Source organism: Seriola dumerili, unplaced genomic scaffold (genome assembly GCF_002260705.1).
Source record: "Seriola dumerili isolate Sdu_G_001 unplaced genomic scaffold, Sdu_1.0 BDQW01000017.1, whole genome shotgun sequence".
NCBI classification, from domain to species: domain Eukaryota; kingdom Metazoa; phylum Chordata; class Actinopteri; order Carangiformes; family Carangidae; genus Seriola; species Seriola dumerili.
Genome location: NW_019174272.1, coordinates 2,601,402 through 2,662,349, shown reverse-complemented (window position 1 = coordinate 2,662,349; position 60,948 = coordinate 2,601,402). Strand labels below are relative to the sequence as shown.

The following is a 60,948-nucleotide window of genomic DNA, read 5'->3' as shown; positions in this document are numbered from 1 at the left end:
ATATGGAACACATACATTTATTGGACTGATCCAGGTTGTTCACCCTAAGCCATCATTCATTTGTGAGCAGTATTGTGTAAATAACGGTGAAATAACTCCAGTGCTCTTCAACAAGTGTTGATCAAAGTGCAAGGCAATGTTGTCTCATAGAAGACGAGGTTTACGAAGTGAGTAACAGGATAACGAGGATGCATGAGACCTATACGTGCAGCTCACTGGTTGCATTGCACTTTTCTTCCAAGTGACCCAGCTAGTGAAGTCATTATGCTTTCCACTCTCTCAACAGGAGGTGGGGCTTTTTAGTGAAAACTTATTCTACCCCGCTGCACAAAGACCAGTGTGCAGTCGCAGTCTCCTCCACGCTGTGAGTACGCAGCGCCTGCACAGATCGCTCCGATTTGGAACTAAAGACCACATTGCATGAACCCCTGCATACCTTTACTGCAGTTTTCTCGGCCGTGAAAGACCCTCACTTTTCCGCTGTGGCTGTTTTCCAGCAGATACCCAGATCCCGAAAACTGGAAGCCCCGAAAGCTGGACCTGTGTAGAGAGAAGCTGCGGGAGTGGTCTGGAAACTTTTTGCCATCATGAGCACGCGAACGGTCAACCTTGATACCTACAGCCTGTCGCTGCTCACGGCCAAAGAAGACATCCTCAACCCCCGCTCCTCCACCAACTGGTAACGCATAGTGCTCTTGAAGAAAAATTGCATCTGCCTGCCATAGCACAACCTGATTTGTCTGAACATTAACATGAACGTTTAATTGTCAACTTTATAATAATTCTACATCATTATAATGAGGAAATTACGAAGTTGAATCAGTAACTTTAACGTTCATATTCTCCATCTTGTTTTTTTTCTGAATGAGCCTTGGCCGCGTTTACGCACAACCAAAGTGGCTGTTGCGTAAACAGAGGCTTGATTTTAGTTAATCCAATAAGAGATACAGAGATGACCAGCAAAGGGATAGCACGCAACCTGGATTATGTTTACATGTCCAGCAATGACAAATGCATGCAGACTGGTTTAGTTGCACAGGGATGTATTGAGTCTACCCTCCTCCGGGAGAGCTGATGTTAGGTGTGGATTGCCGTCCATTACACACGCTAGGCGGCTGGTGTGGCTCAGAGCGCAGCACCTGGCCGGCGGCCCGCTTTCCTCACCCAGGCCTTACGCTCCATGACTTTGCTATTCTTCCCTATGAGCTGCGAGGCTTCATTCTTTGTGCTGAGGATCATGTTTCTGCTCGTGCTGATCTCTGACAGGGGTTGTCTTTCATGGAGAGGAGCTTTAATTTGACAGACAGCATAATATGCATGCAGGAGTACAATCCAGTAACCAATAATGACCAGTATTACCAGTAGTAACCAATAAACTACTGTTGAGCAATGAATGTCTCCAATGAATAAATGTATTTTAATTTAGGAACAAGATATTAAAAACCAACTGTGCAGAGTGGAGCTGAAACATGAATCCAGAACCAGACAATCAAGTGTTTTACGGCAGAACTTGCTCAATGTTTTGAATTTCCGACTTAGATTTCAACTCTAGATGATTCTTTAACTCATGGAAAGTTGGACTGATTTACTCCATTTATTCCTGAGCACCTGACACTTGTCTCATTCTGTCCTTTTGTCACAGGGTTTGGCTGGTCTGTCACTATGGTGCCCAATCCTTCTTTTCCAAACAGTACCACTTGCCAACTCTGTCTGCCTGTCTCATCCTCTTTCTCCTTCTCTTATACTGTGTGTGTGTGTGGTATTGTCATCTTAAGCTACAGACGTGTTCTCACTGGGAGAATTAGACATACTATGACCCCTCTCTTTCCACGTATCCACTCACAAGTTATAGTTTTGGGGAAGTAGGCCAAGGCTCAAGCCCACATGTGTGGTCATGTGGAAGTGAAGGACTGATTCTGTCTGTCTCTGTTTCATCTTCCTCTGCCCCACATCTCTCTCTACCACATGGTTTCCCTGCCCACTTTCTTCCCACTTTCTTCCTGGCTTTTCATGACGCCATGCAGACTTGAGGAAATGAGTTTTAGGAACACTATGTGTTAACTTTGACAAGCTGAAATCTGACATCTTCATGAATGGGGTGGGAAAGAAGTTTCCCCATTCCAGGCAGAACATGCTCAGTTTCCATTCTTTCTTGCATTTGGAAAAATATCTAAAAGTTTCCATGTTCAGTATCATTGAGGAGGTTTTGTCTCATGGCAACACCTCCATATTGACACTTCACTGATCCAGCAGTTCCTCATTCGAGAGCATTTCCCTACGTTTCAGTGAACAATTGACCTGGATTGTGTCTCTGTCAACCCACTGCCTGTCAGGCAATCACAGAAACTCTCTCTCACACACATACACACGTACAGATGCATCTATCCATGCACATGTTAAGTTGTGTGAACAAGAGAATAAAAAGAGAAAAAGAAAGGAGAGAGAGAGAGAGAGAAAGAGAGAGAGAAATCCCCCAGCATTCATTGAGCCCACTTTTGAAGGCTAAATAACTCTGCAGGAACTGAATAGAGAGGTGGGAGGGGGACACGATGATGTCATGATTCCCAATGTCAAACCAGTGAGAAAGACACCCATCGTGTGTGTGTTCGTGTGTGTCTGGTTGTGGGTTGAAGGGATTTTATATGCGAGTTTGCATGTGAATATATTTGTTTCTGGACGTGAATATGCGGAGACTATTAAAGTGAGTCGAGGGCGTTGAGAAGTTTGCGTGGAGAGGGGTAGGAAGCTTGTTTTGTTGAACGATCCCGCCCCCACTGTGTGGCCTTGAGGTCCCTGTGTGTATTATCTAATGACCTTGTGTCCTGAATGGGAAACAGACCCTTTGTGGGTGAGACTCTGAAGAAAAGAGGAGCAATTTCAATGCATCCCTCATTCAGACCTCTCTGCTCAACATACAGCCTTGGAGGTCTCTCCTCAGTCTCCCAGACCACTGAGGACTACAAAGTGTCTCGCTCGTAGGCTGGAAACCTGCTCTGTCTGCATGTGTTTTCTGTTTGTGTGTGCTTTGAGAGACAGAAAGAAAGAGAAACAGTGAAAAAGCATGTTCCCAAGGACACTGTCCAATCCTCAGAGCAGGAAATACTTCTAATTCCTAGCAGGAGAAATCAAGATTTATGTCCAGTTTACAGCAGAATAAATGAGTCAAATAGGCACTTTAGGTAGGGTCATTGCTGCTAATGGGGCCATGTACAAATGGAAATATTTACAAGCAACTATGCTGAAATCTTTCATATGAGCCTTTGATTTTTATTTTTACAAGCTGAAGTTGTAGCACAAACGTAAAAAAAAACAAAAAAACTTTGTTTTTAACAATTCAATAAACTCCCTCCGTCAATGGTTTGTTCTGCACATTTTACACATTTGCAGCTCAGCCAGCGAGACAGTGTAAATAAGAACAATTTTCCAAACCAGCATGTATTACCAGAGGTATTTTCCTGCCAGATATCAAATAGACTCCAGCACCAGCCTAGCCAAGCATGCAAAAGAGGGGGTAAAAATCAGTTTAGAAAATGTTTACAGCATTGTTTCAGCCTTGCAAAGTATATCAGATGGGAATTCCTACTAAGCTGTGAAGCAGTGTGACCTCTTTTCATCAGAATTGGGTGTGTGCTGTATCCAGACATCTGTGGACCCTGGTGACTCTGAACACACCTTCTTCATAGACATCTTTCTTGAAGTCCACACTTGGATACTGTGTGCTGTGCTTGTGTTAAGTGTTTCACCATGCTCTCTTATTACAGTGAAGCAGTGACGCATTAAGTAAATATCTGATTTCTTTGTAGTAACAGAGTGATTCAGTTTTGATGAAGTACTCAGAGACCAGTCAGTCTTGTCTTCATTCATTCTAGGCTGTACGTGTGAAACATGTACTGTAGCCATATTTCCGTAGATAAAACAAGCTGCTTAGAAAGTGACTTTACAGATTATATTGTGAAGATGGTATGTGCTGTAATATTAGTGATTGCTGACACAGACATACAAAATTCATGAAACCTGTTTGTGTATTTTTTTTAACCAGTCCATATATTACTTTACCAGGTAAAGACTCATTTATTTGAAAGTAAAAGAATTTCCCAAGGAGTGAAGAGGAACTTACTGTTGAAGGATAAGTTAAAGCCTTTACTCGTGACCAGTCTTTTGGCAGAAGTGTAGCTGCAAAGTGATCTGACACCAAATGGTATTGCAGGTCATGGAATTACAAATATTAAGTTTCAGTTTTAGTAGCGTCTTGAAATAGAAACCTTTGAGAACACTTATTTTTTAAGGCCTCCAATTTATTTGAGTAATACGTTTTAAATGGGGCTCAAGATGAAGTTCTTTTTGTTAGAAAATATTCCTCCAGTATTGTAATACAACACATCATTTAACCAACTGTATTCATTTATTATCTGGATATAGATGGCAACAACCAGGGCCGGAGGCATTATGTTTTTGGGTTGTATGTCCATCCACCCGTCAGTACGCATGTACGTGCATTTTTTCATCTTTCCTTTCTCGTAAACATGATATCTGAGTAGAGGGAATTTCATTACATCGGGCACAAACATTCACTTGGACTCAAGGATGAACTGATTAGAGTTTGGTGGTAAAAAGTCGAAGGTCAAGGTCACGTGACTGTCACAAAACATGTTTTCCACAAATGAATACGCTAATTATGACACAAATTAACACAAATGTCTAATTGGATAAAATAATGAAGCTTCAGTGTGACATCATAATGTTCTCAATAACACTCCTGGCCATTATTTAATGCTGTAACTCAAGAAGGGGGGATTGTGACCATATTTCCTGCAACTTGGCTGGTTGGTGGAGACAAACAACTGCAAGACGGTAATTCTAGTATCTTTTTATTTTTACCCTTGTTTGTCTTTTCTTTCATTTTGACAGTCTGTTGAAAACTTAAGTAATCAATCTTACTGATTTTCATTTAAGGAGCAACACACTATCCTCTCTGATCTCTTGTGAAGGGACTCTCCTGCTGATGATAAATGGAAGAGCCTTTACTTCATCATTGGCCCGGGGTGTCTGTGTTGCTGCTACTTGCCAACATTTCCACAGGCTCATGCATGATTAACCAAGGCCTGAAGAGTTCCTGGGTCTAAAGTTACGTGCTAGATGGAATACACCTGTGGGTGTGGGGAGAGGATTGGAGGGAAGAAGGTAAAATGCAGGGCTACCAGTGTGTGTGGATGCACATCCTTGAGTGCTAGTGCTTGTGTATACTGTAGGTGTACAGTATTTGTTTGCTCTCCAAAGGGAGATTATCTGTGCAAATGCAGCAGGTCAGTTATCTTGGTTGTAAAGATAAACAAACATTATCATCACGCTGTTATCAAGAAGTTACCCACTGCCTGAACTTCCTTGCACGGGTTCTGCTTTTTGTTCAGTTCCTTAATTATTCACAAAGACCCACCTGTCAAAAAGAGAAAGATTATTAGAAAATAAATATTAATGCTGGGTGCTGACACACGAGCTGTTCCGTAATCCTCATCTATCTTGGCTATCTATCATAGCTTTCTACGATGAAACAAAACCTACTGATCACCTGACTCTGGAATCCCATAGAAGGAAACAAGCAGTCTGGTTGGTTTCCTCTGGCTGTTCAGGAAAAGGCTTCAAAGGCCACACACAGCGTTGTTGTCAGGCTGAATGATAACAGGACGTTTGATTGATCCTTGATATTAATAGCGGCATACTGGCAGTTACACTGGGTCAATGCCCAGTCCACTCTCTCTCTCTCTCTCCTTCCTGTACAATACTTTACAATAGCTGTCATAGTGTGTGACATAGATGTCCACTGATTTCCAAAGAGGTTTGCATCCGATAGCTTACTGTTGCTGTGAAAACCTTGCAGTGCCAGTTTTGGGGCACTTGAGCACAATCCTGGGCTGACCAGAGGAACGCTTAGGCCATCCAGAGTCTTCTACTGTGACATTAGGGCAAAGATTAAGTATTCAAGATTCTTTAAAAGCTTTTGCACACCTCCAATATGCACCTGACCGCAGCACTGTGTGGGTGTGCCTTCTTCAAAACAGTACCCTCATCTTGCCTAGCTGCTTGTGTGAGCAAGTCTGTGGGTGGCATGTTGGTAGATGATGACTATGAGGGCTATAATGGCTGTTATAAGTATCTCTGTTTAGTGAACTTAGAGAAACGATTCGAGCAGTAATCACTAAACAACTGCTTACTCCTCCCTTAAACATTGTTTAGATTTCATCTGGGGTCTAAGACGAACCTGCAAGGTAATGTTGGGTCTCAGGCATGATGAGAGATGACTGCAGAAGGTTACACTGTATGAGTATATTGTGTGTGTGTGTGTGTGTGTTTGTGTGTGTGTGTCTCTGTATTTGTTAGTTCCTTAGCGTGCAAACGGATGGGTGCAAGACCACAAATTGACGCCGTGTTGAAGTGTGACTTGTAATTGCACCATAGAAGATGCAAAAGGTTAGTAATTAATGTTTCATGAGTTGGTGGCACTGCAGTGCTGTTGTTGCTCCTCGGTGTCAGTTTTCTATTGGAAACAAAATAACTCCAACATTATTAACCATAAAGCGGCATTGTATCCAGAGGGTGTGGCATATCTGTTTTAACTATAGTAAAAGTTTTATATAGAGGTAGTCGTGAACAATAACAAAAACATAACAAGTATTCTGTCAGTTGTCCTTGCACCAGACCTTTCTATCAAATCCTCCTTTTGTTCATTCAACAAAAGAAGTGCCTCAGAGCTGTTGACCTTAATCCAGATGCCCTCTAACGCATTGTTTTCCACTGGAAATCTTTCCTTTTTATGCCTACAGCAGTGGACACAACAAATATGTTACTGTTGCCCTTTGCAGCTCAAGATAAAGCCTGAGAGACTCTGTTGGAAAAGTTTGGCTGTATCTTTATGAAACCAGATGAATCTTTAATGCTATGAAAAATGGAAGCTGGACTGAGGTGAATTGCTTGTTTAATCTAACTAATGGACCTTGAGTGTAGCAGACAGAGTGTTATTTCCAAGGGTGTGTCAGATAGCTGTCTAAACACATCTGTATTATAGTGTTTCTTCAAACATTGGCAAGAGAGCGAATATGGTGCATGATGTGTGTGTCTGTCCAGCTGAGGCACTGTAAAGGGATATCTTGCAGTGTCATAGTCGAGTCACTAAACCTCGAGTCCGAGTTGAGTCTCGAGTCCCCAGTGTTTGAGTCCCCCGCACCTGAGTCCGAGTCTGAGTCCTCAAGCTTGAGTCTGGGTCAAGATCCAACTGCTGGACTTGGTTGGTACAGCACTGGATATCTGAGCAACAATGATATCACACAAATAGATTCTTCTGCTGATGTTTACGTGTGTCTGAGTTGCAGAGTTTTCCAAAGATATAATCTGTGGAACCAAGCCCTTGGCACTCAAGTACGTTAAGACTCTATTCCATTATGAGAGTGGCCTTCCTATCTGAAAACTGCCTTCATGCTCGGATTGCAATATACTGAAGCAGGATATAGTGAGACAGTGATCTGGTCCACCAGCTCCCGAGTATCTCCCGCACAGCTGCCTCATTGCTGAAGAATTAAGTCATATGCAATGATGAATGAGGTCAACGAGGTCAAATTAAATGACTCTTTTAAAGATCGTGAGAGATTGAGAGATAACAGTTGTGTTGCTTTTGCCTGAATTCCAAGAAATAAACCAACCTGCTTCTGAAAAAAGTTAGGATGTGTTTTAAAGTCTCTCCTCTCTTGCATCTTTATTTCAAGGCAGCCGAACATGCCAATAAAGACCCTGAATGAATGTTATGAAAGTAACCAAGCATATGCTGACACGTCTCGTCATGTTCTGTGTGGCTGTGGCTCTCTTATGAGGTGAACGTGCCACGCGCAACACTAGCAGTGTCTGACAGCACACAAATCTTTTGACAGACGATAACATACGTCTTGTTATTTTGCTCTTAATTACACAGTTATGAGATTGTCAGACATATGCACTGACACCCTCATGCATATAAGTGTGCACCGTGACACAATCCTTTCTCATTCCCCATAGCTGCCATGACACTGTGAGGTGTCATCAGCTGTGTTTGCTAAGTTGCTTAAGCAATTGCTCCCAATTCACCATGGCTACAAAGGAGCAACGCAATTATAATTGTGATATTCTGAGGGTTAACTATTACCGTATTGCAGCAAAGTCACACTGGATGCAGGGCCTTCACTGAGACTTCCACTTTCCCTTTTTCCCTGCCTTGTTTGTTCACTCGCAGGTGGTGGGATTGGGTTGTGGGTGTGTGAGGAGAGTCAGAGGGGCTCTGTTGTCCTGACGACCCTGGTGGGAAAGCTACGTTGTTTGTTAAGAGAGACTGAATGGAATGGGGGAGATGAGTGGAGAAGGACTGATGAGGCTGGGAAGGGGTTGCAAATGAATGGGCAAGGACACTTGGTAAGAAATATAGAGGAATAACAAGATGAGAAAGAACAACACGTGAGAGGCAAGAGCAAGCAATGCAGCGAGTGAAGGCAAGTTCAGCAGGGTGGTCTTGGCAAGAGGCTGTTGAAAAGCAGAATCAGCAAATGACTGAAGTTGGGGGAGTGATAGGGTGGAGAAAAGGGAGAGATTGGAGGACAGGTGTAAGGGTGAAGAGGAATGAGAGAAACATCAAAGCAGTAAGAGAGGCTGCTGAGAAGAGGTCTAAGTGAGGTCTAAGTGGAAATGTGATACTTGAGAGAGTTTGCTTTGTTTAACTGAAGGAAATGGTTGAAGATAAGATGCCATCATGTTTTAATGGTCCCATAATAAGGGAGGCTATTCCTGTATGTGTTTGTGTGTGTGTGTGTGTGTGTGTGTGTGTGTGTGTGTGTGTGGAGCAATGTGGGACAGAGCATGAACAGGAAATGCCAGAGCAATCCCGGTGGACAACGATTTTAAGAGGGTTTATCATCATTCATTCCTCTCCTCTCCTTTCCTTTCCTTTCCTCTTCTCACTTTCCCATGTCAGGTGTGGTAAAATAAATTCTGTTCCCATCCACTCCCCTATAGCTCTCTGAACAAACCATATGCCTCCCTGTAAGAGTCATAACAATTTACCCCATAGAGACCCACGACAATCGCCCTGTAATACTTCCATCAAGACACTTGCCCCCAATAACCACATACTCTTCTGCCCCCTTGGAAACCTCTTATACACTCTAGCTGTTTCCCATTGTGTGCCATTGTTAAATGTGCCCCTCTTAGCCTACCCATTTATACCTATCCACAGCCCCTGGTGCTTTTCATCGTTTTGCCCAGTGTGACCCCATCTTTGAGTGGCTTTTCTCCAACCTGAATATATCCCTCCCTCTGGCGCACCCTCTCCATGTGCCCCATCACTGTTTAAGCAAACACTCACACAACACTGAACTTCATGTACCCATCTTCTATTAAACTCTGCTTCTACTCTGTTTTGGCCCCAAGCCTAAAGGGCTTTTCTTTATGAGTATGGGAATTGGACCAGACTGACCAAACCAGGGTTCAGCTTACTTTAGCTGCATACTGTCTCTTTGAATAAATCAAATAAATACATACGATTAAAAAAAAAAATCTGCTTTTATGTTGACAACTATGCACAGTTTCTCCGGTAAATGCATATGGATGTCATTTTAACAGTAAATGAACTATGTGTGATCTCAGAATGAATTGAGTTTTACCTTGAGGTGTAAACATACCTACATCCTCTCTGTAATCAGCTTGTATGTCACACACAACCGAGGGGGTCTAGACCGCTTCCTTCTGCTCAATTCATATGTTAAAAAGCTTGCAAAGGAAGGATACTGTTTCTGTGAATCTCTTTAAAACAAGTAAGACTGAGCTGCTCCAAGTTTCAGACCGTCCACGGTCTTAAAAAATAGTGACGTGTCGTTCGGAAATAAATATTGTTGTCACATTCTGTATTTGACACCAACACGCCTACAATGACACCCACTGGCCTCTCTTGATGGTAAGGATCATATTACACAGACAGAAATGTGGTAGCTAAGTAATTAGTACGTGTGCAGCTCTACTTACACAGTTACAGGCTAATGTTATCTGTGGATTAACTCATAGCTGTAACACGAGACCAACTGCTGTCCACGCACCCCACCACTACTACCACTGCCTCACAGTTCATCACCTGACAACACGGTGCTCGCCACAGTTCAGCTGCCCCTGAGTCAAAGTGTTCACGATGTCTTTTGTCTGTGTTTGTTGTGACTTTGTTTGTTTCAGGACATTTTGAATTGACTTCCACTATACAGCAGCATAGTTTCTGTCTGTCTCTCTCTCTCTCTCTCTCTCTCTCTCTCTCTCTCTCTCTTTGTCCATCCCCCGCTCTTTTCCATCTGCCTCAGCACAGAGAGGGCTGTTTTCTGTCACATAGTCCTTGGCAGTGATTTAATTACTTATTTGTTTAGTTTGTCATATTCTAAACTTCTCTGGCTCCGTGTTTTGCTGAGAAAAGACATTTTCCTCCCTCCCCTCCTCCTTTCAGCATTCCATCCAGTCTCTCCCTCTGCCCCTCACCACCTCACCCCCCACTGACTGATATTGTATGCACTCTGTTGTTTACTTACTTTTTTTTTTTACCCAAGTTTCCCTACATTTCATTTAGCTACACTTTCTGTTCTTTCTTATTATGTTGTTCTCCATCACTTCTCCCACTATTTACCACTCTCTCCAGGCCAAATAGCTTCAGTGGTCTGTAATAGTCTCCAGGGGAGTCTGATGTGTCCTCCACCCAGTCACTTATTACACAGATCAGTCAGTATTACTCAGTCAGGGTGGATCTGGGCAGGTACTCTTATTGGTCAAACAGCCAGCACAATTATATGTCAAACTGACTTGCACAACTGTTGGGGGAGATAACCACAATTTGTATATCAGTATGACTATTATTACATAAAAACAAATAAATATATTTAATGGTGGCAAAGTAGTCCAATTCAATGTATGGATGTAGTAATTCGATGGAAGAAAATAATAAAAAAAAAAAGATTGTGACTTTGCACTAACATGAGATCACGTTCCCAGCCTATGTCTCAACATCCTGTAGTCAGACTGTCAACGTTTTCAAAAGTATTTGAAACATGCAAGGCAAGCAGTGGTTTTAGCATTACTTTGTTTGCAGTGGAGTCACTGGAGCCCTGCAAGTTTACTTGATTTGTAGTCAAGTCAGTTTTTATTTATGTAGCGCCAAATCACAACAGAAGTTATCTGAAGCCACTTTTCAAATAGAGCAGGTCTAGACTCTACTCTTTATAATATTATTTACAGAGACCCAACAGTTCACACCATGAGCAAACACTTGGCAACAGTGGCAAGGAAAATCTTGCAAAAAAGCTTTTAGTTTTTTCTGTTTATATAGTTAGACTTTTATAAAATATTAATCAAATAAATAAAGAGATATATTAAAACATCAGCAGTTCATACCAGTACAGAGTTCAAAAGTGTTACTGTAATATGGATTCATGTCATATCCGACAGCTTTGTGTTGATCTGAACTATCAGAGCAAAAGGTGAAGCTTTTCATCACAGTTTCTGTTAGTTGCAATTATTGTAAGATTACTGGAGATGGTTGGATTACTTTTTGTGTGGTGAAATGTCACTGAAGCAGAAACATGGTTCATTATGTTGTATCATTTACATGATTAAAATGGCGAAAGAGTGTTTATTCTTAGAGTTTAAACCTGACATCTGCCACAATACTGCTATAATTTATGAAACCTAATTTTAAGCTTTACGAAATGTGAAGCATTGACTGAATCAAGCTCTTTGTGCGTGTGTGTGTCTGTGTGTGTCTGTGTGTGTCCAGTAGGATATCCTGACAGTCTGTTTGGCCACTGTAAATGCTGTTGATTGGGACTTGGCATGGCTTGGTTATAGGATCAAGGTTTCTGTGCTAAGCTCTACCATCACATAATAACCCAAATGCAGAGTCTCTGCCAGAGGTTTACATAAGGCCTTTCCCCCGAGCCAGCTTCACTTCTGACACAATAGTACATGTGGAACAGACCAGACACTCTATGGTGGACTGGAGTTTGACTGTATATGTTTTACTGTAAAATAATAATATGCCTCTGATTATTATTCTTGCACAATTTGCAATTTTGTTATGCACCGCCCTTCTCATGGGACATAAGCTGAATCCCATCTCAGCAGGAGAGGGGCATGTGAAGTGTCCTGTCTTCAGTGGGAATGACAGCAGAAGGATATTACATTACACCTTACTTCATAAACCACAGTTCTGCTTGGAGATGTTTGGCTTGTCTATATGCGCCTAAACCCCACATCATTGTGGGGGTCCACAAACATCCTGTTCGCTGTTGTCTTTAGTTTGTGTCTGCTCTTTGCCTTGTGACCTTATCAGCACATCAATGTTGTTTTCCATTGAGCTATACTTCCAACTGTAAATTACATTTCTTCGTTTTCTGTTCAATTAATAACCAATATGTGCCTCGTTTGTGGCAAATAGAAGAATATTACCTCTCCAATGTAATTTTAAGTTGTCCTGCGGGAGTCTTTGGTGCTGTGTTCCAATCCCTTCCTGCTCAGCAGCTCTAACTAAGGGGCCCTGTTTCTTGGTCTGTGGGGATTACAGTGGTTACAGCCCACTCTCTGCAGGGCACCTGACTGAATCCGCTGGATCAAGCCATGAGTATGAGGACCAAGGCTATCCCTCTCTGCCTGCTTTTTCCCTTCTCTGTTTTTTTGTTGCGACTCTCCTCTTTCTTTACCTGCTTTTCAACAGACACTGCCATGTCCTTTATCTCTCTCGCTCTCTTTCTAACTTTGTCTCCGTTGTTCTTTCTGGCACTCTTTCTCCAAGCGGGTCCAGGTCAGCTCTGATGTGGGATATTGATAAACACAGAGAAGTGTTCACAGAAGCACCATCCCTCAGCAGCAGAGTACATTATTTTGACATCTACGTTTCATCACTTAATGAAGAGCCAAAGAGAAAATTACGGGGAATCGTAGATGATACTGGACATTCATGCCTTCACTTTTACAACCAAAATAGTTTTTTTTTTTTTTTTACCAGAACAATATAAAACCTAATAAAACTTTTCTGTATTTAAAGCATGTGTGCTTCCTAGCAGCATTTTTCACCACATCGCAGTTTGAGCATGCCTGTGGTTTACCCTGCCACATTTCTCAGTGGTGATGTTTACATTGATGCATCACCTTAAAGCACCCTGTACCACTCTGTAGGCCTCTGCAAGCCAGACAGCTGTAGTGCCATTCTCTCTTACTCCTATTCTTCTCTTCTTTGGCTTTATCAGTCTCTCATTCCGACACTTCCTCTCTCTTACTCACATTTCTCAAAATCTGCCCATAAACCCTTAATTTCTCCACGTCTCTGCAGCCCAGACGGACGGAGGAATGCGCGTACCACTGGGGTCGCCGCGTGGACACTATATGAGTAACATGCCGGACAGGGGGTAGGGTGGGGGGTGGGGTGGGGGGGGGTATGACTTTTTCAGCAGTTGAGTCTGGCTGAACTTGTTTTGCCCATGTTTGGCAAGAGGAAATGAGTGCTGTGTGCTGTGGGGACGTCTCTGAGCTCCCCACTCCAGCACAGACAGAGAGGTAGACAGGCTAAAAATAGCATTGGGAGCCCAGGTCAGCTTTGAGCCAGGAGTAAGAAGATTGGGGGAGGTGGGCGGATGTGCTTTAAAAAAGCCTTCACTGGTAAAATCACCCGTCTTGACTAATGCCTTACATGAGAGTTGGTGGGACCACTGGGTATGTGTGTGCAGTAAGATGAGCAAGAGAAAAAAGGAGCGAAAGAATGATCTGATGGAGAGTTTAATCTGGGCAGTGAATCCCTGTGAGAGCTCCCAGCCTCTCATCCATTTTCCTCATATCTTTCTCTTCGTGCGCAGTTTATCATATCGCAACAGCGTGCATAACCACAAGTCTCTCATATCTCCCCCGCTGGCAAAGATGGAGTGAATAAATGACCTATGAGACCACAAGATCTTACTGTCAGAGGGAAGCACGGGGTAGGAAGTGTGGAGTCGAGGGAGAAAAGATGAGATGAGATATTGCTTCATGTTTGTGAAAGAAGTATGGTGTGCTACAGGATCTGAAGTAGCAGGGAAAGAAATGTGCTGTTATTGGAGATGGGGGTCAGAATAATGATTTAGAGTAGTAATGATGGTAAGATATCAACAAAATATATGGAGAGACTGGGGATGGTGAAGTGAACAAGGAATATGAGAAATAGCAGCTGGTTCCAAGGCCCAAAATATATTCTCATAGGTTCATTCTGTTCATTTTGTATAACAATACACAAGAACAATGAAACGCATCCCCAGAGAGCATCAAAACAAAAAAAAAAAATGGATGAAAGCACAAGGAAAGAAAAATCTCTCAAAGTCTTCCTAGACATTACAACACAAGGGAAGTGTGTACACTGCGTTCAAGCGCTCCCTGCGTATTACCACACTCAAATGGTTCAGAGTTTAGCCTGGTGTAGTGGAATGCTTGGATAAGTGAAAACAAGGCCTTCTCCAGCACCGCTCACCATCTGCTTCTGTTATGTTCATCTTGAAATGGTAGAGCGTAGCATGTTTGGAGGTATTACAGGGGCTCTGGTAGTCCAAAACAAACCACCCCTATTGTTACTGGCTCAGGCTTACAGTATATTGTGTGTGCATGTGCTTATATGTGTGTGTGTGTGTGTGTGTGTGTGTGTCTGTGTGTGTGTGTGTGTGTGTGTGTGTGTGTATATGTCTGTGTTTATGTAGGTATGCCTTTGTCTTTGTATACTCTGAGATGAATGGCTGTTTATTTGTTTTAAAGCTGCTTTGAGAAGCTGGCTGTGGTTATGATGCGCAGATTTCATTTCTCATTGTTAATTACTTTTTAAAAAGTTGATGTTTCTGATTATGACGTCATTGTTTTTTCTATTCTTTTGCTCCCCTTTTCATACCCCTCACACCCCTCACTGACCGGCCTCTTTCCCTATATTTCACTCTTCTCTTCTCTTCTCTTCTCTTCTCTTCTCTTCTCTTCTCTTCTCTTCTCTTCTCTTCTCCACCCTCTGCCCCTCCCTCTCTCAGAGCTGAGGTCATAGCTGGCTGGCTTCGGAGGTGGGCTGGAGTACAGACATAAGAGAGTCTGTTTTTCTCATTAGTCAGTGGAGCTCTCAAGAAACCTACATGTGTGAAGGGATCGGGGTCTATGTGCTCTGTTTGTTGGGGAAAATGTTACTACCACTGAAACTGCTGATGCTACTACAGCATTACAGTAACAAAACTAATCAAGTGGTGAAGACAAAAAAAAAAAAAAACGAGAGCAAAGGGCATCTCACGGGTTTACTTGGATATGTTGGGCACCATGGGTCAGCTACAGAAGAGACTCATTGTCTTGCTCGAGGACTCTTCAGCAGGATAAACACTTGTGATGTGAACTTGAACCTCCACCTTCTGTTTGGAGAGCTACACTCACTTCGCCACACTGCTGGCATATCCAGAAAATCATTCAGTGGTTTACCACAGGTTTTGACATTATCCTCGGCTACAGTGTAGTATAAGCTCTGCTTCGAAAACATGGAACATGCCGAACAGTGAACATTTGTAAACCGTCTTGTGAAGGATATTCCTTTCATTTCATGTCAGCACCGAGGAAGTTTCACATAGTTTGACGTGTTCACTGAACCAAAGAAATGATAGCACATTTCATTTAAGTTGCAACCATGCAGTTAATCTTTTTGATAAAACTGTTTGAGGCGTGAGCAGTACCACAGAAAAGCAGACGAAGGTTCAAGACGGTAACTTGATCCCCTCAATAAACCTTATTGTGCCAGTGCATTTTAAAGATGCGTGTCCTTCCTCAAGGCAGACTAGAGGAGAGAGAGGGAAATGCTTTAGCACAATAAAGGTTATTAAAGGGATGAGGTCTTCAACCTGTTTATACTTTCCTCGAAACGATTTCTTAGATTCTGACCATTTCATATTTTAGCTGCTTTTGTAATATCATTGCATTTGCAAACTCCTTGGCCTTGTTCGTATCCAAGACAGATTAAGTAAAGTCCTGGAGAGAAATATGTCTGAAAATAGGATCTTTGCAAACTCCATCTTAGTAAAAGCTCTGGCAGAACAAAGAGTCCCCCACAGCACAGTGTATCCTCATGTGCAAGCCTGTTCCCTGTGGGTGGAGAATTTGCACATGTAATTAAGACTCCTTCAGAGGCACTGCGACCTTTGACCTTGACTGCTTGTGAATGGTGACCTTTTGAAATTTCTTGAGGACCAAGGATCAGTAAATGTGGCTTGGTGTCTGAGCTCTGGATGCTGGTAAGACTAATGAGGGAGTGGAGTGTGTTGTTTCTATTGGTATTGCTCCTAGACTAATCCCTGACAAGATCTGTGCGTGATCCGGGTGACACAAAGCTTAATGCTGGAGACCCCTGGATAATGTTTCCACGAGTTGCCTTGTACTGTCTCAAAATGTTATTTAAAAATGCTTGATAACATGATAGATACACTTGTCAGAATTATCAGCACAATTAAAAAAAATGAGAGAGCAGTGTCAGCCTTCGTCCTCACACATGCAGGGCCAGTTTGCAGCTTGCTCAATAGGGCACACAATATGGTTATTGTCTCCTCAGCACACACTCCCTCTCTCTCGCTTTCTCTCTCTCTCACACACACACACACACTGATTGACTTTTGTCACTCTTTGTTCTTTAGACAGACAGAGACTTGTTGTATCAGGAAAAAATAACAGAGTGATTCAGAGATGCTAACTGAGTTAGCTGGCCTGATGTCAGCCTGCACACAGCCGTGCTGTTGTTTTTACAGTACTTTTTGAATAGAAACAAATACAGGTTTTAAACTTTCTCTCTGTCTCTGTGTCTCACTCTCAGTGTCTCTCACACACTCCCTCTTCCCGACACACATCCACAAACACACTCACACACACACACACACACACACACACACACACACACACACACACACACACACACACACACACAGATCATTCACCTTTGGCCCGTTGTAATAGCTGCTCATGGCCTTATGCTCTTGCTACCCAGCTCCAGATGTTCTCGACACACCCCCAGGAGTCCTACAGAGAGAAATTTACACAGACACACAGTCAGACACAGACATGTGCACATACATGTGCACAAACACAGACATACACATACACACACAGTCTTAAAAAGCTTTGACAATTTGTCTCTCTGCAGGCCACCTATTAAAGTCACTTAAACTCACACAAATCTACCCCCAGTTGTGTTTCAAACACACACAAGAAGCTCGTCATGTCAAATAGCATATGGGTATCCCTTTGGATTCTGAACTAGCAGTATAGATAACAGCTGACATATCATAGGAATCATTGCTTTTGATTAGAATCTCTTAAGAAGTCGCACTTTTCTGCAACAAAGCTAACATGTACACTGATATTTATCCATCTAAGAATAATAACTACCATAGTCTGTTCAGCATTGGTCTCATGAAAACACATCATAAGTTGTTGAGTTGCCACAGTGACCTGCAGTTTGACTGACTGAAGGGTGCGGTAGGACAGGTTTTCACCTGCAAAATGTCAAAAACCCTGTAGCTGTGAACAGCAGTGGCTGCATTTATTTCACAAGCCATCAATCTATGAGGTCAACACTTTGAATGAATGTTATTGTGCTACTGAGTGCCTTCCTGTTTTACACATGTACTGTAAAGGCCTCTGTGTAACAAAGGCTGAAAGGGAGATAGAAAGGAAAAAGTGAACAAGTGTATGTGTCACAGATGCAGAATGCACAGAATTCATTTTTATTGGTGCATTGTAAAGATGCTTTGCTTCCTGCAGGGAAGCTTGTTATGATTTAGACAAAGTATGTGCAGAAAACATCTGGCCTTGAATGTGTGCGTGCCTGTGTGTGTGTCCCTTGTGCACAATGATAGACTGAACACATGGTGTACCCAGCTGTCCCACATGTTCATGCTTGGATATGAATGTTTTGGATGTACCTTTGCTCTTGGGCATACAGAAATCAAACAAGTAGTTGTTTAGTCCAGAAAATTCAATCGTGTTTTCTAATAGTCAACATTATAAATGTGTCTCACATGTCTCGGTAGCTGACCCATGTGTGTGTGTGTACACCCACAGGGCATTATTTGCATATGATGGAGTGACCAACAAGCTCAAACTGGCTGACTCAGGAGGTAAGATCGACTGTCATGTGTTCTTCAGAAATGGAAATTTTGAATACCTAAGCGCCACAAAGAATGATGCTTGTCAGCTTCCTCACTTTGGCTTGAAAGGAATTCACATGTCTTCTTGCATTTAGTATCCTGTTTTTCTTTTGTCTTCCCCCAACTGTCCTTTCTAACAGCGGGTGGTGTGGCAGAGCTGGCTGGGAAGTTTCACATATCCAAGCCGCAGTATGGATTGTGCAAAGTGGGAAGTGGGGAGACAGGAGGCCTCCGGATTGCTATGATCAGCTGGGTGAGTGGCAGACAGGCTCCTGGGGCTTAGCTCATGTAAGCTTGAGCCTATCATAACACACATACCAGCACAAATTACAGAAAAGCACATATATATATATATATATGCTTTGCACATACACACGCGGGCGCTCACAGATTCATTTAGTTACAGCAAAAGTCATTTAGCAGCTCCAAGATAATGGGTTTAACATCTTAAGTCACCACATACAGACAAATCTATGCACTTATTAACCTGTAAAATGCCTTGGAGAAAATCCTAAGCTGCTTGGCTTATTCACATTCTATGGTTCTGTTTTGACACAGGCTTACTTGGCATCTGACATGTGGGAAAATTCTGTGAGAATGTGCTATTATGTAATTGTAGTAAAAGACATTTGTCAGACATTTGTGGGACACTTAAATGATTCAGAATGTTATTTTTACATAGAGTTGTAGCACTGTTTTAAGCAGGCAACTTGCCACTGCCTGCGATTGGCTGAAACTGGCGTAAAAATACAGTAAATAAACTCTCATTATCCATTTACATAGTGATTGACATAATATTCGAGCTTTCAGTTTCTTCCAGTTTTATGAAATGGAGATTAGTCTTTATGAAATCATTGCATATCCTATTGTTCTTCAGCCTGTCTTCCTCCTCTTTTTTTAGCCTCTTCAGAGAGAGGTATGAAATGAATGTAAGTGTCTACATCCTGTGTTTGTCCGTAGGTTGGCCCAAATGTGGATGACTACCGCAGGACAGAATGTGCCAGCCACGTTCCAGCCATCAAGAGCTTCTTCAAGGTGCAGTAGATCAAGATGTGCTTCACCACTTATCATTTACCTTTGGATCTGACTCGTACTAATGTTCACTTCATCCACTAGTTTGTTGTGTTTGTTTGTAGAAAAAGTTTGGACTTGTTCTGTTTTCTGTTTTCCCTGGACTCTAGACTTTGTACTTTCAAAATCTATATTTACACACAGTAGTTTACTTTGTATTGTTTTGAGAGTTTCCTGTCCTCAGTCCACTTCCTGTTCTATTGGTGTGTTGGTCCTGCGTATGATTGGTCTATCTGCCATGTCACTACCAAAGGGAGACTGCAAAGTTATGGGTTGAAAGCTCCATTGTTTGTGGTGTAACTTGTGGGCAGATGACAAACTCAAGTGGTGACAGGAGAGACAGGAAGCAGAGAATGTAGAGCTTACACTCAGGTGCATGTGTATGTATAGGAGCAACTCCATCCATCCATGTGTTAGCTGCAAATTCTCCTCTATCACTGTGCCCCTCAAACAGTGTTTATTTAGTGTTTCAATCTAACTAGGAGAAGTTCCGCTGACCTCTAGGTTTACTAGTTTCCAAATAAAGGCATCACCCAGTCAACTGCAGAAGCATCTGGGGAATGTTTGTTGTTTTTTTGTCTCTCTTTTTTAAACAGAAAATTTTGAGTCTGGAATTTTGTGAGCTGCTGTCTTTAAACCCCTAACCCCTGAGTGAGACTGTGTATGTGTGTGTTTGTGTGTGCATGTGTGATCACCCTTGGGCCTCTGTACATTTTCATGCGGGATTTCAAAATTGTACAGAAATGATTTCATGGTCAGTATGGATGGGGGGTGGGGTTGGGGGTGAAGAAAATTGTTTCTCCTTCTGTGAATTGTGGGAGAACAGCGACCTCTAACCTCAGCAAACACACACATGTATACATTAAGGCCTGTGACATGACAATGCAAATAACCCCTCGTCACTGCTGCATCTGCTAACCTGACTCTCTGTGACTATGAGAAAAAAGGGGAACAGGAATAACTGATTTTAAATTAAGATCAAAGTCTTGTTCTGATAGTTGTTATCTGAGCTGAAACTTAAGAACTTGCAAATTTAATTTTACATTACTCAGCAGTGCAAACTAAGATTTATTAGTTGAAGATGACTCAGACTGGAAGAGAACATACTGCATCACCTTAAACCACGGACATTATAGCCAAGCATATGGAATGCATTTGCAGAAATATCCTGACCCAAAGACTGTGGTGATGATACATAACTGTGTTATCTCGTCCTCAACTTTGCCAGCAGACGTGATGTTTTTCACACTCAGTTAAAGCCACGTTACTGCCTTTAATAGCCTTTCCCATCAAGTACATTTTTCTTGAACAAAAAGGCATTTTTTTTTTTTTTACTTGCTTCATATGCTGACAAAGAATAACTAAAATATCAAGGGAAGCTTGTAAAACAGCTCAACTCTCTGCCTCATACCTCTGTCTGGGAAATCATCTGGGGTTGATGTGTGATAAATTCTTGAAAAATGATTACGCACACTGGTTTGTTTTATAGTATATGTCAATGTTTGATTTTTCCAGGAATGTGAAATTTCACAGCCACCCGGTAAAAATGAGTAGTCCCAGAAGTGACACTGTACACAGTTTCATATTATGTGTTTGTGCAGACCTCACAAGTATCTAATTTATCAAGAATTACAAGCATCAAATTGCTTCTATTTCAGACTCCAGATGTCGATTCTGCATCTTATCCATGAAAAATTTGTGGCAACACACGGTTGATCAACCAATAAATAGTCAGTTAATTGATGAGTCTATCCTTTGAAAATGAATCAACAACATATTTTTGGGTTTAGACAGTTGACTGGACAAAACAATTTGTGATGTCCCCTTGTGCTCTAGGAATTTGTCAAAGGCATATTTCACTATTTTCTTAGGTTTATTACATATTACATATTACTTTATGAATTTTTTAGCTGCAGTGGTGCCTAAGAAAGCATCTCTATGAATGAATTTAGTCTCTCAGCACTAGTTGAAGGATATTTTTAGGGTAAAGGAGATTAAAATAGTGGGGTTGTAGATAGTTGCCACTATTATCACTATTGTCCACATTTAGCAGACAACAGATCCGCAGCCTTTAATAAATCTGATCTCTTGAACTCACGATGACGGGGTAACAAAACTACAGAGATAATCTACATACATACATTGACTGATGATGAAGAACTGAGGGCTCAGTTTGTTTGTTGTCTCACAATCTTGGCTTTTGTTGCCTTGGATACAGTTAGTAAAACTTTCCCTTGGCACTTTTTATTTGTTTGCTTTTGTTATTTGTTTCTTTCCTCCCCTCTTTCTTTCCCTCTTTTTTTTTTGTTTGTCTCTCTCTTCTGGCTTGCTATGCTGCATGTCCCAGCTGGAAGTGAGGGGGTTTTGTCAAGGCGAGTCTGCAGCAGCAGATTTGGGTGTGTTACATAGTGCACTCTAGTGTGGCATTAAGTTATGAAAACTAAAATATGAATAGGGTGCAGATGTTTCCATTGTTCTACATCGCCATTGAAATAATAGCACAGTAAAGTAGAGTTAGACCAGCTATGTGTGTGTGTGTGTGTGTGTGTGTGTTTGTGTATGTATGGGCATTAGATGTTAGATACTGTTACTGTGAGCAATGCATTGTAGGAGACGTGAAGTTGGACATGAGAGGATCTGTACAGTAGGCAGATATGAGAAAAGGGTAGTAGAACTGGAGATAAATACACAAAATAAGTTTTGATAATAAAATCCATCTTCAGTCAATCAAATGTACGAAAAGTTTAATCTTATTTGACCACATGACAGCTTGGCACAAAGTCAGCTGTCTTTTAGGGTGCGGCAGGAGATTTGAATTGCAACAAAGAACAGTAGTTCTATTGTAAATAAGGACTAAAGCAACACATTTGGGTCAGGGCACTAAACCCTGAAGCACTTTGAATCATTCACATCTGTCATCTCGCCCTGACACACACTTCAGAGCAGACTCTTTGGTTCATGTCAACCACCTTAAGCCCTTTATACCGTATGTCTTATTTCAGCCAAGGAGCTCTCATTACAAAAGCAAATGTCATGACTTCTTAGGAGCATAATATGTGATAAATAGAACAAGAATATGGTGGGGTTTTTTTTTGTATTTTGGTTTACAGTAAAAGGAAAGTAAAATCTCTAACAAAGTCTAACAAAACTAAAAGTCAGAATTCTACATGCAAATAATGATATTTACCATAAGTATCCCATCTATCAAACCTTAATGGGGGGCACATTAGTATCCCCACATCCACCTACTGCCTCTCACAGTCTGAACAACTCCTGAGTAGGAGAGAGACTGTATGAAGCAGTTCGGTTCCAGAGCACAGAGACAGTTTGTGCAGAGTTGAGCCCAATTATAGCGGGAAAGTAACTCTCAACCTGTCACATCACCTCAAGCTCCTTTTCCTCCCAGAGAGTTTATATCCTTACACTCGTAGTGAGTTTTCTCGCCAGGGTCATCAATGTCACAGATCCTAAAAAGATTGCGAATGCCTCCTATTTGACCACTATTTTGCGATTTTCCCATGAAAATATCTAGAGATAGAGTGTGGATAGGGGTGATGATGACACCTTTGTCTAACTAGCGCTGTTTACTATTAGAGATAATAACGGGATAGCAGTGCTATGAGCTCAAATAGGAAGAAAGCTTTCTGTTTGGCACTTGTGAAGTCAGTACATTGCTGTGAAACATGGGCCTAAAACTGCGCAGAAAGAAGAGGGTAGAGAATATTTAGGGCAAGGTGGCAGACTGAAGTGAGGGAAGGGGCTTCATTTAATCTCAAACACTTAAGATTTACATTTAAAAAAAAAAAGACTAAAAGAAAGGTTTCGTTTTGAAATGTGAAACCCCAAGCATTTGAAAGCTGTCGAATGACTCCCAGCCATGATATGCTGTGAAAAGAGTTATGAAAAATGTATGAAAATAATAAGAGGTGTAAAATTATGTAAAGTATGTAAGGAAGAAAATATAGACATATGGACAAACATTTCTTTTTTTAAGAGCAAACTGTTCTGATATTGCAAGTTTGTCAATCTGCTAGTCACCTGCATACAGCTGTCTGAACTGTGCGTGTTTGATAAAATCCATTTGCCCTGCTTTTATAAGAACCAGTCTGCATTTATTTTGAGTATGAGCGATGCTGTTACTAACCCTAGTTTATGTACCTCCTCTACTTAATGAATCACAGTACATTAGGATGCAGGATTGGTGTCAGAACACTAGTAACAGTGATTTTCTGCACTTGCACTTGGCGAAACTGAACAGTACACTATGCTATGGATTGTTGTTTCCATGATTTTCCCTGGCAGCACTGTGGACTGCTTGTCTGGTCTCTCTCTGTGTATGTCTCTGTGTGTGTGTGTGTGTGTGTGTGTGTGTGTGTGTGTGTGTGTGTGCAGTTGGCAGCCAGAGTGATATGGATTATACACTGTACTGACATGTATTATAGGGCACATTGAATGCTCTGTTCAGTGTCAGTGTCAGTGTTGTCACTCAGATAAAGCTGTGGTTTCCTGTTGGAGGCTGACAGACCTGGCCCTCCATCAACAAGCCTGGACTCACTCTCCATGGAAATTATTCTGAGGTCCTGGTCGCATACAAATGCCTGTGTACATACACGGACATGAGTTCGGCCCATGTTTGATCTGTGCTATAGAAAAAGCAGCAGTGGAACACGATATTTTGTTCTGTGATTGAGAGATATTACCTGTCAATAGTCTTTTTTTCATATCTCTCCCCTAAGCTTGACTTCCAGGTATTGAGCAAGTGTTGCATATGAGGTCTGTTCTTGTTTTCTACCCTTTTTGCAAACACACATGGTTTCACGCCCTCTTTTTCTCACTGTCGCTGTTTCAACCCCAACTTTTCATTTTTTCCCATCTCCCCCTCTGCTCTCCATAACCATCCAAACCAATGCATTCCTGTCCTTACACTAAAGCCAGGGAGTGTTTTCATTCTCTCACAATCCTTATAAGTGAAGCCGTTGCACAACTGTTTGGCTCCAAGTTTGCATAACTCCAAGTCAGACCAAGAGAAAACCACCTGAGGGACTGTGTGTGCTTGTGTATGGATTTCTAGCCTTTGTGTGTGTGTGTGTGTGCGTGTGGCTGCAGTACAGTATGTGAGGGTGGATTAAATTCACATCTGTCTTAGTCTGTTTGCCATGTCATCTCTTTTCATTATATGTCCTCCTTGTTACAGGAAGCACACGTGTTCATTAGTGCAGAGAAGGCGGAGGATGTGACAGAGGAGAAGATAAGAGCAGAGCTCAGCAAGGCCCATGCCCATGCTCCTGCACAGTGGGTGAGGAGGAGCTCCAGGTCTGCTGACAAGGAGGAGTTAGTGGTGAGTCTCCTGCAATACCTCCTCAGTCCATCAGATGGAGGCAGAGACTTGCATAAGCACCTTGTGACGCTAGTTAAGGTGGAAACTCAGCATTGCAGGTTACCTCTGGAGGGGCTTCAGGGTTTTACTTTTGATGCCAGTATGTTTATTCAGACATGCTTGTGTAAATAATGAAAATAAAATGGCATTTGAGAGGGTTTTAAACATAGATATTGAAAATTATACAGTATAATACAGTGACATGAAAACGCCCCTGTATGCATCAGTGGGAAGTTTAAGAATTTGTGGCTCTGTATTCACTGTTCCTTTGTTTTTCTTATAGGGGACAAACTACAGAAAAACCAATGCTGCAATGGAGATGAGACGAATTAACAGAGACTCCTTCTGGGCACGTGCAGAGGTATGCTAATGTAGCATTTAAGATACATAATTTGATATACTATAGCTGCGTGATTACTGCCATTTACATTTAGAAAGTGACTGAAGAGGGATATTTTTATGCCTCCCTGCCGGTGCCAGCTGCAACTGGATGCATTACGATGCATTATTCTTGAGGGAATATCTTCAAATTTGGTACAAACGTTCACTTGGACTCAAGAATGAATTGAAAAGATTTTGGTGGTGAAAAGTCACTGTGACCTTTTTGGCCATAACTCAATTATTCATATGCTAATTATGACACAGTTTAACACAAATGTCTAACAGGATAAAATTGCAAGGTGTTAATTGTAGTTTTTATTTGAAAATGAAATGAAAGTACAATATACTGTTGTCTCACATTGTTACCCTTTGCATATCAGCGTGAAGAGGAAGAAAGGAAAGATGAGGAGAGGAGACGAGCAGCAGAGGAGAGACGGCGCCTTGAAAGAGAAAGAATTATGAAGGAAAGAAGGGACGCAGAAGAGAGAGACAGAAAGATGAACGAGAAACTACAGATGATTGAGGAGCAGAGGTTGGAACAATGTCTGCTTCCTGTCAGTAGTGCCCTCTAGTGGCTGTGTTTTTATATGGCCTGGAACAACAAAGTTCACGGAGGTCCACAATAAATGCAATGAACTTTGGACAATGATTTTTGGATAACAATAATAAAATTGAGCTATTTCATTTGCTTTTCTGTTTCACAGAAGAAAACAGGCAGAACAAGAAGAAGAGCTGCGCAGAAAGGAGAAAGTAAAATGGGTGAGTGACAAGAATTTCATATCTTTTGCACATAAAATGATGAAAAGTCCCTCTGGCAAAAGCAAACCATGTTTTTATGGGCTTTAACTGGATGTTAACTAGCACCAAACGCTATGAACAGATTATTCCATTACTCCAGTACATGCAAACTTACACTGGCTGCCTGTTACATTCTGCATTGATTTTAAAATTCTACTTATCAACTTTATAGCATTAAATGGCCTTGCTCCAAATTACATCAAGGACCTATTAATCCCCTCTCTGCCTGGGCTTTCACTTAGTTCAGTGGATGGAGCGCTGTTGGTTATTCCGGGGTCTTAGCTAGTGACTAAGGCTGTGGAACAGTCTACCAGATATCTGACAGGCAGCATCATTAATGTCTTTTAAAACTCTTCTAAAAACATGCTTTTATCGGAAAGATTTCATGAGTGTATTATTCCCACTATGGACAATTTATATATTCATATAACTTCATTTCTTTACCCTCCGTTTTATGATCTGTTTGTTGGTTTTTTTGTTTGTAATTCTTGTTTTTGAATCCCCCCTTTTCTTTTTTGTTAAGCACTTTGTGACTTTGTTAAAAGTGCTATATAAATAAAGTCTATTATTTGGCTTGGGGCTTTGGAGTTTGGTCAGACAGGCTTGAACTCATTTACCCCCATGAAAGAACTGGATTGACCGTGGGGTGTGTGAGGTCTGACTCTAAATCTTTAATTGTCTCAGAGGACACTATAGCTGACCCTTTGATCCATGTGAGGGCCACAGATGTCTGCCACAACATCTGCTGATGTGCAGAGACTAATAGATTGGCTGCTGCGTGAACAAAGACAACAGTGGACTGATTTAAATTTACAGGGTAAAGTGGGTTGTATACCCACTGCTGATAATTCAGCTTATAAGAAGATAACTAATACAACTGATAAGTCCTTCATCATTTTAGAGCCGAGCAAATGAAACTGTCACTGAATCCTTGTCACACACTATGAATAGTCGCTATGCATATAAAGCACAACACATAAAATAGCAACACGCGACAGACTTCTTTACATTTAGCATACAATTATACAGTGTGCTGAATGTACAAACACTTGTATGCATAGGTTGTGCATGCTTGTGCATACCATGTGTGATATACCAGGTGTTATTGTAGAGTAAGAGAAAAATCTCTGTGGGATGTGGGCTGTATGTACGATCGTGGTTTGGAGGAGGTGTTCCTCACTAGGGTTACAAAAGTAGCTCTGGCCTTTACTCGAGGCTGTCTCAGAGCTTGGATATGAGTGCACACAGCTTACAGTATGTCTAAATTTTGTTGTGTTGATGTCGGGGATGCCTAAGGGAAAAGCTTAGTTTAGTTCAGTGGGCACTGATTTCTGTACTATAAGAAGGGTTTGACGTGAAAACACTCACATTTCTCACTGTTTGAAGTCTCAGGTTTTGTTTCCTCAGCTATGTCAAACAATTCTATTTTAAATGAAGAGATTAAAAGCGATAAAATGCGCATGTGAATGTGTACATATGATTGCTGCTGTGTTTCTGCACTGACAGGAGCAGCAGCAGAGGGAGCATGAGGATGATATGAGGGCTCGTCTTAGAAGGAGCGAGTCCATAGAGAAAGCAGCAGTAAGTGAATTCTTAGACTACTATAAACCTACAGCTAACATCACTGAATATTACTTTAAATTTGCACTTCGTCAAAGACCTGAATGGGCCACACATTCGCCATTAGAGTGCTGGATTTTCATGAAGTCTGTTGAATAATTTAAGTGTCCTGCTTACATTGACTTATTGTACATAAATGGATCTGTAGGAGGCAGCAGCATTAGTGTCCCAACGATCCATGAACCCGAGGGAGTTCTTCAGGCAGCTGTCATCGTCATCATCACAAAGTCCCACCAGCCCTGGATCCTCCCGCACTGGTATGTGGACGTGTGTGAACTTAAACAGGCAGTGAAGCCACCACTCGAAGATCTAGATGAGTTTTTAGCGAAACTCAAGGATCAGCCCCAGATTACAGTGCAATTTTTGATATACAATATGTATTCTCTCAGTGTCTGAACTACTGGCAAACTGTTTTCTTTCTCTCCAGGCAAACCATTCAGACGATACCAGCGCAGCCTGACAGACACAGCTTTTATCTTCTCTAAGGCAGAAGAGAGCAGGGCGTCCTCCCCTCGCAGTTCTCCACTGGTCTCCCCCTTCTCCCGGCTTCCTCCCTCACCCATCTACCGTGCCATGTCTCCCCCCATGAGCCCTGATTTCCGCCCTGTCACCTCTCCACAAAGGCCCAGAGCACCCATGTCGCCGCCCACATCACCTCTTCGCCCTGCCCCTCCAATTTCAGCCCTGCCCAGTGTTCCTCAGACTAACAGCCAAGCTCAGGCTGTTGATGAGCCCAAACCTCCATCACCTACAGAACCTTCAGCGCCTCCGGCCTCCCCTAGCCTCTTGGCTTTCTTGTCCCCCAGTTTAGTACAGAACAACTCCTCTCAGTCACACCCAGAGGCCCCACCCCCAAATACCCCGACCCAGCCAGAGCACTCAGCTTTCTGCTTTGAGCCTGGTCTACCTCCACAGGCTCCAACTGCACCGCTTCCTGAGAGACCACAGCCAAATACAGGTAGGGTGGAACATGACGCATTGAAGTATTATTTTGGGATCTGATTATATAATGTCATTATTTGTCTTTTTTTTTTTAAAACTAATCTGTGGAGTTTTATCACAAAAACAACAAAATGCCCATTCAGGGTGAATCAGTGTTAAAGGGAGTATATTACTCTGCTTATTTCTCATTTGTTTGCCAAAGACATTAATCATTTGACATTAAATAATGGTTGTTAAAAATTTTTATTACAGGCTAAAATGACTTAGATGCTTTTGCCAAAAACTACTCCACATACTCCAGACTGTCTAAAGCAGCCAAGACATATGAATCAGAGGCCTGTTATACAGAAATGACAGAGCTCAGAATAATTTTACAGTCCAGTCACAATTAAATATTCCTAAAATAACCACATATACTCTTAGTAATGCCAAGCTCAAGTGAAATGTGCACCCAGACAACCTGGCTTTTGCATTCTTTGTAGTTCAGTTTTTCTAACAAGGACATACAAAACCCTCTTAAGTACTTTTACAACATGTAAACTCATCAAATGTACCGTAGTTTTGTTTCATTAATGGTATAATTTTCCAATCTACAGACCTCAACACAGCCACTCACGTGCACACTGAGCTGGTCTCAGACATTAGCTACAAAGTACAAGCTGTACTGGTGGAGGAGGACGAGGAAGAGGATGTAGAAGAGCACGAGGAAGATAAGGGGGTAACACAACCAGAGCCATGTGCTGTTACCACAGAACCAGTCCAGACTGAGGCAGAGGAGCAAGAGCAAGAGGAGGAGGGAGAGGAGAAGCAGGAGGAAGAAAAGGAGGAAGAGGAGGAGGTTTTAAAACAGGAAGCTGAGCCTGCATCACAGGAGGAGCCAGTGGAGGTGGTGCAGGAGGAAGATGAGACAAAGACAGATGGAGAAGAGAATGACCAATCAGAAGACAGTCAGGGCGCTGCTGAGCCTGCTGAGCCTTCAGAGAAAGAAGAAGAGTCAGCAGTCATAGGTAGCCCTTGTGTTCTTGTATGCTGTCATTTTGTCTTGTTTAACATTTTATAAGGAATATTATTACTGTACTGTAGCTGTCTAAAAATGTAACTGGCATTTGATAAAATGGTACACGATGACAAAAGACTACAACATGATCATTATTTCAGATGCCGAGCCAGTTTTTCAAGAAATCAAACACGAGGCCGTCATCCCGTCAACCAATGGGATTACGAATGGAGAGGACACACAGGAACAGAATGGCATAGGTTTGGCAAGAATTCATTAACAATATTGTAATACATTCAGACATTCATTCTCTGTGCTGCTTGGACTGTGTGATGAATGCTTTTTACTCTTGTCTTCCTCAGAGCGATCTTTGAGTCCGTCTGACACAGAGCTCAGCTCACCGGAGCTGGCTGTGTGCTATGATTTTCAGGAGGAGGATGACATCACAGAGGATAAGGAACAGGAGATCTCAGAAAACGGACAAGAGGTACTGCCTCCACAAAAACACAAACTGTACTACTACAGTGTCTTGCACTAATTTGTTTGGAAATCTGTTCTTCTTAAAAAAATGTATTGTTGACTGTATGGTTCCTTCCTCACTGGTGAGGAATATTAAAACAGAGAAGGTGTTATTCTATATTTTAAATTTTTAATAAATCCCCCAATAAGGCAAAAAAACAACAACAATGTTATTAGTCAGTCAGTACTCTCTGACTGCCCTACACTGTCTGTGGAGCCCAGCCACAAAACCATTGGTTCCTAATAAATATGTAGATCTTTGAAATTGGGTCACAAACATATAGTTTCATGTTTTAAAAAAAATCAGTTGTCAGTCTAAAGGCATTATTTTCACTATTATTTCGTTAATAGTTTTTGGACAACTGCTGAGCTTTATGCCACAGAGAAAAGATCTGGCTTTGGCTACACAGATCAATTCTTTGATAGTTCGGGATAGCCTCCTCGTGGGATTGTTGACAATAAGACAAACATAGAATAGTGCCTAATCTTTTAGATTAAAGTTCATACGAAGAAAGTTTCCATGAAAATGATTTTGTTTTCCTTGATTCTGTCATGAGAATTTTTGTTAAACAAGACATGTCTTTGATGATTACAACCTTTCTTTGAATCCATTTTCCTCTCCACCTCAGGTTTTAGCTGAGCGACAAATGTGCGTCCGAGCTCTGTATGACTACCAAGCAGGTAAGCTGCCATTTAGAGGATAATCGCCACGCATGTTCACATAAAGTGCCTCCACTTAAAGTAATTACACTGTGATTAGTGGGTCTTCACCATGTTATCTTGCGGTTCCCACAGAGGACGAATCTGAGATCTCCTTTGAACCCGGTGACATCATCAGAGACGTGGAAACGGTGGACAAAGCCTGGTGGAGGGGTTGGAGCAAAGATGGCCGTCAAGGCCTGTTCCCTGCCAATTATGTGGAGACCATATAGACAGACAGACACACTAGCGCACATACACACACAGGCACACACACAAACACACATACACACACAAGAGACATACACTAGCACACACACTCAGGGACACCATCTCCCCTTACGTTAATGCATGTTTTTACCTTAATCCTCCCACTGAATCTTTGTACTCTCTATTTTGTAGAAAGGATAAAGAAAAAAATGTGACTCTCTGTTTTGATGTTTTTGAAGAAAACAAAATATTCTCACAAGTATGCAGAAATTACCCAGCCTCATTTTCCTGGATAAAATAGCAAAGACCTTTTTCCTGGACCAAAATAACTTATTTCCTTTTGAGATACAGTAGGAATGTTGGTGGGAGGGATCAGATCATGATGACAAATGATCACAAACTTGCTTTTCTTGTAAGAAACACAAACAGATTTTTATAGTGTATAGTCCTCTTTTTGATCCACACATATAACAAGCATTCCATTCTGCTCACCGTTTGCTTTGTGTGTTACATTGCTAAAAAAAATAATTTACTGCTCTTGACTGGTATACTGCTATATAATCAAGATTCATGTATCAGACATCATCTTATAATCATCTTCCTGTATTTTCTGAGTTGTTCTGTAGCTGTGTATTTGTTACTGACAGTCTCACAGCACATTTTAATTACCCAAACCAGAACAGCAGCATAACTAAAGATAAACAAGCAAAGGAAAAAGGCATTGCATTGACACCTGTATTTCTCTCTCATTATCACTCTTTGGATGGGCTGTAGCCTATTTTGTTCATATGGTGACAAATCTCCATAGATTTTTTGACTCTTTCTCATCTTAATTTTTCCTAGATTTGAAGAAATTAAAACACTGTGTCCACACACAGATGATACAAAAATTTTTTTTTTTAAGTTTTAATCTTCTGTAATGTCTTAATTCTCTACGCTGTATATAAGAATGTATAAAAAAAAAAAGTCAAAGATTTTCTCTTTTTCTATACTTGGCTTGTATGTTTGTATGTTGTATGCTTGTTTGATGGTATATATGTTCTTTGTATTTACTCCAAACTTACAAATATATAGCTTCTACAAACTCGAACTGCTTCAAAATGTTTGTCTCCTGCTTTATTTCTCACATTCGTTTGTTTTCAACAAACAGAAACTGTAATGGATATTATCATTATTATTATTAACAGCTTTTTTTTTTTTTTTTGAGTGTCCACATTATTTCAAATATTAATTTATAGTGTAAATATTTTATGTTAATGGGTGCAGTCTTTAAACATCAGGAAAAATAGGTGTTTTCTTTCTTTTAAGAATGACGCTGTTTCTGAATAACAACAAATGCATTTTGCAGGAATTATACGTTGTGCAAAATAAACTACAAATAGGTCAGGTACGTGACTATTTATGAATAAACCAAAAAAATTAATGAATACAATTTTCATAGTTCAGTTAATATTGCTATAGACACACGAAAGTCTGATTTTGACAGATGAGATGAGATGTAGGCTCGATGAGAGTAGAATATATAACTTTTCAGCCTAAGTTTTGATTTTATTGGAAGAGTATGCATTAGTACCATCTTTTAATATTCAAGTTTCATGAGTAAACTTGATTCCAATAATGTGGTGTACTTATTGTGTTTATATGGATTGACTTCCATGTACTGGGTAGAAAAAAAAAAGAAAAAAAAAAGTTGTGTGAACTGTAGTGCTATAATTGCACCTATAGGTGGAGACATTGCCTTTTCCAATTAGCCAACAAGACAACCTTATTGAGACAGAGCTCATTGAAATGAACAGATTCCTCAGGACAAAAGGCAAAATATTTTGACAGGCAGAGAGGAGGCTCATTGTTACACACATTTTAGAAGTGGGATATCCAGACATTTCCAAAGCTAAAAATTGCTAATGCTGCTACACCTCAAACAGGATTTTCCCCCAGGGTAGTAATGATTGATTGAAAATGACATTAATATTTCTTAACCATACACCTTTAATATTTATGGAGGGGAGTTGAGGGGGGCAGGTTATGCTCTTGTAGTGCCAGTTCAATAACAGTGTTTGGCAGATGCGCCGCTGTTCTGAAATAGAGAGGTAATGTTTGACATGGGTCTCATCCTGCCTGAACTGATGCCTGTTGACAGACTGACTAAATCTATCCAGGAGACTATTCTGTCGAGGTTATCCCAGAAGGCTAATCATCAGTGATATGTGTGAAAAGGTGATGAGCCTCTTATGAAATACTAATTGGGTTGCAAGGAAAAGACCGTGAAAACCTCAAATGAGCAAGATTGAGAGATAGACAAAAAAAATTGTTAATTTCAGTTTTAAGGAGGCAGTAAAGAGGGAAACTTTAATATTAATATTATAACACCAATTTATATGATTTTATGTGTGTGTGTGTGTGTGTGTGTGTGTGTGTGTGCGTGTGAAAGATAAACAGCCACAGAGTGAGAGATAAAGTGAGAGAGAGAGGACATCTGTGCACGGAGAACGTGAAGGCAAATTGGTCTCGACAGTTGCGTCCCCCCACCTTCTCTCGCTTTTCCATATCCCCGTTCCCATGGTCATCCCCACAACTCAGCTCTATCCCTTGTCTCTTCAGATTAAACAGAGTGATAGGGGGACACCGGCTAATGTGCCAATCAACTTTCCCTTCCCCTTTGTCTTTAGGCTGTTCCTTCCTTCTGTGACCCTCATCAGTAACAAAAACCCTTTCACTGGGGTGCTAAACTAACAGAGGAGACACCCACCCCACCTCACCCCACCCCACTCCCTCCTCTCCTGACTTTCCCCTTTATCTCTTATTTAACTGACAGACCCTATCTGACTGGTTGAGGACTGACAAGTGTGGGATGGCCGAGGTGAAGTGGCGGTAGGGAAGTGCCACTCATTGTAGTGTTATCAGCACAAAGGCCAACGACAGAAACCTAATCTGACCTGGCTGCTGATGGCTTGTGGCTTATTGGCTGTGTTTCTGCTCTGAAGCAGATCCTGGCAACCCCCGAGATACTTGGAGGGGAGGATAAGCACAGACACACACAAGTGTATGCACATAGGCATGGACACACACGCATGAAACACACATGCATGCACACACAACCGCAGACGCCCACTATTCTTAGCCCCCATTTCAGAATCAACCTCCTTCTCCTTGCCACTCCTCAACCTCCGCCTGTCATCATCTAACTAATAGTTTGCTGCAACTTTTTGTGATTAATTATGTGTTTGGGAGAGGTGTCGGTTTACAGGAGACAAAAATCTTACCACAGCAATCTCTTAACTCTGTGTTCAGCCTTCCTTCTTTACTTTACCGTAGCTGCAAGCACCTGTGTGCAAGTGTGAGACTGGGACTTTTTTTTTTTTTTTTTTGGCTGTTCTGAAGGAGGAAACATGAAGGACAGGGTCACTGTGTCTCTCCTCAAGGCTTAAGGTTACCTTACCAATTTTTGTGCCAGAAGACTGCCCGGTTGCATCTTTCCCAAGTGCTATGAAACTTACAGTACCCATAGTGCTCTGCTTTCGTAAAGGTTTGGCAGAGCTCGAACATCCAGTGTTATTCTGAAAATACTTACGAAGCTCCTGTTTTTTTTTTTTTTTTTTCTTCCCTTGCTGAAATAAAGATCAGTGTTTGTAAGCACCTGTACATGAGAACACTCTCTGAGAAAATGGGTTTCATTTTCTTTTTGGCTCTTTGTTCTGCTGGGGCAACAGATACCACAGGCAATATTTCAACCATGGGATCAAACATTACCCATCGGCAACAGAAACTCCATTGCTTGCCTCGGTGGTGTCTCAGAATGTGAATCCACTTCTGATGCTGTTTGCTTTTGAGATGATCTCAAGGCTACAACCGTTATCTGGGAAGAATTTCTCTAAACTATTATGCTTCCTCAACATAAATCAGCTTTAGCTGGGTGATAATTCCATCTGGTATAAGTCTTGATTAAACCTTTGCTTTTAGACATCTCTCTTGTTCTTGACATTGTCAGTTTCTGTTTTCCCTTTAAAGATAATCTTCAAAACCGCTGAAGTAGATAACGCCTCGGAAGCTCCTGATGGCTCCAGCCAAGATTTTACTGTCAGCATAGAAACCGGCCCATTAACTTCTGAAGCCCTCTTTGGCAAAGCTCCCTTTCCCCTCCATTGCCATCAAAAAGCTATTTCCTTCGGCCAGTCCCACACAACCCTAACAATGAACAGAGGATTAGAACATCTCTCTGTCTTGAAGCAAAAAAAAAAGAAGTAAAAATGGATTAAAAAAAAAAAAATCTCTTTTTACCAGTCATTGGTGAAGACTAGTTGGCAGCATTTCCTCCCTGGGATTTTTCCTGACATGATTCCCAAGAGGCGGTTTTTGCTTTTACGATACAATTCCTGCACTTGCAATCAGCCAACATGTGGCATTGTGATCCAATCACAGAGATTTTTTTCCCCCCTTCAGTTCATAAATGGTTAAGTCTCTCAGTCCATTGTGAAGGAATCTTCAAAGTGGCTGGAAACCACAGGGGAACATTGGTAGTTGTTAATTAATGCAACAGACTCTGTACAAATGCTTTATTTTCCTGATTCTAAAGATGAAAAAAATAATAATCATGCTTTGAATATAGCAACAGGCTCGTCCAAATCTCTTACCTCATCTTCAAGCCGTTACCCTGGACAATGAAATGCTGTTGTTTCTCTGAAAACCATAAGTGATTTTTATTAACTCTGCTGTGGTTCCAGAAGAAATATCTCTCTCTCTGATTTAGGTTTATTGGATTTTTGTTCATACCGATCATTTATGTTTCCATTCAGTAAATTGACATAAAATGTGTTTTGCTAAAATGATCTTTTCTGGTCTTTATGACTATCATTGAATTTGAAAGAAATGGGAAACATGACAGAGGCTGTGGTAACCGCTGAGAGGCATCTAAAGCAAAATTGGCCAAGATAAATGACGGATAATATGGTTTAATCTTAAGATTTTCTAAATTGCTTTCAATCCAGTAAATGACTTTAAATGTTTTGGATTGCTTGTGATTGTGCCCATTTTCATATTTTTTAATAAACAGCCAGAGTAAAAAATTACACAAAGAATAGAGAAATATTGTCAAAGTAAATCATGTTCTTAAAATGAAGACTAAAACGTTTTCAGGAGTCACCAGTCAACATGCAAATGTAGGTAAAGTCTCTGAGGTCAATTATGGGGTGAGCTGTCTCTTACCCAAAAGACTATCAGGGGTGAAAGCCCCTGTCCCCTCGTGACTCACACACACACACACACACACACACACACACAAACACACACATACACCCGCTCTGGGTTTCACACACACTGCCTGTGGCACCACAATCACTGCCAGATGCTGTGACTTTCTCTCAGACAATTCATTTCACAAGTATCTCTGAAGGAGTGATGCCGATGGTGCCATTTGAGGGAGACAAATGTACGTGTGCTAGTGAGTGTTGGGGATATGCCGGTGGCAGTGTGTGAAAAGGACACATATGAGATCAGATAGAGTTGAGACTAATTCACAGCCTGGCCTGAGGACACCAAGCAGGATAATGTGAGACATCTTTTCTCACACCATTTAGGCTAGGCCCACAGGGACACGTTGTTTATTTCTTGGCTGAACTACATGATTTCAGGCAAGAAGTGTGGTTCGGAAACACGGAAAAAACATTGCACCATTTTATGCAGCTGCAAAAAAAAAAAAGAAAAGAAAAAACAAACAAAAAAACCAACATCAAAACGATAACAAAAACAGGGGGAAAACATTTAATTCAATGCAAAAAAAAAAAAAAAAAAAAATGATACTAGCCTAACCAACTCACATTTTTTTTTTCACCCTGCAATAAGACATGTACAACAACTTGGTCCTTGCTGTACCAATGATTGTGATGTTAACCATGCAGATTTATAGTGGATGAGACACCCAGAGCCAGCCCTTGGCAGCCCAGGCACAGTGCCCGCCCCAGGGGAGGGGGATGATGGAGAGCAAACAGCTAATAATTAATACCATGATTACACAGGCTGCAACAACATAGGGAGACAAACCTTCACACACCCCGGCAGGGACCTGACCAAGACTGATAGCACAGGAGCACGCAAGTACACACACAGATGCACAAATGTACAAACATGGGCATGCACGCACTGTATCTGCCACACTCACACACTAACAGCAACCAGGGGCAGCACTCAGGCAATTAATAGCACAGCATCTAACATCTCTTTGTTCACACAAAGATCAATTAGAAAATGTGAAAGCCACACTGGAGCATAAGTGGAAAAAACTGTAATTTTATTGTTCTGTTCAGATTATGGCATGTGCGACATGGAATCCTATCTTTTTCTATTCTATTCTATTCTATTCTGCTTTGCTCAGCTGAGCCACTGGTTTTTGCTGTTTCACTGTAAACTGAACACCAGTCCCTCTGTGTCAGTTTGGCTACTGTGAGACATTTTAAAGTAAATAAATCCAGCTTGCTAACCAACCACTAAACCCTACCTGCTATGTGTAGAGCTGATACTATAATTCAAAACCTAAAAAGACCATAAAAATGTGTTTAGGCTGTAACAATACCACCCAGACCCCCCTGTGTGTATGTGTGTGTGAACGAAACCTCCCTTCCTATACAGCCATTACCTAAGCCACACAGTAGGATAACAACATTAAAACGTCACGGTCACCCTCATTAGCAGCCGGGCTGGAGTTCCTTTGATTTGTACGTGCATGCACGAGGTCTGCGATGGCTTCCATATGGGCACCCCTTCATTTTTTAATATAACCAGCATCACGTTACTCCAAGATGAGGTGATCCCAATTTCTCCGAAACCTCAAGTATTTTTCTAAATGTGCTCGACATGTCCAGGATTTCCTCGCATTTGAAGAGATGCAGGGGCGGTGTGTGTTTTCACTACAGTGTGGCTTGCCTGACTCCCGGCGTATATGTGTGTGTCAAATCCAGAGAGGGAGAGAAAGACAGTTTGTGTGCAGTAATATGTATGTTTAAATGTGTGTGTGTGTGTGTGTGAGTATAAAGAGATGCCAACCATGGAGGGGCCATGCAGGGCCCACCGGCCCACATCCCTTGGCCACCACTTCCTCCCTCTCCGTGCCACATTGACTGTGTTTCCATTACCACAGTGGAAGGAACAATAAAGGGCTGATGTGTGGATGTGTGGTCTACTAGCACAGCAGAGGCCTGGACAGCTCTGGACAGATTGGACTAAGCTAGTGAGACCTGGAGAGCTTTATGTTTGTGTGTATGTGTGTGTGTGTGCGTGCGCGTGCAAATACTGAGAGCTGTACCTTGTGTGTGTGTGTGTGTGTGTCTGCATACTGAGAGTTGTACCTGATGACTCAGGAGAGGGTTATTACAGTTGTCTTATACATTTTTGCCCCAGTCTAATTTTAAGTTCTCAGCCTGCTCAGATCAGATAATAACAGAGCTTAAGTTCTAAGTATTGACCCATCTACTATAGGGTTTTTCTCCAAATGGGTCCAAATCCATTTGCTATTAGTATTATCTATTGTGAAGTAGTGCCACATAATTATGATCTACCGTTCACAAAAATTGGCAAATTGAAGATATTTACTGTGAATGTCAACCCCTTCTCTTTGGAATCCACACAGGAAATAACAAGTGACAAGAAATAAGCCATGACATTTATTTTGTCCATTAAACTGCAGTTTTGGTTTCAAAACAAAGCCTCCCCTGCATGCGCCTGCAGAAGAAAAGAGCTAAATCATCGCTGAAACTGAAATTAAATTAAATGAAAAACTTAAACCTGGCTGTGGTATCACTGAAAAAAATTAGCTTATGATACAGAAAGAGTTTCTCACCTCTTTGTTTCTTTGTTTCAGGAGATGATGACACATTTGATCCTGTCTCGCAGCATCACATGTCAACATCCTCATGCCCTGTCACTCTGACAGCTCACAGCCCGCGAGGCAAAGGATCATGGGTGCTGTGTCAAACACAGCGGGGAGGTCGGAGGAAGGCAAGCTAAATGCACGATGTGTGTTTCTGTGTGTCACTGTCTGCGTATGTGTCTGCGTGTCCCTGTGTGTGTGTGTGACGACGTGAGTGTGTGCATGTGTGTCAGTCTGAAGGGATGGATGTATGCCAAAGGCGAGAGCAACACCATGTCAGAGTGCTAGCAGACGATGCCCATTTCAGATACACTAATTCAAACAGTCAGCTCAGCCATGAAACCATTTCCTCCCATGATTCCTCCACTCCCTTCCTTTCTGCTCTACGTGCGTCAGCAGGGTATTGCAAGGTGTAGCAACAGTCATACCTACCTTAGTTTAAAGTCCAAATTTTGTTATCTTGAGATTATCAGGTTGTAGCTGCCTCCAGGAAAGTGGATATTGAGCTTCAAAGTTTTCACCATCCTTTCCACCAAAAAAACATTGTCATCCTGTTTCTCCACTCATTTTTCAGGGTTTCCCTTTCATTTGCCACCCACTACTCGAAAGTTTAAGAACACCCCAATTTTTCCAGCCGTTTCTGAAATTCACATAGTGTAATGTATAATTAACGCATACACCAAATATAGAATAAAGATTTTTTTTTTAAATTCCACATTTGATCTACATTTTTAAATTTTGACTCATTCAGCAGCCGAACACTTGTGACGTTCTTTCTACAATGGAAATGAAATTTTGTTTAGAAAGTTTGTCCCAACACTGTTGCAGAAGTTTCAACTAATGTTTTGTACTTGTAAGCTGCTATCCTTTCTTTTTCTGTCCAGTTCTTCCCAAACCAGGCTCCATATAGTGTTGAAGTTTGGAAACTGTGATGTTCTTCCATCACAGTTTCTGCCCCCATCTGGTTCTTTCTTCTAATGTTCTAGGTCTTGCTGTATCTTGCTCTCTCTCTCTCTCTCTCTCTCTCTCTCTCTCTCTCTCTCTCTCTGTCTCTCTCAATACACACAAACATTTTAACATGAAATATACATCTATATATATATATATGTGTGTATATTGTGTTTGTATATGTGCCTGCAATGCATATTTATTTTGTCATGTAGATGTAATGTTTACACAGTGCGCGTGGAAATGTATTTATTTACATATTTTTCCACAGGGTGTGTTTACTTCAGGAGCCTTACCCTGTAAATATTCTTAACTGTGTATCATATGGTAATTAAGAGTTCAAAATGCAGTTTCTCATTCTGTCAATCAATTAAGTGTTTTTCTCTGTCATTAAGCATCTGCTGTAGTTCCAAATCCACATTTGTGTTGTTTTGCCATGGAGTCAGTGCTTGTTTTGCTGCTGTTGTTCAACTTCCAGCCCACATGACCACAACTATTACCATAACAGACACACACTGCCCAGGCCTTATATGGCACGCACTGGTTATTTTATCATGCTCATCCATTCAAAAATATTTGCATATTTTTATTATTCTACACATATACAAACAGACATGAAGAAAGAAACTAAGTCACTGAGTTCTCTAACTTGTTGGCTAAGCTTCATATGTGGTAAAGTGTCTTCCTTTGTTGACATGATGTCTAACTCTTAGTGTCAAACGTTGAAGACTAATTTTTCTCTGCGAATGTGGAGATTTGGGAAGTAAAGTAAAGATAAATAACGGCATGCTAGCATGAATGAGACAAACGTCATTGCCATGGTAGCAATGGTATTAAATAAATAAATGACTGGCCCTACAGTGTAATTGCCCATTAAAGCCTGGAACATTGCACGATTATGAGATCTGTCCAACAAAGACCATTCTGTAGTTTAAACCAGAGACCAATCATATTACATACAGAGCTAGTGTGGAAATTATGATGGCCTCATGCAAAGATATGAATAGTAGGCCAGTAATAGTTGTGGCTTTGCCTGAATGATCCCCTTTGAACCAACAGTTGGTTATAGCATTGCCTTCAAATCGCTTAAGCTGTCCGCCACTGTCAGACAAAAAGAGTACCACCTACTTTCAGTGTTTTGGTCAAGATATAATGCGTTTCACAGGTGTAGGAGGCTTGGGGTAATTGGTAATGGGCAACGGCAACTGGGGCCCCTGTGTGCCACCTGGAGAATCACACTACACCCGCCAACCACCACCCATTTGCTCCCCCAGCATCCACCCTGAGTCACACACACACACACACACACACACGCACGCACGCACACACAGTAGTCGCAGAAGGATGTTCCTTGGAAGCAGCAACAGTGAAAACTGGCTCTCGAAGTGGATGTATAAATAGTCCCCACACTGCACAACATGTTCTGTTTTGATGTAATTATGGTGCAGGAAGAGCCTGGTTTAGCAGGGAGCGCTCTTGGGCAACCATTGTGGGGTCTTTAGCAAGGGATTTGGTGAGGAAAACGGTTGCACCTGGCTGAGCTTGGTGCATTTTGGAGTCGGGAGGAAAAGGAAAGAGAAGACAGAGACCTAAGAGTGAGACAGGCATGGAGTGAGAGGAGGTGAGATACAGAGAATACAGAGATACAGCCACTCTCTCCAACACACACGCACAGTCACAGACACCGACACATGCACACTCACGCTCTTACTGTTGTAGGAACACCTGGACTTGATGAGGGCCAGATGTTCTGGCCAGTAAGACCTGCTGTAAAGTGGAAAACAAAGAGGACTGAGGGATAACACAAGCTGGGGCATGAAGCAGATACTCTATCTATAATCTCATTTAAATGGATCATTTAGGCCCCCCACGCCACTCGGTGTCACTTGCCAACATGTTGGATTGATTCAGTTTGCACAAATCCCCGGAGAGCGATCCGCTTGTTAACAAAAGTTGAGGAGACAGACATTTCATTGGCAGACTTCGTCTCTTTTTCAGTCAAGCAAATGGAAGATAAAATGAGGTAATGATCACTGTGCTAAGAAGAGAGGAAGAGGCTGTATGTGATGCGCTAAATTCTGTGCAGGTATCCATAGTGACAGAGTGCAAGATCATCTTAATGTGACCTGGAGTTACACTGTCCTACAGAGAGGGAGCATAGTTTTTGAAAGCTGACTGAGGCAGGTTTGGAAAGAGGAGTATGTGTGCTGAACACAAGGGGGAGCACTTATCCTTTGCCTGTGTTTCCCAGGCTGCACACTCTACCCTTACTTCAGAGCGAAGCAATCTTTTCCAGTCCATTGTTCCTTCTTATAAATCATGAAGTCCTGAGTCTGTGTGTGTCTGTGTGTGTGTGTGTGTGAAAATATACTGAACACAACCTATCAGTCTAATCAACCTAATCACACCCACCCACACACACAGAGCAAATATGGAATATTTAAAAAAAGCAACATTGTGCCTTCGACTCAAACTTTTCTAAAAACTGAGCACTCAACCTGACTACTGAAAAAAAAATGTATATATAAAAAACAAACACTTTTCAAATACTGAAATGAAAGCTGTAACCTTTTCAGGACATGTAAGGCAACTGTAGTAATTCCAAAACACAATGGACCTCAACACGCTCCCTCTTAACACTTGTTCAGGCCTGTGGCATTGAATGATTTGAATTCTTACTCTGGTGAGTTTCCCCCCTCCGTGAATTAATTAGTCTTTGCCAAAGCGGGCCACATTTGTCATTCGAATTTATGCTAATGAGTGCCGAGGTCTCGTGGAAGAGCTGATAGGCCGGAGCAGCTGCTCTGTCCTTGCGGGGCCTAACTGTCTCCCCCTTTTTAACTGCTCCATCTCTCTGTCTACTCCTCTGTCTGGTTCCTCATCCCATTTCTCTCTTTCAGGTTTTGTCTGCTTCTCTAACACCACCACCCCTCCAACCCCCTCCTCCCCTCTTCTCTCTCCCTTCAGCTCCTTCTCCCTCCCTCCCTCCCTCCCTCCCTCTGTCTTTCTCTCTCTCTCTCCTCCTTGTCTCTCCTCCTGTGGCCTTATCATCCCACCTCCTCCTTGTCTCCAACCTCCCGCTGGTCCTGGGCTCCATGACCTGTCAGTGGAGAAGAGGCTGCCCGTGTCCCAGGCTGATAAGGCAGCTAATTATCCAACACTTCACACACTAGGGGAAGCGGATCGGCAAACAGACAGCCACACACATACAGAACTATATGGGCTGCAAAAAAACACTGTCAGACGTATGCATGCACCAGTGGGATACAACACACCACAAGTTCATAGATAGATAGATAGATAGATAGATAGACAACTTTACAGACAACAATATTAATAATGATTTTATTTACGATGATATAATATAATCTTTATGTTCATCGTAAAAAGATAAAAGTGGTGGAAAAAACAGGGTTCAAACCACAATATTATGGTCACAAATAAAATAGAGAGAATGAACAGTGAGGCACCTCCTCTCCACTCCTGTATTGTACTGTTGTAACTGAAAGCTGGTTGAAAAGTCAGTGGCATATCTTGGCAGCAGTTTTAGGAGCTGAGCACTCCAGTCCAGCCTCCAAGGCTCCCCATTTGGTGGAGTAGAAATAAGCACTTTGGTGCTCTTTCCACAATGTTCAAATGCACCACTGGTGGAGGGAGGGGTCCGCATTCTGTAATGCTCTATTTTGAAGTTTGCTTCAAGTAGTGGTCAAGTGATTGAGGCAGTGTGATAGAGGACAATTCACCCAGGCAATATTATGAAATGTTCTTTCTTGTCTGTCTACATAGAAAATGAAACACTGTTTTCTGACCTGATCTTTCACTGGTGATTTTGGTTGGTGGGGTACATTATAGATCACAACATAGCATAGAAATGGGACTTTGATAGTGATCTGTTACAATTAACCATAGTCTGTATAAGTAATAAAAAACTTGTCTCATGCTAGTGTGGTTTCAGGGCATCTTCTTAAAAGATTATTATGACCAACAGAGGACAAAAGTTTAACATAGTAAATGTTCACTATTTGATAAGACACCTTTTGACTACTGAGGAAGTCAAGTCAGAGTAGAGACCAAAATTCATTTACTGTAGAGCCTCTAATTGGCTTAGCATGGAATGCTGAGCAGACACCATATTTATACTTTTTAGACTTAATCAAATTACATTGGGAACTTTATGTGTTTATCACATCGTTCCCAACACCCTAGAGTGTCTTCAGTAATTTGGCTCAGATACATTCCACCTACTCAAAGAGGAGAGTGAGGACTAATGTCATTTCGAGGGGATTATTGTGATCTTTCAACACATCTTTGGGGAGTTAAGCATGTTGTTAAAGAGAGGAAGGGAAGAGCAAGAAAAGTGATAAAACCCCACCATAGAGCCTCTATTTTAACTTTAACGTTTTCTCCCCTCTCTCTCCTCCGATCTCTCTCATTTTCTCCCTCACAGCACCAAAAGCCATATTATGTGCTTGTCAAGATGGATAAACCCCTCAGCCAAATGTTCAGATGAAAACAAATAAGTAGGAGACGTTCATGTAATCGCTTCTGCCAGAGAAAGGCTTTAAGAAGAACATAAACACTTTCTGGAAATGTGCCTCGCATGTACTAATTCCCTCACGCTTTTGTTTGAGTCTCATTCAACTTCAGGACCATTTCATACTGTGCCATGATGAGATGTCACCACTGGAGACACGCTTAAAACTACTTTGCAACACGGTTTGCAGCACCGAACAAAAATATGAGATCATATTACCTTGCTGCTTGTACAACTGTCATGATTATATTCTGGGGAATTAAGAAAAGAATTCTTTAATTAACCTGGCTATGATTACAAATGTGGTGAAGGCAAAAAAAAAAAGGGAAAAAAGGGTGGCTGCCGTTAGTTTTAAAATGATCAAACTCAGAGTGCCTCATTATCAGGCCACGGATGCTTTTTGTTTGTAGTGGTGTGTTTTTCTATGGGACGGCTCGGCCCTTTTCACATGAGAAAAGTCCCCCGAACTGTCACTGCACTCCCACAATCTTTCCAGCTAACCTCTCTAGTAAAGTTCCCATGGTGGTCCTTGGACAGCTCACAGATGAATGCTCCAACTGCCTCAGTCAGATAGGGAGTTTACTTAGGTCATCACACCATAGTGTGACTTCAAATTTCTGGTGGAGGATCATGGAGATCAGAATTACTGGCCGACTGTATATAAACTACTGTACTGAGGAAAAATGTCTAAACATTTCCTGTGTGCTTTTTTTAAGTAGAAATTATAAATATATAAATATTACGTTTGTGAGTGGTGAGTAAGCATATTTGGTTTTGGTGGTTCCTTTTACCCTGTGTCTGATGTAAGGATTGTCTGCAGCAAAGGTAATACAGAAATAGAAGGGAGAGAGAGAGAGAGACAGAGAGAGAGAGAGACAGAGAGAGAGGGAGAGACAGAGGGAGAGAGAGGAGATGGCTTGGTGAATTGAGAAAAAAATACAGTGACCAAAAGGATGGTGAAAAGCTTCAGAGAAAAAGCTCTCCTCTTGTTAAATATTAAAGTAAGAGGACATGCAACTTTCCTAACAACTTCCCTGAGTTTCTTAAACTCACTCAGTGTATGTGCAGTACAGAGAGTCCATTTCTCTTCTGAACCCCGGCCTGAAACTAAAAGGTCCGTATCTCTGCCTTGCCTCAGTGCTCACAATTAAAGCTTTAAAGCAACGTCTGTTTCAGCTAAATGTCACATCTATATCAACAAATCAAGCAAACCTTACATGACTTTTAACGCTAAATCTACAATCATTTTATGTTTATATAGTGAAATGGAGCAGCTCAAGAATCGATTCCTCCTCAGCAGTCAGACGTCTAAAAAGAGAAATAACTCCATATGATGTGGTTGGAATTTTAAGGAAAACCGTAAAGCCTGGCAATGGGTAAATCCCAAAAACTAACACTCTGCTTGTTAAAAAGGGAGCATTGAGAAGTCTGAGCTTTGGACTAGCCTGATTTCAAAGTGATGTAATACACACAGAGCGCAAATAGCAACTGGATGAAGGGCTGTGGCCGTGACCTCTGTGTCTAGGGAACTCATTTTCATAGTAACTAAACACCAATGAAATGTCTTCCCTGGAATGAGCCAAGCCAGAGCACCAGCCAGCCAATAAAAGGGATAGGGATACGTAAATATGCTGAACAGGAAATAATATTAGGGATGTAAAATGAAACTGCACAAACCTGTACTGATGACCTCTTTAATTTCCTCTGAACTCCATTTCGTCTGTCGCTAATAAATGTATTGAGAATATTCTAGAGCATTCGGTGAAATGTGAAATACACTATTGTCTGCTTTGTTAATCAGTTCAGTTTTATAGAGCTGATAAAAAGCTTCTCTTTGGAAATTAATTTGGCAGAGCAGAGCAATTGCATTTAACTTCCTGAACCTCAGATATCCTGTGGTTAATAAATAAAATGCTCTGCTTTTCCAACAAAGTGACATTATCATGTACTAAAAGCATTTCACAATATGAGCATTTACTTCATTGATTAAAATTTGTTCAATTACTCCTCAACAGGACAGCCAAAATAAGTGAGCTGTGGATGGCCATGTAAGTCTGGTTTTAGGCCTGTGGCGTGTTAACTGATAAGCAGGCAGAGCATGTCAAGCTTGTGGGCCAGCTGGCAGGGCTCTAGTGTTTGTGTTGTGCTAGTTGGGATGTCAGGGCTCGAGTCGGCTGAAGGGGGCTGGAGGGGCTACAGGAGGACCAGGCCTCCTCCAGACTTGGCTGCTCCGACTAAATGGACCAGATCAATCACATTGGACGGCCCTGTGACAGTGAGTTAAGGTTCTGCGGCACGGCACAGCGTTTTTGGACACAACGGCCCTCAGCAAGGCTAGCTGGCTGGCTGGCAGACGTACGCAACCGTTCCTCTCGTTTTCCTTGGGCTCACCAAGCAGATGGCGATGGCAAGGACGGAGGCGGCGAGCCTGCCGTCAATCCCAAGCCCCCATCCATCCAGAGACAAGTGATGAGAGAGATTAGGGTGTGGGAGATGTGGAGAAGGATGGAGTGGATGGTGTGGATGGAGGGCGGGCTTGTGTCAGCCAGGTCCAGGGCTGGATCACACACAGCTGGACAGAGCTGGCCTGGCCTGAGGCTGGATCTATGAGGCGTGGCGCTGGATAGTGGTTTGGGGATACAGTGGCAATGGAGGTCCCAGACAGTGGTGCAGTATGGTAACATGTCTGAGGTCTGCCTGGCACCGCTTCTGTCGGAATGTGTGTGTGTGTGTGTCTATGTCTGTGTGACTGTGACTGTGACTGTGTGTGTGTGTGTGTGTGTCCCGAGAGGTATTGCCAGCTCTGTGTTTGGTGGCATTCAGAGATGGGGCAGGGCTAGCCTCATGCTGGGACACTCAAGAGGCAGAGTTGGAGGAAAATATGACCTACATTGCCATAAGGGAGGGAGGATGCTTTGCTTTCACAATGTACACAGAAACTGAATGTGAACAATATACAGCTATACAACATGTCCAGTTTTATCTCAAAGATATTCTCTGTATAGATTCCTCTACATGGTTCCATAAAATAGATTGTTTAAACAACTTTTTTTTCCGTACATTTGTTCAGCTTATTATGTTTCAAGGGGACAATGTTATTTTTATCAGTAATGTCACTTTCTAGCACTGGTAAAAGATGTATGTTAGAGTATGGCCTGATTTTCAATAAAAGTGTCCGAAGAAAAGATCCACTGAGCTACATGGTTTCAACAGAGTAAATAATGCCATCCAGCAGAATACAGTTATACCAGATGGTTCCTTGGTAAGTACCTTGGCGAAGCTTGCAATCTATACAGTTGGAAGGTACATGTAAAATGCTGTTGGCATTTTATTCTTAATCCAGATTTGATCTGATTCTTTATTGTGTTACAAAAACAGTGGGGAGGGGTATTGGCTTGTCACACTGCTTTGTTTACTTACTGACAATGAATCCTCCCACTTATTTCTATGCAATTCGAAATGAGTGTGTTTTTTTCCTGAGAAGCCAAATTTCAAAGCTCCCACATAACAGAGGTTTCTGTGAAAATCTGCTGTATGTTCACTATGCGAGAGGCTTTGCTGTATTCATTGATTTTTCTATAATTATGTTGTCAGAATTGATTTTAATTATTATTCAATCCATGTGTATCAAGAGAATCTAATCCAGCCATTGAGCATCCATCATTCCTTTCAATGTGCAGTACATCTGTTTGAAATCATTAAATGGACTAAAATAAATGGCGTTGCAAAATGATTTTAAACCATGCACAGTGGTTCTAATATTGAATTCTGGTAATAGTTCAGGCCCCGTAACATGAAAATTTAAATTGGCACCTATGATCTATTCCCATGTTAAAGAGGGAGATAGCCAGAAAAAAGTGCAGATAAGGTAAAGAAACAACATATGAGGACTTACACAGACTTACACGTTCCTTCAATGTAATCGCAGTGTACAATGAAAAGCTTTTTTAGAACTAAGCCTATATTGTTTTTACACTTTCTTCCCTGTTTAGTTTGAAAAAGCAAAAGTTTGGAAAACTATTCGACTCATCTCCTCCAATAACCTTGGACGATGCCCAGTGCAAACCAATGGGTCCTACGACATTACAAATATTTATCAGAACCGTCACAGCCGCCTGTGTCTCACCATGCTCTGGACACTGTAACTAATTGGAGATCCTTTTTTGTTATCACTCCTCTCTTGGTGGTTGAAATGTAAACAGGGTGTTATGAAAGTGCCCTTATGGTCGTGGAGGGAAGCGAGCGAGGCCACTCTGGCACTTACACGGCATGCCTTATAAATAAGTAATGGTACTGGACGTGTAGCGGTTAGTCACAGAGGAGGAAGGTCCACGCATCAACCCCACCTCTGTTTGCCTTGTACATATTTCATAAGATGCTGGGGTGGAGGGAAGTGGGAGTTGTGGGGTATATGGAAGGGTGGCTGAAATAAAAGGCGGCTCACACAGGCTCCTCTCTGTTCACTGTCATGGGTCTGTTACTATTAATAATACCAAGTGTCCTCTCTCTCTCTCTACTGATACGATTTCATGGTGTTTTTCTCCACCCTGCCTTCCTGTATTTGACAACAAAATAGAGCCAGCTGCCGTTGTGCCTACTGTAATGCTGGGAGAACACAGTGCAGGTTGCACAGTGTTAGTTTTAACAATTAAGACAAAGTTTCCTTTACACAGTCCAGATGACCATTTCCTTAAGGCCTCTGATGTAAGTTGGCATGGAAAAGTACACACAAGCTTTTCGTCTTGAGGCTAAGAAATGACACTGTGTGAGTCCTTTGACCATAAATGTGTTTATAATGTCTTATATGAAATGAGCTTCAGAGCCATTCTTATTTAGTTAGTGAACTTTGGTTATAGTCATGTGTATCGATTAGAAACCATAGGGGCTAGTTGATCTTCTTACCTCTCCACTCACAACCATGTTGCCTATTAAATGGAGCTGCAGACGAATCAGCTTGACAGTCGCTAATGATTCCCCACCAATCAATGACCTTCATGTCTTCATGATAACATAATGGAGGTCATGTTATCTGAATATATCAGGATCCTGTTTACTGTTTACTCACCGCTCAAACAACACCTTGAATTATTGATTGGAAGGAAGGAGGAAGTCATACAGAGCAATAATATACAAATAATGCTTAAGAAGAAGAAGACCTTGAGCACAAACATGCTAAAAGCAGAATCACATTAATTAAGTTGACTTCAATGCCACCAGTTCACACAGTTTGAGACATTTATGTCCAAATAATTATCACTGACATACAATGATTAATAATGATCACAGAGGACATGATGTAGGAAGATAAGAAGTCCATGTCTGGATGTATAATTTATATTTCCATATACTACCAAGAATGAAAAAGAATATGCCTTCTCCTCCCAGTGTTCTCATGCTTTACCTACCAGCATGATAAATGACCATACTACCAATCAATTCCAGACAAAAGCATGCTCTCATACAAACGTTGAGCTTGAGTAATGTTGGGGATAGTATTTCCACCAGAAGAGTGGAGCAGAGGGAGCATGAACACACCACATATCTGAAAACCAACTCCAAGTAAGTGCTCATCTAGGCCACAGTTTTAAACTCACAGGCCACATTCGTACACGCAAGAAGTTCCCTCTATCCTTCCCCCTTCCCTTTCTTCGTGGTTGACTTTGTTATGAGTCTTTAACTTCATGTTTCCCACCTGCCAGTTTTCTAATGATCAAAGCAATTCAACTGTACACACTCGGACAGTACTCTTGACTGAGGAGTGAGGGAGCTTACCTGACTTTTTCAACTGTGTTACACAGGCAAATGTGTTTTTTTTTTTTTTTTTGTGTTCTTATAAAAGCACACGCTGAGTGATGAGTACCTAACCTGTTGCCAGGTTACTGCTAGCCTGCAAGCACTGCCTCTCAAGGTGGAACAAAGACGGAGCAGATAGCTAGCACAGCCTCAGCAGCACACCTCTAAATATAAAAGTCTTCAGCTCTTGTCTGTTTGCAGTTCTCTCCCCCCTCTTTGGAGGAGGTTAATGGGAGGCGATGGTCGCGCTGTGTGTTGCCATAGGCAAGTTAGCCTCAGGCCAACACACATCTGACTGCCCTTTGTGTGTGTGTGTGTGTGTGTGTGTGTGTATGTATGTGTATGTGTAACTGACCAGTATATGACCAATGTGGGATTCAAACCTACTTTGAGAACAAAGTACTACAGACCAACACCTAACATTAACTATGCTGCAAGCTACTTTACAAATTACACAGATGCACAAACAAGGTAATTATTCCTGCCTTTTAACGTCCTCAGAGGTTCAGGGGCCAAGTGAGGGCAGCCTATTCAAAAATATAATTCAGCTACTACCTATTTAAGCAGCTCAAAATCCTTTTGTTCGTGCAACATTCAACTAGACTAAAACATTTACTGTATATTTTTAGAGCGTATCAGAGCTGTTATGTTCGGACATAATGTCACCAGAAGTGTTTGTTTAACTACAAGTTAAGTACTGTGAAACTTAATGTATGCTTGTACTGTATTGTACCTTGCACTGAGTTATGTGGGTCAGACATTGTGCTCCTGGGGGCCAATTCCAGCCTGCAGCTGAGGGATTTGGCTGAGTCAGCATCTCCAGTCCACTCTCTGGGACCAGGATGCAGTGCTGTGTTCCGCTGTGACTAGGCAACCAGCCTCAATGTTATGTGCACACATGCAACTGCTGTGCCTCTCTCTAATTTAAGTCTGGCTGTGTCCCACTTTTACCTCATGCAGTCAGGACAATACAGCTACACTTTGTAATATCACTCTACAAAAGTGACTTATGCAAAGAAAACAACACCGCATCAAGTTTCACACCGTCATCCAATTTTTAGTTGCTGCATTGTTGCCCGACTACCCTTTCTTCTTCTTCTTCTTCTTCCTTTCTACACACCCTAATGTTGTGGTTATTTGGATTTACATGAAAGTTTAATTGTATCATTTGCAATTATACAGTACTTTCTCTATCACTAACTGTAGAAAAAATATACAAAATTCATGTTCTTCTCTCACCTTTTTGTCAAACTAAATGTCTGGTTGATTGAAAATCTCTTAAGGCCAGCTAAAAATCAGTCAAACCTTGCCCATGTTCCTCACTACCTACATCCTTACTGTAGTTAACCTTGATATTAAGACACAGTGTCAAATCTACACTCAAATCCAGCGACATAATACAATTTGGAGCTGTAATCTATCCACCCAGTGGTGTATGATGTAAATCCATCTGTTAAATTATGTTTTTACCATTAAAACAGAAAATAAAGTTAATTATTTAGTAGATCTCCACATAAACCCCCCACATAACCCCCTTTAGTTGCTGCAAAAGTTAAAATCAAATAAAGAGTGTTGTCTTGAGGATGCAGAGATTTGAAAGGGGCTGGTCAGGGCTGATATATAGAGCTCAATTCTTAATGCTGGGTATGACAGAGGGCTGAGTTGTTAGGCTGATGCAAATGGATATATTGTGTTCAGTAGTTCACCCTGCCAACCTTGTGATGAATAATAAAATTTTATTCATTTTCTCCATCTCCGGTTCCATGTGATGAAACCTCACACTGACGTTTTCCCCATTTCTTCTTTATCATAGGATAAATGCAGGTGTCAGGGAAGTCCAGAAAAAGGGGCTTGTTCAGATCAGTGATGGTAGCTATTTCCTGGGTATCAACAATATTGATGAAAGGGCAAGTTGCATGTAGTGCCTATATGAGGAACCAACCCAACATTTTCATAAAGCCATATTAGTGGCTCTCACAACTTGTCAGAAAACATTATTAAAATTGATTGAATACAATACATATCCAGGCATCTTGGAAACAATGCCCTGTACTAAAATTCTAAACATAAATTCACTAATTCACATAAAAACACTAATTATAGCAATTTTGGTTCAAAAATAATCCCTCCCACAATTTTCTCTTGGTCATAAAGATGTTGGACATCTTCACTGCGCCCCTCTCTCTGATCAGACTGGGCCACATTATACAGATATTACTTTTCGACAGAAAGGTTACCGTGGATACATGGCTATTACTTAATCGCTCAGCTTGTGGCATTTAGAGCCACCGCTGCCTGCCCCTATAATTACTCAATTCCAACAATTCCATCCATTGCTCTTGTTCAGCTGTGATATGAATAATTGTACAGTGAACCATCTCTGGGCCCAGTGGAGTGCCTTGGATCCTGTTATGGGTCATTGTGATTAAGAGGTAGTGAGTAATTGTGGGAGCTTTTCGAATCAATTGAGGTTGATAGCATTGGCTGTCACTGTCCATCTGTCTCTTTTGCTGAATCAACACATTGGTTATGATGGACATGAGGGAATCATAGGGTTATATGGTATGGTTTGTCTGTGGTAGTTATATGGATTGTGCAATTTCTTGTGCTGAAATTCTATCTAATAGGGGCACTGACATGTGCTATTATGTAGAGACTAACTATCCTGGTCCTTCTGTAGGCTTTTTCAGCATCATACCACAATCAGATTTCTAAACCCTAAACTTGGAAATGATTGTCAATATTTTTAACATAATAAATACACCACCTCTGTGTCTTGCTCGCATACACAGTAAACACATTTACACAAATGCACAAACAAGGGGAAGGAAAAACACCCTATAGAGATTTGTCAGTTGAGGCATGTGTCTCATAAAGTCTTAGATCACAATGTGATGAAGTGAATCAAGACAACAGCAAGCAGCAGCGTTTCATTACATTTCATTTACAACTGCCGCTCCATCAGCATGCCTTTATGGGCCCCAGAACTCCTTTTTGTGTGGCTTTGCTACTGCATACTTTTTGTGTGTGTGTGTGTGTGTGTGTGTGTGTGTGTGTGTGTGTGTATGTGTGTAAACAGCTCACATTTCAGAGGCTGCCCGCTTTTACAGTAACTCCTGATGACAATGTCGTGGTACACAAATTACATACGCATTTTTTTCCAGCCCTCCCCGCAGGAATAACAATTTGTTTCTCCCAACATAAACACAATGCCATAATAAGGGCTCATTATGAGGGGACCAGATTCATTTTGTCTGTAACAGGAGAAAATGCTTGGGAGATTTAACATGACAGCTCCTTTGCAAGGATAAACATTTTTCTTTGATGCATTGTTGAATTTTTACATGTCATGTGTTCTGTGCTCAACAGCATTTCACTGAATTACTGGATGGAAAAAATTGTATGTACAGTATATGCCTCTCCTTTGATGAGAGATGAGAGTCATTAAGCACTTAATTCAGTTCCTATGGTTACATCTTAGATCAGTCTTAGACTGGGTGATGATGTGGATCAAGTAAAGGGTAATGTATTTTCTATATTAGATATATGCACTATATGCATGACTTTGTGCCCGGTGAGTTATGATAGGACTATAATGTGACAACATAGAATCCAAGTAACCCAGATATGGTGAGAGTTAAATGCTCTCAGTAGACTTGGAGGTCTTTAGTCGATGAAAATCAAAGAAACTGACGCTTTCCTTTTGCACCCCCTCTGTGCCTTTGTCTTCCTCTAAGCCCTTGGTAGTCCTCAGCAGACAAGTGCAAGAGGCCGCTTGCTGTTAATGCTCTTCAGTGGAGAATTTATTTTAGCTGGGATACAGTGCATCATGCCAAAGGGAAGACTTCCTGACCCACAATCCGCTTAAGCCCCGACCAAGGGCACAGTGAGTTACGGCTCCCCACAGCATGGTGTCACAGAGAGAAGCATGGAGAAGCAGAGGTCTGGGGAACAGCGAGGCGCGTGGCAATCGATTTCTCCTTGGGGGAATCCAACACAGACACTGTTGTCGCCTTACTGATTCCTTTCTTCCACCTCTCTCTCTGCCCTCTACCTCTCTCTCTCTCTCCTCACTCTCAATCTATTTATTTATCCACTCTTTTCTCTCCCTTTCTGGCTCTTTCTCACCTTACTCAGGCCCACCTGCCAGACTCACATCTAGAGGGGTTACTCCGCAGTATCTGCATCCTCGAATCCAACAGCATGAGCTTTGTGACTCTGGCCTGACCCAGCCCTAATTAAACACAATTAGACAAATCCCATGGACACTGGCGTAATCCTCTGGACTGCAGCAGGAGCAAGAGAGAGCACAAGCAAGAGAGATAGTCGAGGGAAAGAGGGAGACTTGGCAGGAGAAGGGACAGCACATCCCTGCAGAACAAAGCCAAGCAGAGCGTCTAATGTATCAAACACATGGATTAGCGGTTAGCTGGGAGAGCTGGGGCTGAACGAGAGCCTGCGGTTTCCAGCTTTCTTGGAGGCTGACTTGGCCCAGTGAGAGACAGGGGGCCCCAGTTAGTCTTGTGGGAGGCCGAAAATCCATTTCTGAATGTGTAAATTGACAACTTTATAAAGATAAGTAAATATATCATAATTCTGTCTGGGAAGATTTATTTTTGTTTGAAAAGACAGGTGCTGTGATTATTAGTTTTCCACATTCATGTAACCAGAATCCCATGATGAAACATGGAAAAAAAAGGGAAGACAGAAATGAGGTAGGGCTGCAGATTTACTCATGCCATGCTGAACAGAGGCACTCTTCAGTGAAAAGTGATATTAATACATTTCTTCTTTTTCAAGTAGGCTTATACCAGAGTTAGTTTCTCTTTGCAATACATGACTAAACAAGGCTCATGCAGATGCTTTCGGATAGAGCATTTCAGAAACAACTTGGGTATCCAGAACAATTTGATAAGAGATTTTTCACATAGAGCAGTAACCATGAGCCTGCTTCATACGATCATCTTCTCACCTCTCCTATTGTCTTACGAAGGCTGCAATATTTTCATAACCGTGGAAAGATAATCTCGCACTTGACTCCCAGTATTGAGTCATTTCAACAGACCCACTTTTGGCCATGTATTATTCACGGGTATTCAAGCCCCACTCTGGCCCAGGGAGGAAGTGCTCTCTCCCAGTCTCCGTCACAGGATATCAGCCTCTAATTCATTATTCAACATGCTGGAGCAGGGCCACTCAGTCTATCTCAGTGAGATGCTGCCCGGACAGGAGAGGATAGTGTGGGACTAAGGAGGCTGGTCTGAGGCCTCCAGTGATTTTTTTCCCCCTCTGCTTTCTAAACACTTCTTTGCCTTTCCTTTTCTAGATGGACCAACGGATGGATGGATGGATGGATGGATGGATAGATGGATGGATGGATGGATGGATGGATGGATGGATGGATGGATGGATTGCATTCCATCTGGGTTCCAGATCTAGTTACAGAATTTATGCTGTGTGGTGCCCAGCAAATCACAATTGTTTACTCACGAGTAAATGGTGCGATGGTGCGATTAGTGAGTCTGATGATAATGATGATGCAGCTGTAGCTGCTGCTAAGAATAATAGCAATGATGGTTTATGACAATAATACTGATGACAGAAAGTTAAACAGTGAAAACTTTATAATCAATAGAATGATATTCATTATTTTTCACTGCTACGTCTTTACTTCTGCATCTGCAAAATCGGTGTGCACTCAGTAACAAGACTTCTCTGATAAACTCTAGCAGACTACAATATAGACACATAGAATTATGTAATGTCTTTGAATCTTTAAAATTTTCCTTTACAATCTTCAGGTATCACACAGGAACAAAATATTCTTCCACAGTTTTAATGTTTGTTTTGGGACAGTGCTGCAGGGTGCACTGATAAAGTAATATGATATAAAGTAATAGCAAATATTTTTTAGATTTGTTATGATGGATTTTGCAAGAATACTGACACATTTCCATGAAAAAAAAACAACATATCATGTTCACCTCATTCAAATTCTTCTTGGCAATGAATTGAAAATTAAGAGACTTTGATTGTGAACCTCATATCAATCACACAGAAGAACTGACGATGAAAAAAACATATTAAGTAGAAAAGGGAAGGAATTTCTTATATTGTGCTGTAATGTAATTATGACTAGAGCTTGACTCTAGCTGTCTCCACGTTAGTGCGAGGAGAGAGAGAGAGTAAAAAAATTGGATCATCAAAAAAATCAAGCAAAGTACCATCAGACACTTCCTGTACATGCTATGGCACAAATTCTTCAGAAAAGTAAACACAACATTTTCCTTTCAGAAACAGGCTATTAGAGGAATCCCTGGATGCAGCACCTCTTTTCAGCATATTAAGCCTGATCACTACCTGATCTACTCTCTCGATATTAAGCTGCTTTTTCAGTGTCACGTAAAAACACCATGAAAAAGCAATAGCACAATAAATAGACCAACAATAGACTTGTTGGTAAATAGATGCACACTTTCCTATTTGTATATACAATATGCATTTATCTAAGTAAATAACAGGCATAACAGGCCGATTAAAAACAGTAACCCTCACCAAAAAAAAAAAGTTTCCAATCCAAATTTGTAGCTGTGTCGTAGAGAAAAGTGCTCGAGAGGTCACATTTGAGGGCTTGGAAGAAGATCATTCAGTGTGAATTAGGTCAGTGCCATGGTGGTCTCGGGAGGTGGATGACAGCAGGGAGAGTTTCTGGTTTTGGGTCATCTGTGCCCCTGACAGAGCTAGCTGTAGACCAGTTGACAAACAGCTGACCACTGTCCATTTCCATGCTTCCTTCCTGTGATTTTCCTCCCTTGCTTTCTTTTATAGGGCTTTGCTCCAGTGCATCGCCATCATCCTTCATTCATCCCTGGTATCTCTCACTTCCCTTTCTCATTTCCCTTTCTGACCTATTATAATCATCCCCTCCATATTTTAATCACTCTCCACAAAAACCATTAAACCTCTTTTGTCCTTTGTTGGAACAATAAATTCATTAAATTAAAAAATACATTCATCCATTTTATTCATTTTAAGACATATTTCCAGGTCTGAGTCATGGTGAGGTATTCTGGATGTGTTTCCCAGCTGTACTCTCAGTTCCACCTGGGGATACCGGGGTGTGTCTAAGATAGACAGGATTAAAAAAAAATGAGTACACAATAACATATAACATTTGATTAAAAAAAGAGAGCAAACACTGGCACAAGGTGGATTATATTTGCTTGCAGCATTTGCCATCACACTCTGCCCATATGGCCAGTGCATAGAGTAAAGCTTGAGAGCTAGTTGGAGTCAGTCAAAAAATATGAATTTGCCTCACTTTTTGTGCATATTTTTCGAATTGCCAGAAGAGGATGAAACCATATGCTTTTTTTACATTTTAAGACATTTGCCTAATTACAACATTCAGCATTTGGAAAAAAAATCCACAGAACAATTAATTTTTCATTCCACTTGAAAAGTGCAACGTAGCGAGCTAAGCCAACTTCCCCATTGGTCACAAATGTAAGGAAAAACCTGGAAAATGAGTGGAGAAACAGGATGACAATGTCCCCATCCATAAGGCACGAGAGTTCACTGAATGGTTTGATGAGTATAAAAATGATCTGAATCGTATGCTAAGGTCTAAACAGTCACCAGGTCTCAACCCAGTTGAACACTTATGGGAGATTTTAGACCACACTCTCCACCATCATCATCACAACACCAAATGAGGGAATATCTTTTGGAAGAACAGTGTTCATCCTTTCAGTAGAGTTCAGAAACTTCAGAGTCATTGTCAAGGAGTATTAAAGCTGTAAAATAGTAAAAATTGACCTAACGCCTTACTCTACACAACACATTATGTTGGTTTTTCCTATAATTTGTCACCCGGCATGTAGCCTCCCCTGGGAACATGAAAGCTAGTTAGCCTTTCTTGCTAATGTTTGCACTGATTTGACCATACGGCACTTTTCGGGCATGTTACATCAACATCTGCTTAGTCGTTAGTAGAGCCTGAACACTCGGCTCTGTGTTCTCCTCTCACATTATTGAAAGGATTGTTATTGATGATCATTTTAGCTTAGCATAAAGACTAGAAGCAGGAAAGTTACAGGGCATAGAAAACTACCTCTACAAACCACAAGTTGTCATTTTTATGTCTCTGTTCTAATCTTTTCTTCGAACTCTCTGCAAATAACTAAAAGTGTATTTCCCAAAACGTCAAACTATCTATATAAACATTTATCCTGAAATTTAAACAGACAGCATTTTAATTTAAATCTTAAACTCCATGATTAGACCAGGTGTACAGTAAATGAGGTCTATTTCTCTTACACTGTGCAGTAGATGAACGTCAGATGGATAGAAATGGCAAGGTTGAGGTTATAATTGTAGTTTGCTTCACAGCCGTCCCTGAGCATCTAAAGCACAGGTGCAGTAGGGAGGGGGGCAGGTACCAGATGTGTCCCAACTATAGCGTATCTCTGAACAGATAGGGACAGGCATCTCCACTTGCCTCTCATATCATTCATGGCTCATTAAGTCCACACTGTACGCTGGACATCTGCTCTGCATTTGTGTGAGTGTTACTGTCTCTAATTGTTTATACACACTATATACTCTGTATACTATTTCATCTCAGCTTTCTTTCTCTCTCCAAAACACACAAAAGTGCTCTCTCCCATTTGACTTTCTGTACATCCAGGTGCATTGCTGCAGCCAGGCATCACTGGAGATGAGAGAGACAAGAGCATGATATGAGATTGACCCAATAGGTGCTTGAGATAATTAAACCTAAAGAAGGGATTTAATGATCCATGTCCTAAGTAAGAGTGATCATACTCTGTCAGAGTCCCTGTTGAAAAGGGCCACTGTTTGGTATTGTGCAAACATTTCTCCTGAAAATTAAATGTGTGTTCTTTTAAATGGTTTTGCCAAATAACGCTTTAGGAACCATTGGTGGGTGGATCGTGTTTGTTGGCAGTGTTTTTTTTTGTTTTTTTTCCAATTCATGAAGTGTTGCACTATGTGTTTGTTCACAAGTCACAGAGAGGTGGCCAGGGTTATTGGCAAGTGTACTAATCGAAGGGCTTTGACACTGGGAAGTTCAGGCTACTAAAACATGAGTGAAAAGTTGTGGTCTTGGTTAAATATTATTAAAAAATAAAATAAAATAAAATAAACATGATCTGAATCTTTCCCTAACATAACCATAAAAATATCTCTCATGCTTTAGTTGCCACACCTGAGCTGAGCCTTTGAGTGGGTCTTTGGTATAGAAGAATTCAAACAGTTCAAACAGCTGTTCATTTTATTTTTCATATCATCCTCACAAAGAAAGTTGTTGCAGTTTGCTCCCAATGAAGGGTTGAGTCCACAGTTATCAAATAGTATGTTGATTTGGGGTCATCAGAGACAAGTACAGCTTCATCTCTTTGTGAGTCAATCTGCTTCTTGGAAAATGTAAGATGATTCATAACTGATTGGCAGACCAGCAGAGAAGCAACAAGTTATAACATTGTCGGTGAAGGTCAGTGGTTTTCAAACAACATGAAAGATAGAATCTGAATCCTTTCAAAGAGCTAGAATATGATCCATGATTATCGGCATAGCCGAAATGCTGAGGTTTTATCATTTGTAGTTGCATAGTTTGTCTCAAAGTTTCAGCACACTTGTAAAGTGATCACTGCGCTAAAGCAAAAACCGCTGCTCAGCACTTTGCCTTGGTTCATAATAAAATCTCAAATCAAAAAATCTCTGAACATTTATACCACAAAGGCGATAACCATGTTGCAAATATGTAAAATGAACCCATACCGTTTCTGATGTGGGTAAGTGTTTGGTTCATTTGAAAGTGAGGACAAACTTCCACACCTCCTAACACTGGGAAGCAGTGTCTCACTCGAACATAGAGTTTGGCTTGTCTCATTTTCATTTGCCAAGTTCAATTAAATGACACATTTTACTTAGACATTTTAAAGCCCTTCAAATAATGCATGAAAAACATTCAAAGATGATTTAGCACAAAACACTGAAACACATTAAAAGACAATATTATGCAGCAGAAAGCAATAAAACGAATGATCAAGGAAACAAATCCATAAACACATATTTAATACCACACCTATCTTGAATAAAATTAATGCTCAGTGAAGTGAAAATAATTTGTAGACAAACAAATTCAATTTTCACTTCTTTTAGAGGTCACTAAATCAAGTAAATGAAAAAAAAAATCAATGATGATGTCATTTCCTCACAAAGAAACTCAGACTAACAGAAATCCATCACTATAAACTTTGTAAATCCTCCCGGCGCTCATTAAATAATCAATGCTGGGATATTTTTACAAGCAACATGTTCGATTAAGTGTAAATAGACTGTGAAATCACAAATATTTGGTCGTTTTCAAACACACGATAATTAGATACATCAGCCATACATTAATAAATTGTTTACTTGCCTTAGCAGGTTCCTTATTGCGCTAATAGGGCATGACAGATTTTGCTTGTTAATAATTCTGCCTGTTGCCTGCTAGAGATGATGGATGGGGTGCAAACAGCTGTGGTATCAACATGCATTTCATGTAAAACAGGGACATGAAGACATGTGGTGTGTGCGTATGTGTGTATGTGTGTGTGTGTGTGTGTGTGTGTGTGTGTTTGTTTGTGTGTGTGTGTGTGTGTGTGTGTGTGTGTGCATTTTTGTGTTTGTGTATGTGTTTGCACTATGCGTTGTTTGGCACATTTTCACGGAGGGGTGTGTGTTATCCTTGTCTTTTGGAGTCAGACCGGAGGCTATGTCTAATTGGAGTCTTCACACTTTCAGGCTTGACTCACACTGACACGCTCGACCTTGGCTCTCCTCCCTTTGCCATGAAAAGGGAAAACAGTGACACAGAAACATGCCTTCTTCTTTGCTGAGAAGAGAAACTTTGCAGCTACTTATTTATTTATTTATTTATTTTTTGTTTTCCCTCTGTCTGCCTTTCTTCTGGTCTTGTTGTCTGCT

The 60,948-nt window shown here is 41.3% G+C and overlaps 1 protein-coding gene across 1 annotated transcript; it reads left to right on the top strand.

Moving 5' to 3' along the window:
• Positions 1 to 356: 356 nt before the first annotated feature.
• LOC111232021 (drebrin-like protein A) lies at positions 357 to 31,907 on the top strand. The gene is made up of 16 exons (XM_022759355.1): positions 357 to 679; positions 18,124 to 18,179; positions 18,350 to 18,462; positions 19,170 to 19,244; positions 24,475 to 24,618; positions 24,941 to 25,018; positions 25,419 to 25,570; positions 25,743 to 25,797; positions 27,343 to 27,417; positions 27,605 to 27,713; positions 27,884 to 28,414; positions 28,995 to 29,405; positions 29,557 to 29,655; positions 29,758 to 29,882; positions 30,544 to 30,595; positions 30,710 to 31,907. Exons 1-16 carry the CDS (start codon positions 588 to 590, stop codon positions 30,844 to 30,846), a joined length of 2,304 nt encoding a protein of 767 aa, XP_022615076.1. The 5' UTR covers positions 357 to 587; the 3' UTR covers positions 30,847 to 31,907.
• Positions 31,908 to 60,948: the final 29,041 nt, after the last annotated feature.

Bases quoted from the DNA above. Each gene is read 5' to 3' on its own strand.
- LOC111232021 (XM_022759355.1), top strand. From the start codon at position 588: ATGAGCACGCGAACGGTCAACCTTGATACCTACAGCCTGTCGCTGCTC. The intron at 27,418-27,604 runs GTAAGTGAATTC...ATGGATCTGTAG, and splicing joins AGTCCATAGAGAAAGCAGCA to GAGGCAGCAGCATTAGTGTC. The intron at 27,714-27,883 runs GTATGTGGACGT...CTTTCTCTCCAG, and splicing joins CCCTGGATCCTCCCGCACTG to GCAAACCATTCAGACGATAC.